This window comes from Anastrepha ludens, chromosome X, assembly GCF_028408465.1.
Source record: "Anastrepha ludens isolate Willacy chromosome X, idAnaLude1.1, whole genome shotgun sequence".
NCBI classification, from domain to species: domain Eukaryota; kingdom Metazoa; phylum Arthropoda; class Insecta; order Diptera; family Tephritidae; genus Anastrepha; species Anastrepha ludens.
In genome coordinates this window covers 91,717,616-91,789,704 of record NC_071503.1, presented here as the reverse complement: position 1 = coordinate 91,789,704, position 72,089 = coordinate 91,717,616, and the positions used below count along the sequence as shown (strand labels likewise).

Genomic DNA, 72,089 nt, shown 5'->3' with positions numbered 1-72,089 from the left:
TGTGGAAATAAGCGAAAAAAATGTAATGAAGAAAATTGCTAATATGAAGTGCCGAGTAAAATCAAAAAGTGACAAAAATAAAACGGGAAACACAAAAAATTTGTTTAAAAAAATGGGAACATGAATTATTTGAATTACTTTCTGCTGAATCGAATCCAGCTATCGGAAAAGTTACCAGTAAGCGTGCCGTTATAATGCGTGCCTTTTTTTGGTGATAATAAATTGTTTTTGTTTTTTTATTTTACTTTTTCCACCGGAGGCAATTTTCCACCAGCAGCGCGGCAGTACAGAACACACCCGTAGATATCCCATCTGTGCCACAACAACAGACATCAAAAAGAAAGTTAAATGATAACGAACATGATATTCGGTTGGTAACTCTTCGTTAGGCCAAGGAGCATAGAGCTACAAAAGTCCCTTAGTTGAGCCGTTTTTGTTGTATTATTTCTTGATTAGCAAAAACAAAGTACAAGTACAAAAACTATTTGTTACATAAAGCTTTTAAATAAAACCCTAGGTATAGGAATAAGAATAAGTTGGAATTAAAATAAAAACCAACTTTATTATTATGGAACTGCATTAAGACGTAGGATTAACACCGCTAATATGATTGTGTCACATACATAAAAATGCAACCCTAACAATCTGGTGGCTAATTGGCATAGAGAGATATGAAGAGCAGATGAGGGAGAGTCAACGAAAACATCAGTCAGTCGAGTTGAACTATCGAAGCGTGCGGTATAACATAAAAAATGCAATTACAGTAGGTTCTGTTTTTATGCGGTAGATACGTTCCGCAAGAAACAGCATAAAAAAAACAGCATAAAAAAAGCTACTAGTTCTATAGTAAAACTATAGATACGTTTCAAATGCTAAAACCGCGCAAATCTGAAATAATGTAATAAAATCGCATAAAAAAGGGCACTAGTCCCATATTATAACTATAGATACGTTCCATGAATGAAAATAATTAAATAAAATCGCATAAACAAAATATTGTATTTTTGAAAATTATATCTTTATTTAAGAAACGTCAGAATCGAAAAATAAATTTAAGTCAGAAATAGAATCAGACAATACCCACAAGTTGCGCGTTCGTTTAGGATTTGGCGTAAAATCACTTTCGTCACTTTAGGAAATGTACACGTCTGATCTAGATAGTTATGCAGGCGGTTCCATACTTGTAGGGTTAGCATTTCTGATGTAATCTGTGATGAGTTTTTGCTTAGCTGGTTTAGAATCTTGTTTATATGTACAATTCCCGATAGGTCGACATGCATTTTGTAATTAAAAAAAAAACCGCACTATTTCAAAACCGCATAAAAAAAAGCCGCATAAAAACAGAACCTACTGTACTGAATTAAAGATATATTGACCTGTAATTTTATGTGAACATTTATCTGATTAATATTAATTAAAACTTTAAATATAATTCTTAACTGTTTCGATTGATAATCCAAGGCATCTCACTCGGTAAGTTCTTGACAATTGCTTAAATCTGATGACTTAATTTAATTACAGGCCAAACGAATCTTCGATGAGTATGAGACAGAGGAAACGAAAAGTTTAAACTTTCAACAATTGGAAAGACTTGCTTTGTTGAAGCAAACTAAAGTTCTTTCATTGAAATTAAAAGTTTTAGAAGATCGGGTTGCAGAAAAGGAGCTAAATTTTTTAACTAACACTAAAACTTAAAAGTAATTATGGTGAATTAAAACAGCTGTTTTGCAGAATTGCGATGCGCGGTTTTGCACTTTTGCCAAATGAGATATTTTTTCCAAAAAGTTAAATAAAATGTAATCAAATTCTTTAGTTTTAGATTAATAATAATAATATAATAATAATTTGGCGCTTACACTTTTTCTAAGTGCTTGGCCGAGCTCCTCCTCCAATTTATGGTGTGGGTCTTGATGTTCTTCCACAAATGGAGGGACCTACAGTTTCAAGCCGACTCCGAACGGCTAATGTATTTTGACGAGGAGCTTTTTCATGACAGGAATACCCTCGGAGGTTTGCCATTGTAACCGCAGCTTTGAAAAAACCTTTTTTCTACAATTTACTTTTAGATGTTGCTGGAGCCAGGGCTCGAACCCAGGCGCTGCTGAATGTAGTGCGCACGTCTAACCACTCAGCCACAGCGGCCAGTTTTAGATTAACTGTTAAAAATAAAAGGAATAACAAATACATGTATGTATGTATTAGGGTGGTCCAAAAAAAATTTGTATGCTGCCGCCCCCCAAAATAGTAAAGAATGAAAAATAAAAAGACCCGTATTTTTTGTTTTTTTAATCAGACCATATTTAATGGTGCCGCCGGGGCTTTGAAATATCCCATGTATTTTGCATGGGAAAAAAATACTTTTTCGTAGATTTCATGTAAAAACCTGGAAAATGAATATATTTTAACCGGATAACTCAGTTTCTCTTCATAATTGGTCAGGGAATAACAACCAATTATGAAATAATTAATTTTTTTTGTATTAACTATTTTTTATAGAACCCCAAAAAGCCCCCATAAAACGAAAATCTAAGAAAAAATCGAAAATTTTGGGGTTCTATAAAAAATAGTTAATACAAAAAAAATTAATTATTTCATAATTGGTTGTTATTCCCTGACCAATTATGAAGAGAAACTGAGGTATCCGGTTAAAATATATTCATTTTCCAGGTTTTTACATGAAATCTACGAAAAAGTATTTTTCTCCCATGCAAAATACATGGGATATTTCAAAGCCCCGGCGGCACCATTAAATATGGTCTGATTAAAAAAAAAAAAAAATACGGGTCTTTTTATTTTTCATTCTTTACCATTATGGGGGGCGGCAGCATACAAATTTTAATATAAATTTTTTCCCATGCATTTTTGGACCACCCTAGTATGTATGTACATCTGTAAAAATTTAGTTTAATAAATTCGAAATTAACTGTCTTTTTCTTTTTCCCGCTTCCTAAACTCTAGAATTGGTTCGCACAGATTCGTCCCTTTCCGAATGCGGAGAGTCATTTGGTGTATAACTTTCATCAAAAATAAAATCGTCTTTTAAAAACTTAGCAATATTATGCAAAACAAAACAGCTCGCTATGACCATTGGCACCAATTCTGTTGCTACTCGCACCTTGTACTGCAAAACTGCAAACCGCTGTTTTACCCGACCGAAACACCGCTTGATGATGCATCTTTCTTTCTTAAATATTCTATTATAGTTTAGTCCTTAGAGAGAGCATAACCCTCATCTCCAAGGAGTAAGGCATTACTTTGAGCATTCCCTATGATCGTGTATATGCTGCTATTCCTTAGCACCCGAGAGTCATGAATCGAACCTGGATAGGATACATCCAAGCTGGTGAACCATTCATTACCATCGCATGTTGCTTGCACATTTATCGAATGGAAGCCCTTTCCAGCTGAAGAAGCTTCCTCATCCCAACAAAGGCCGAACAATAAATATACGCGGCAGAAAACAAAAAATCAACAAATGCGACACTCAAAGACAACATTTATCTCGACAAATTCCAAACTGTCGACTTTCCTTCACTGTGGTTCTAAGGCCCATTATTTAATAGCTTGCGCAAAATTCCAAGCGCTTACTGCACTTAAAAGATTTGAATTTGCAAAATCTATTTCCCTGTGCATAAATTGCTTGCGCAAGGGACATACGGACTCAAAGTGCAAAGCAGATCGCTGTGGTATATGCAACCGTTCGCATCACACTATGTTGCATTAATATCCGATCTCCTTTGAGACTGAGCCGCAACCTTCGACGTCACAGGCCATGCATATTAGCAGTCTGCCTGACCGAGTCATGTTAGCTACAGCCGTAGTTAATGTAAAGGCCAGCTCCACTGTTTACGTGCAAGTGCGAGTTCTACTTGACTCCGGTTCTCAATTCAACTTTATGACCGAAGAGCTTATGCAGAAATTGCGAATCCGAAAAGAAAAACTCGCTCTAAATATAGTTGGAATTGGCAAAAAAAGGTCCGAGGCAAACTAAAAACCTATATAAAATCGAGGATCAAAAATTTTGAGTTTTCGGCGGACTTTTGGGTAATGCGTTCGATATCAGTCAATCATCCAGATCGGACTGTAACCACAAATGGCTGGAAAATCCCACAAAATATTGAGCTAGCTGACCCAAGATTCTACACATGTCAGAAAATAGACATACTTTTAAGAGCTGAAATATTCTTTGATCTGTTATCGGTGGGTCAGATCAGAACCAGCCCAAGGCAGCCAACGCTGCAAAAGACTGTTCTAGGTTGGATAATTTCAGGCAAGTATGCCACAAATAATAGCTCCAGTGCCCAAGTGTCAAGTTAGTCGACCGAGTAATATTAACAATGAAACATTTTATTATTTTAATAGTAATATTTTATTGCACAAAGTAATTATCTTGAATTTATTTGTATATTATTCGATTGGAAGAGAGCCCATCACTTTCAACCGCTCAGCTTCGCGTTCAACCACCGACTGTCGTGCCATTGCTTTACAGCTCATCCTCTCCTGACTTATCGTCACCGGGTGACGATTCCTCATCGCTGTCATCTTGTTCTGGACCAAGATCACACCATGGTTTCAATCCATCGCTTGCCAACACACCACAATAACGTCGTTGAGGTTTAGGTACATCGGGTAACTCTTCGACCAAATATCTGTCGTGTGGCAGCACCTTGGTTATAATCTAAGGTCCTTTGAACAACGGATCAAGTTTATGTGACGTTCCAGTTGCCGTTGGTACATATTCTGTTACCACTAGATCGCCTACTTCATAGTACCTTGGAGATTGGTGTCGCTTATCATACCACTCTTTCCATGCTTTCTTTGCTTTCTGCATCGCTTTATGCGCCTCTTGTCGCCGATACTCTACATTACTAGGGCTGCTGTTCTCATCTTCGATGGCTTGGATCAATCTATTGGTGGATACCTCACGTGGACTAAAGTTGAAGACCAACTGATTTGGACTGAACCCGGTGGTTGCGTTGTTTTGCGAATTTATGTTCCACTGCAGAGTAGGTAATGCTATGTCCCACTCGCGGTCATTCGTTGTTGTACATTTCAGTGAGGCAAGAACTGTTTTATTGACACGTTCCGCCTGCCCATTTGCCCGTGGAGTTCGAACCGCCACTTTCACCTGCTGAATGCCTTCTTCTGAAATGAAACGTGTAAACTCAGCAGACGTGAAAGCTGTACCTCTGTCTGTTGTCACTCTTCTTGGCTGCCCATATGTTCGGAAAATGTCACGGAGTGCGTTGACCACAGGTGTTGTCTTCGTGTTTCGTACGGCTTTAAGGATGCAGTACTTGCTAAATGCACACACAACCCCAAGTATATGCAAATTTCCCTTTTTGCTTTTGGGGAATGGCCCTAGATGGTCCAAATGCAAAGATCTGAATGGAATCGGCATCACCTCGTCTAATACGTGTAGTTGACCCTCTGGTTTGCCTCCTTTGACTTTGTTAAGGCAACACTCAGGGCAAGCATTGATGTAAGATTTTACATAGCGTCGTAAGCGTGGAAACCAAAAATGTTCTTGAATTCGTTTTATCGTCTTTTCTAGCGCGAAGTGTCCTGCATCGTCATGGTAGGATTTGGTTATGCGCCATCTTACTGCCTTTGGTACTACCAACTGCTTCCGCCCATCTACGTCTCGGTACAATCGCCCTTTTTGTAGCGTGTAGTCTTTATACTCGTCGCGCTTCATCTTATCCTCATCACATAAGCTGCAGATGATTTCTTTGAGTCGTGCATCTTGCCACTGCATCGAACTCAACCAGTCGTCGCCCTTTTCGAATACCTGCAAGACAAGATCTGCGACTGTATTAACTTTACCTGGGTGAAGTACTGGCGCTCGACTCATTCCGTCTACATGTGCCATCTTTGTCCCTGCTCGATGATGAGTTGTAAAATCGAACTCCTGCAGCTTCAACCACCATCGGGAGATACGTGGTGGCAAAGGTGTTGTAGCCTTCGTTGTTGCAACAGCATTGCAGTCGGTGACAACCTTGAATGCTCGACCCAACAAATAAGTACGAAATCTTTGCAATGCCTCCACGATTGCTAGCACTTCCAATTCATGGCTCGCATATTTTTGTTCAGCTTCGCTGCATTTTCGGCTAAAGTAAAATACTGCTTTTAACCCATCTGGCTCTTCCTGTAACATCACACCAGCCAGACCCACTGAGCTTGCATCGGTGTGAACTTCATGATTCTTCCCAGGATCGAACAACGTTAATACTGGCTTTGTGGTTACCATTTCCTTCAATCGCTGAAATGCCCATGCCAGCGGAGTTTCCCATACAAATGTTGCGTTCTTCTTTAATAATGCTGACAGAGGAAGAGCAATCTCACTGTACTTGGGCACAAACTTCCGGAAGAATCCAGTAAGACCCAGGAACTGTCGAACCATTGTCGTTGAATTAGGTGTTGGAAACTCGGTGATGCATTTCGTTTTCTCTGGTCCTGGTCGTATGCCTTCACTATCAATCGTGTGCCCCAAAAAGTTTACGACTTTCGACAAAAATGTACACTTTGATGGTCGGACTGTTAAATTTGCTTGTTTTATTGCCTCCAGGAACTCTTTAAGTACATCGCATTCTTCCAGCTCGTCTTTTGTAGGGATGATTACCTCGTCCACGTAGTTAATAATCTTGTTTCGGCTTCGAAGTCGTTTAATTATATTGACAATTGTTTCTTGGAATACCATTGGGGCATTCACCAACCCAAATGGCATTACGTTGTGCTCGTACAAACCTTCATGCGTGAGGAATGCAGTGTACGGTTTCGATTGTTCCTCCAGCGGGATTTGGTAGTACCCCGACGTCATGTCCAGCGTTGTAAAGTAACGATTTCCGGCCAAGCGTGACAGTTGTTCCTCGACTATAGGCATTATGTAGTTTTTCTTTATGGTAAACTCGTTGAGTGCGCGGTAGTCGACGCACATTCGATTCCCTCCGTTTGCCTTTTTGACCCATAACACTGATGCCGCTTGAGGGGACTCACGTGGTCGGATAATGTCGTTATCTAGTAATTTCTTTAAAATTTCTGATAATATCGGTCGTTGAGAAAATGGTACCTGATATCGTTTACCAATGATTGGCTTCGTAGTCGTCACTTCAATACTCATCTTATCGTTGTTACATTTCCCGATTTCACCTATGTCTTCAGCAAAACTTGAACGGAAAGTATCTAAAAGATTCAGTAACTTTTCGCGTCCCTCCTTATTTAAACTGTTGGGTATGTTGAAAGCTTCGCTACTGACTTCGTCTATGTGCAAAACGCCGCTATTAATTACCATACGATACTCGCTGTTCTGCAAAACATCACGACCCAGTAATATGTCCGAGGGTAACATGCAGTCGTTAACAATACATAGCGTAATTGGAACGGGTTTGTCGTCTATCAGAGCATTTACTTTCACCTTACGCGTAACCTGAACTTCTGACCCTCCGAATCCGATGAATCGTTTACTTGCTTCGCAACTTGTCATACCCTCTGCTGCCTTAGCCGTAATCAATGAACTAACACTGCCTGTATCTACAAACGCCTCAAAATTCTTTCCATTCAATACCACTGTTTTTGTTATAGGAGGTGCTTCAACGTTGTCGTTTGATTCCACAATTTTTACTACAGTGGGCTTATTCGCACAAAATTTTGCTTCATGTCCCACCTTACAGCGGATCGTGCACCGCTGCTTGCGTTGTGGTCGTGGACATTTCTTTGCAATGTGCCCGTACTCGTTGCAGTTAAAGCACTTCGGTCCCATTGCCTTGCTGCTACTTTGACATTCCGTTTTTACCAGTGGATTATTATAAAGTGGAGCTGCCGCTGTAGTTCCAGTAATAGCTGTCAAATTCTTCAGTGCCATTATTAGTTCACTACATGTCGAAAAACTCATCGCTGCCAAACTTCTGGTTAGTGCCACGTCGTTGAGACCGCTTATAATGTGTGAGTTGATGGAGTTGTCATCGAGTCTACCTTGCTGACCCATTGTTAGCATCGCGTAAAAGTATTCAACGTAGTCCTCTCCATTTTTACGCTTTCGTTTTATTAGTGCTTTGTGCGTTTCAGCTGCATTGCATTTGACTGGGAAATCCCTTTCAAACGCACTAACGAATTGTTCCCAACTATAAAATACAACTTGGGAATCCAACCATCGCTTTGCTATACCCTTTAATTTGTGTTGAATTGCTACGAGAACTAAATCCTCACGCCAATTGTATGCACCACGTAACGGTTCGATTCTGATAATGAATTGTTGCGCTGATGTCAGATCTTTTATGGGATCAAAATCAGGCATAATCCCTACCATATCCTGTATTGACATTATCCCATGTGTCGTTGAACTTTGCTCATTACTACAATTCAATACTGGTTGCGTTGGTCCTGTGTTTTCATTATTCTGTTGCGTTTGGATGGTGGTATCGATGGTGCGTGTTGAATTTATTGTGCTAATGGCTAGAGTTAATGTAGACATCGCCTCCTTCAATCCATTGATTTGTGTTTGCAAATCATTTTCGTCTTCCAACTCTGCTGGACCAATTTCGTCGCTGTCCAAAATTTCCTGCAACTTCGCTATCTTGCATGCTTTCGTGCCTATCACCGTTGCGTTGTTGTTTCGTAGGAGCTGGTTCAGCTGGCTGACCCTTAATGTTGATAATTTAATCATTTGATGCTGTCTCTAGATTTTTTTCCCATCCGCACGCGTTTAGTTGTGAAATTCAACTGCCGTATTTCTTCTTCGTTGCTTGTAAAATCTTTGCTCTGCCTCGATTTTTCTTTTTTTCCCCTCAAACTGCGCAGCTCTTTATTTTCGTTGCTTCGTTGCTGTTGTCGCTGCTGACTGCTCAGTTCTGCAATGTTGCGCGTTAGCCTTCGTTGCACCTCTGCCTTCGTTGCGCGTTTGCCTTCGTTGCGCGTTAGCCTTCGTTGCACGTCTGCCTTCGTTGCGCGTTAGCCTTCGTTGCGCGTCTGCCTTCGTTGCGCCTTTGCCTTCGTTGCGCGTTGGAGTACTACGCCGTTTTGCAATTGCGCGTTGGCCTTTGAAATTTATTTTCCGTTGATGCGCAATATGTGTGTATCTATATCGTCGGAGTACTACGCCGTTTTGCAATTGTGCGTTGGCCTTTGAAATTTATTTTCCGTTGATGCGCAATATGTGTGTGTCTATATCGTCGGAGTACTACGCCGTTTTGCAATTACGTGCAGGTTCTGCGTTGTACTGTCGCTGAATTCGTTAACGTTGAGTTCACAAACACAATTCGTATGTATGTGTCTCCCTTCTTCGATTGCGTAGAACGTTCGAGAGAATTCTGGAATTTACCACAGCGTGCTGCTTTTCTTTGCACGTTGCACGTTGCGCTTTGTAAATTTGTCTTTTCCCCTCCGTTGTGTGTTTTAAAATGTATCTACTCACACACTCACAAACTTTGCCTGTGCGTTGTACGATGATTTTATTTTTCGTTTCATTTTGTAGGCGTAGTCGTTCATCTAACTTCTGATTTGTCAAGTTAGTCGACCGATTAATATTAACAATGAAACATTTTATTATTTTAATAGTAATATTTTATTACACAAAGTAATTATCTTGAATTTATTTGTATATTATTCGATTGGAAGAGAGCCCATCACTTTCAACCGCTCAGCTTCGCGTTCAACCACCGACTGTCGTGCCATTGCTTTACACAAGTAAGTAGCACATTATGTCAATTTGAAGAAAGCGTTGCTAGCATTGATGCTACAATCCGAAAATTCTGGGAATTGAAAGAAATACCTGCACAAGTAAATTCCATACGACTGACTCCAGAGCAGGCCAAATGTGAGGAATTTTTTTCGAGAACCACACAGGTCTTACCATGTGGAAGGCTTCAAGTCAGACTGCCTTTCAAAACCGACCGTAAACTACTCGGTCATGCGTATGAAAGCAGCTCGGCGGTTTCAGGCGCTGGAGAGAAGGACGCTGAAAGATCCAGTACTTCGTAAAATGTACCTGGACTTCATGCAGGAGTATTTCGAATTGGGGCATATGAGTCCAACAAATAATCGACTCCCGAGTGAGCCGCTCTATTTCATTCCGCACCAGTGTGTGTTTAGACCGCAGAGCACAACTACCAAGTTGTGCGTAGTTTTTGTTGCTTCGAGCCGTACATCAACACAAGTTGCGTTGAATGAAACCTTGATGGTTGGACCGATCGTTCAACAGGAGCTTTTTTCGACCCTCGTTCGCTTCCGATTTCACAAATATGCCATGACTGTTGACATCGCGAAGATGTTTCGTCAAATATTGGTGCACGAAAATGACAGGAGCTTCCAGCTCATAGTGTGGAGACAGGATCCATCGGAGTATTTGCAAATTTTTCGACTAAACACCGTAACATACGGCACTGCGCCTGCACCATTTCTCGCCAAACGGTGTCTGCAAATGTTAAGCGACAAAAATAAAGCCAAATATCCACTCGGTTCCAAAGTCATTCGGAATGACTTTTACGTCGACGACCTATTAACAGGATCCGACAGTATAGAAAGCCTCACCCGGATACAACAGGAAGTAAATACAATTTTAGAATCGGCAGGCTTGAAATTAGCAAAGTGGTTTTCCAATCATACAAGCTCATTGGAAAGTAAGAGTCTCCAAAAATTATTGCAGCTCAGCGATACGGACTTCACCAAAAAGCTGGAAATCCACCGGCAGCCGAAAGATGACATTTTTCGTTTCAGCCTGGAAGATAAGTTTAGCGAACTTCCAGCAACTAAACGTAATATTTTATCAATTTCCCCTCACCTCTTTGACCCTCTTGGTTTATTAGCCCCGCTAGTTACCAAAGCTAAAATCTTATTACAAGAGCTTTGGATTCAAAAGCTAGACTGGGATGAGTCGATTCCTTTGCGGCTTGACACTAGCTGGCAAAACTTTAAAGCCAATTTGTTGCAGCTTCCATCAATAAGCATTCCTCGGTTTGTAAATACAGAGTCGAGTGCCAGCTGCCAAATTCATGGCTTTTCCGACGCTTCGATAAGAACTTATGGCTGTTGCGTATATATGCTGCTTACTTCAAAGTCTAGAGTAGCTCCGCTGAAAACTAAATCTCTTCCGCGTTTAGAGCTCCCGGCAGCCCATCTTCTTGCCAAATTATGGACAAGAATTTCACCAATGTTGAGTAGAACAATAGAACAAACAATTTTCTGGACAGACTCCGAAATAGTTCTGAATTGGATTAAAACGCATCCATCGTCGTTGCAAACTTTCGTCGTAAATAGAGTGTCCGAGATCCAAGAGTGGACCCAGAATGTGTCGTGGCGTCATGTGTTCACAAAACAAAATCCAGCGGATCAAGTGTCTCGGATTTTCGCTTATATACTCGCTTCGAAAAATACAAGAGCGAACAGCAGAATCTGAAATAATACCCACGGCAAAGGAATTACAATTGAGTTTCCTTAAAATTGTCAAAATAATTCAACATTTTCAATTTAGCGATGACATTAATAAATTATCGAAATATAACGTACTTCCCTCAAGTTTGCAAAAATTAACTCCATTTCTGCATGAACACTCGGAATCATCATTATCGTTTAAACTGATTCGATTAGGTAGCCGCTTATTAAAATCGCCAATCCCCTATGATGCTAAGTTCCCTTTGCTATAACGCAAAGATTCGCACTTTGTGAAGGCATACTTCCGGTTCCTACATTTTCGAAGTCACCATGCCGGTCCAAAGGCATTGGTAGCGTTTCTGCGAGCAAAAATATGTCTGGTAAATGCTCGAGAAGCCTGTACTCGAACTGTAAGGGAATGCATTCACTGTTTTCGTTGTAAGCCAAAATTGAAAGATCAGATCATGGGCAATCTACCCGCCGATCGATTACGCGCCCAACGGCCCTTCGCAATATGTGGGGTAGATTACTGCGGGCCCATTCACATAACTTTAAAAATTTGCGGTCGTCCTCCCGCGAAAATGTATATTGCCATTTTCGTGTGTTTCGCTTCAAAGGCAGTTCATGTAGAACTTGCAACTGATTTAACTGCTGATAAATTTATTTTCGCTCTCAAAAGGTTCATTGGGCGCCGAGGGATGTCAGCCAAAATATACTGCGACAACGCGACGAACTTTGTGGGAGCAGAGAGGAAGCTGATGGAGCTCCGGGAAGCCTTTCTGGCACAGGAAGAGGAGATTCTCTAATACGCCGCCGACGAAGGATTCATCTTCGCCTTCATACCTCCGAAGGCCCCCCACTTCGGCGACCTGTGGGAATCAGCAGTCAAGTCGGCTAAACATCTGCTGGTGCACGCCGTAGGCAACGCGCTGTTAACCGCCAAAGAAACCGCAACGCTTCTCGGTTCATACCTCCGAGGGCACCCCACTTCGGCTGCCTGGGGGAAGCAGCAGTGAAGTCGGCTAAACATCTGCTGGTGCGCGCTGTAGGCAACGCGCAGTTAACCGCCGAAGAAACCGCAACGCTTCTCGTCGAAATAGAAGCGGTACTGAACTCCCGACCGCTCGCACCACTCAGCAACGACCCCAACGACGGAGAGGCGCTAACGTCGGCGCAACTACTAATCGGTTGCCCCTTGCGAGCTTTGTCACCGGAGAAGGTACAACCTCAGCCGCTGCTTAGAGAGATGGCAGCGTGTTTGCTCTCTCAAGCAACAATTTTGGCGCGCGTGGTCGAAGAGCTCCTTTCTGGAGCTTCAGCAGCGCAACAAATGGGTGAACCCGTAGCACAACGTCCAACCAGGCCAACCGCAGCAGTGGATGCTGGGTCGAGTAACCGCAACCATTCCCGGAGCGGACGGCAAAATTCGCGTCGAAGACATTGCCACTAGATCGGGTGAAGTACGACGCCCTATCCACAAACTTGCCGTGCTGCCGGTGGACAACAAAAATTGAAGGCTGTTGGATTCCTTCAAGGTGGCCGGTGTCAAGCCAGATTCTGGCAAATTACTTTGATATAATAAAATAATATAAAATTAAATTTAATAAATGAAAATTAATAATAAATTAGTAATTGATACCTATGTAAATGAATAAAATAAAATATATAAATATGGAAATGTAAATGAATAAAATAAAATATGTAAATGTAAATTACATTTAAGCTTAATATTAAGTTATTTTCTATTTTTACATTACTGTTTCTCGCTTTCGCTACCTTCTTTACCTGTTTCTATTTACTTTCGATCATTGACTCTATTTCTACAGCTATACTTTCCGTTCTTCTTATTTCTATTTACTTAACTATGTGCATACTCTCTCTAACTCTCCACGTACTGTTTTTCCATATCCGCTTTTTCTTTATCTTAGTTTTAGGCATTATATAAGCACAGAACATAGTAAAATAAAGTCACTTTTGAATTGTTAATCGGACTAGTGCAATGTTCCTATTTAATTACTCGACTACAGGCAATATTCGTTTTAGTTCGCGCTTCCCCCCTTATAAAGTGTTTAAACAATTTAAATATCTTCACAAAACAGTGAACCCTCTGCTTCCGTATCTGCCGTTGTTGTCAAAGACCCCAGATGGTGCACTTAACAATTTATCTACTAATCATTTGGCGCCTAATGATACTAATAAGAAGAAAAATCCCGCCGGTGTTGTTGGAAGAAATGGGAGGAGTGTACGTCTTTTCATTCAAAGCATCAGTTATCGCTAGCAACGAAAGTAAAGTCATCTTTTATTTCAAATTAAAAATATTGGTGGCACGCGTATAAAATCAATAAATCTCTTCATGGATATGATATTACAGCCATCACTAAAACTTGGTTGAACAGTAATTTATCTTCTTCATGGTTTTTCTACGACTTCTACAATGCTTGTCGCGTCGATCGCAGTCCTATTTCACCTGGAGGTGGGAGAGGTGGTGGAGTATTAATTGCAATAAGAGCTATTCGCTATAGTAGCATTATATCATTAAATTTAAGTGATAATTTAATACAACAAATTAGTGCAAAAATAAAGATAAATAAGAACTTATACTGGTGTCTTACATTCCACCAAACAGCGACATTTTTATACATATGTATATAAAAAGAATTTGCCTAATTTAGTAGATATAAGTGATAGTGCTAATTACACCGATGAAGTACTGGATCTTGGTGATTTTAATCTTGGCAATATTACTTGCGGCCGCCCTAGTCGAATGGGTGTGTGACTCGCAGAGAGAACGTCGGTTCGAATCTCGGTGAAGCACCAAAATTAAGAAAAAGATTTTTCTAATAGCGGTCGCCCCTTGGCAGGCAATGGCAAGCCTCCGCGTGTGTTTCTGCCACGAAAAAGCTCCTCATAAAAATAATTGCCGTTCGGAGTCGGCTTGAAACTGTAGGTCCCCCCCTTTGTGGAACAACATCAAGACGCACACCACAAATAGGAGGAGGAGCTCGGCCAAACACCCAAAAAGGGTGTACGCGCAAATTATACATACATTAGGGTGTCCGTTATTTACCAATTTGATTAAGAATAATTATCAGATCAAAATCAGGTCTTAATATTCAGAATAAACCTTGCCCCAAACACGATATATTTCCCATTTACATAACATGGGATTTTGCTACTTTTTGGAATAAACTTTTTTTTTCTCTAGTATGCTAATTTACAGCTTTGAAAAACACATATGTATTCTGATGGCAATTTTAACTCTCTACACAAAAGATCTCTAATAATTTTTCGATAAATTGACTCCTTTAAAAGTTAATCGAAGTTAAAGTTGAACTGTGTGTAAATTTCAGACATTTTCACTTTTGCAGCAAAATTATTATTGTTGTAGTAAACTTCTCACGTTTATATAAAAAAAAAATCAATGGACCAGAGCGAAGTAAAAATTTTTCAAACATTTTTCCATTTACAGTATCTAATCAACTAATAGTTCTGAAAGAACTCATGAATTTTTGTCCATTGCTATGAAATGTCTTTTTCAAATATTTTTACAAGCATTTCTGCCAACACATGGTTTGGTTTTTTCTTGCACATGCGCACTCAAGCATATTTAGTATCTACTTTACACACAGCTCAACTTTAACTTTGATTAACTTTTAAAGGAGTCAATTTATCGAAAAATTATAAAAGACCTTTTTTGTAGAGAGTTAAAATTGCCATCAGAATATGTGTTTTTCAAAGCTGTAAATTAGCATACTAGAGAAAAAAAAGTTTATTCCAAAAAGTAGCAAAATCCCATGTTATGTAAATGGGAAATATATCGTGTTTGGGGCAAGATTTATTCTGAATATTAAGAGCTGATTTTGATCTGATAATTTTTCTTAGACGGAAAACTAAAAGTTTAGGGGGGCGTCGCAAAAAAAATAATCAAATTGGTAAATAACGGGCACCGTAATATATAATATTACTTGTGTAAATGAAAATAACGGCTGAGCAATTCCAGCTCCTATCTACACTCTAAGACAAGTTTGGATGAAATGGAGTTGGAGTCTAAGGCCTTTATAGCTGTTTGACTGTCTGAGAAGATAGCTACTCTTGCACCAAGTTCCTTATGGAGCTCTAGTGATTTGCATGCTTCTCTGATCGCTAAAAGTTCTGCGTGGAACACGGTGGCATAATCAGGAAGACGAATTGACTGAGATAGGTTGACTGGCTCCAAATGGAAGCCAGCTCCCACACCACAGTTCATCTTAGAACCAACGGTATAGATTTCGATATCGTGTCTTCCAATCACATTCCCTTTGCTCCATTCGGCTCTCGGTGGAAAATGTACCGTAAAGCCTTTCTTGAAGTTAAGGTCGGGGACTGTGTAGTCTGATCAGTTTTTGAGCAGCGAAGGTCCCTGTAGGAGGATCTTACTGTGAACGTACGACCTTGTTGTCCAGCTTCCTATGTCTCTGAGTCTCACCGCGCTGCAAGTAGCTATTGTTTTAATGTGTAAATCTAATGGCAATAGATGTGTTAGAACGCAAAGCGCTTCAGTAGGACTGGTGCTAAGCGCTCCTGTAGTTAAGATACACGCTGTTCTTTGTATCTTGTTCAGCTCATTCATTCTCTTACACGTGTAAAGTGCTATACTTGCTTTCTTTACCTTGTACTCAACGTTGGACTTCCAGCTGAGTTTGGGGTCTGGATAACACCTAGGTATTTTGCCTGTTTGGTTAGCGTGAGGCTGACGCCGTCTAGTTTTGGGAGATTAAAGTTTGGCGATTTGGTTTTCTTGGTGAATAGCATCAGTTCAGTTTTTCTCGGGCTTACACTTAAACCACAGTCCATAGCCCAATTGCTGAGTAATACCAGAGCTCCTTCCATAATCTCACTGATTGTGGTTGGAAACATTCCTGAAACCATAAGCACTATGTCGTCCGCGTACGCCACTACTTTAATTCCCTTGCGGTTGAATTTGGTAAATATGTTGATTGCGACAGAGCGGATAACACTCCTCCCTGAAGGGTTCCCTAACATATTAAGAGCCTCAATTATGGATCTTGTGCTAACATTGTTGAACGCCCCCTCTATGTCGAGAAAAGCAACTAGTGAGTATTGTTTGTATTCTATGCTCCTCTCAATCGCACTTACAACCTCATGAAGAGCTGTCTCTGTGGATTTTCCTTTGAGATAGGCATTTTGAGATGGTGAAATCGTTGTGTCTGTAATCTTCTCCCTGAGATATACATCCAACAATCGCTCGACAGTTTTGAGGATAAAGGAGGATAGGCTAATGGGTCTGAAATCTTCCGCTGCATCATGACCGCGTCTATCAGCTTTGGGGATAAAGATCGCCTTAACCCTCCTCCAGCTTTTTGGAATATGCCCTAGCATAAGGCTTTTTCTGAAAAAGACCTCCAGCCAAGCAATCGTCGTTTCTCGAGTGTTCCACAGCATGGCTGGGAATATCCCATCTGGACCGGCTGCTTTATAAGGTTCAAAGTTTTTTATCGCCCATAATATTCTGACATTTCCTAAAACACATTCATTTCTTAAAACTTAAAAAAAAAATGAGCCTGAATACTCTAAGGCGAGAGCCTCAAACAAAAACAAAAGTGAATAATGCATATTTCACATATTCACACGCACCAATCCACACCCAAGGTAACAGTTGCCTTAACCCGCCTGTTAGAGATATCAATATCAATACTCCCTGGAGTGCCCAGTGCGCGTCACCATCAACTCTAATTCTCCCGCACAAATCAAAAACATCACCCGGTACATCCTCATCCACTTTGTTAACAATACCAAGCCACCAGGTCGCTCTCTCCACTCTTCCTCTCACAATGACATCAACAACCAACACAACAACAACAGCAAACACAGCAGCTACAACATCAGTTTGTTCCCTGGCACATCTGATTTGCTCTTCGGCAGTAACTTCAAAAACTTCCACAACATCGCAAGTACAAAATATTTACACCATTAGCCCCAAATAACCAAATAAGCAAGAAAACCTAAAACGACATCGTGACGGACAGTCCCCAAACAACTCAAACGAACAGATGAACAGCATGGTCTACAAAGCCCTACAAATACAAAAATTCCCCTCCGTCCGTAAAAAAGAACTACCAGCAACGCCAACGCCACCCACAGATCAGTATCAGAACTCTGGCACAAATAAACAAATAACCCCAGAAATATCGTACGCAGAAGCACTTACCAAAAATATGCTTTCATCAACGAGCCATAAACAGCATTCTCCCAGAACTAACACTTACCCGACGCAACAACAAGACGACTTACAAGAATTGAAACAAATGATGAAACAACTAGTTGCTCAAATGACCAACATGATGAATATCATAACCTTACTTGTAACTAAACTTGATAAACAATAAATTAATAATCGCTATCTGGAATGCTAACGGACGCCACTTACTAGAATTGAAAATATTTTTAACCGACAATGCAATTGATATCATGCTCATCTCCGAAACCCATGCCACTGAGAAGACCTATATAAACATACCAAACTTCGATATTTATTATACAAATCACCCTGACAACAAAGCTCATGGAGACACAGCTATCATAATAAAAAGATAAATAAAATGCGTAGAAATGGATGGCTATAAAGCAGAACATATACAGGCGACTACAGTCTGCATCAACACTTTGACTGGCCCAATAAATATATCAGCTGTTTATAGTCCACCCAAGTATAATAATACAACACACCAATACCCTGATTATCTTAAATCAGTTGGAAATCGATACCTAGCAGGGGAGACTACAATGCTAAGCACGTAACATGGGGATCTAGGATAACCACCACGAAAGGAAGACACTTATATGAGGCCATTAAGGCAAATAACAACAGCATATTAAGCACAGGAGAACCGACGTATTGGCCAACTGGCACTAAGAAACTTCCTGACTTAATCGACTTCTGTATTACGAAAAACCTGACTCATGAAAACATTGCAATAAAATCATGCCTTGACTTATCATCAGACCACTCACCATTAATAACAACGCTCCAGGATAGATCTGTTAGAAAAACCATCACCTCGCTATAGGTATAACCATAAGACAAACTGGAATATATTTCGTGATGTCATAAAAGAAAACATGGAAACTCGCCTCTCTTTGAAATCCTCCTCCGAACTGGACCATGCAATCGTATACTTAAACGATAACATAATAAAAGCAGTAACATAATCGACACCAATATTAGACACCTTAATAACAAAGAAAATGCCTGCTTTTATTTTAGACAAAATCAAACAAAAACGCAAACTCAGGAAAGACTGGCAACGCTCGAAACACCCAGCCGATAAAACTAAACTAAACAAATCATCAAACGAACTCAAAAAGTTCTCCAAGAACATAATGACAATCAATTGAATAAGTACCTTAGCAGCCTCGAAACAACTACAGCTACCAACTATTCCCTATGGAAAGCAACTAAAAAAGTCACTAAAACAACCATACACAAGCCTCCAATAAAAACAAATTCCAGCACATGGGCTAGAACAAGCAAAGAAAAGGCTGAAACATTAGCTGACCACTTTAAAACAATATTTACAAATAGCATGGATAATAAAGACATTGAGCTACCGAACACAATTGAGAATGCAGACCACACAATACAAAACACGACAAAAGAAGAAATCAAATATTATATAAAGAAACTTAAAGACAAAAAGACACCGGGATATGACCAAATAAATGGAAAAATACTAAACCCGATACTATAATAAAATACATACGAGACCTCTTCAACGGAATAATTAGGTTACAATACTTGCCAAAAGCATGGAAAGTTGCATAAGTTATAGCGATCCCCAAGCCAAACAAGAACGCCACTGTTGCTAGCTCGTACAGACCAATTAGCTTGCTGCCCATCCTCTCTAAATTGTTTGAGAAAATACTGCTTGACAGAATTGCCCCGATTCTAAAACAAAAAGACGCTATTCCCTCACACCTGTTCGGTTTCCGAAAACAACATTCAACTGTGCAACAGATTCATAGAGTAGTTAAAAAAATTACAGACGACTTCGATAAGAAGAAATATTGCATTGCCGTGTATTTGGACATCGCGAAAGGTTTCCACAGAGTATGGCACAAAGGACTTCTATATAAGCTAAAAACCATTTTACCACTTAACATATTTAATATCCTTAAAAGCTACATGACTGATAGACACTTCTTCATAAAATATGACGATGAGTGCTCTGTTATCTTGACGGCGTCTGCTGGAGTACCTCATGGAAGCGTACTGGGCCCCATATTATACTTAGTATACACAGCAGATATACCAACGCCAACTACTCGAGGATCAATGATAGCTACATTTGCAGACGACACAGTTTTAATGTCAGCTAAGCACAATGAAGAAGCAGCAACAAAAACACTGCAAGATACGCTATCAGCTACAACAAAATGGTTTGAAAAATGGGGCATTGAGGTCAATAAAGACAAAACACAACATGTAATATACGCGAAGAGAAAATCTGCAAGATATCCAATCCAAATTAACGGGAAAGACATAAAAATACACTCAAGTGCAAAATATTTAGGCATAACGATTGACTCAAAACTCACGTGGAAAAAATACATACTGAACAAGAGAAACGAGATGAGAAACAAATTCCGACAACTCTACTGGCTACTAGGAAAACAATCAACCCTAAGCTTACTTAATAAAGAAATGATACACAAATCAATAATCAGACCGACATGGACCTACGGACTAGAAATTTGGGGGACTGCCAATAAGTCAAACCTACGAATCATTCAGAGAAGTCAATCTAAGATGCTAAGGACAATCACAAACGCAAATTGGTACATAAAAAATGACGATATTCACCGCGACCTCGGCATAGACACTGTCACTGAAGCAGTAAAAAGAAGCAGCAGTAAGCACATCTTGCGACTATTAGAGCACAAAAATCATGAGATGAGACTGATACCGGAAATGGAACTTAAACCAAGAAGACTAAAGCGCAAAACACCCACAGATCTTGCTCGTACTGTAATATAAAATAAAATTATAGAAAACTATGTATTAGTAAAATTGTAACTAAATACCACCAAAGACAATAATTTTCTCTTTCAAAGGGAAGGGACATTTTAATTCCAAGCCCTAACACCAATTACTTATTGTTAATATTAACAGATCGTAATTTATAATGGAAATAAAAAAAAATGGTGGTTGATTATAATGGGTGATAGTTTGGATGTTTGAGCACTGTCACTATTGTTCTCAATATATTCTGTGTTGCCTGGGAAATGTGTATTTACAAGATATTCTAATGTGTCGACCGAGGATTTTGGCCATTCTCCGTTATCTTTCTTCAAGAAGGATGGGCAGGAGTGTTCTTTGGATAAAAGCTTGCCTAGTCTGGCCGTTTCTTTGGTTGATTCGATGGAACTACAAAAATCTCTCCAAGCCTCTGTTCGAGCCTCTTTGATTGCTTTCTTGTATTCCCTAAGGCAATCTTTGCACGGTTTGAAGTACTTGTGTTTGTAGCAGATATTGAAGATTTCTCTTGTCATTTTGCTGAGTTGATTTAAATCTTCATTCCACCAGGTAGGATAGGTTGTTTTGCCATATGTGGCGGGACATGAAGCTTCAAGCCCTTTCGTCAACGAAGCTTCGAAAGCTCTTACTTTCTCATCTAAGTCTTCACTTTACGTTATGGTTTTATTTGTGAGTTGAAGTTTAAACTGGGTTACTCTACGGAATGTGTGCCAGTTTGTTCTTCCAGGATTTCTATACGGGGTCGGTTTCTCAAGCTTAAGATTGATATCGAAGAGGATCCAACTATGGTCCGAAAAGGATTTCTTGTCGGATACTCTCCAATTTGTGACTATTTGAGAATTATTGTTTGTGCATAGGGTAACGTCTAAGACCTCTTCCCAGCCTGGAAAGTTTGCCGAGCTCGGAAAAGTGAAGGTTGGGGTGGTCCCTACATTACATATGTCTAGGTTGGTGCTTAATAGGAATTCAAAAAGTGACTCACCTCTTTCATTCGTCTCTGAACTGCCCCAGAGCTCGTTTCTGGCGTTTGCGTCGCAGCCCATCAATAGTTTATCTGTGTTGTTTAATGTTGACAGAAATCGAACCACTTCGTCTGGCGGCGCCGGTTTCTCATGTGGCATATAAACCGATGCCAGGTATATCGCCGATTTCTGCAGCTCTACTTTCACCATAGTAAAGTCGGGAGTACTAAAATTAGAACGCAGAAAAGCTTTTAGGTGTTTTTTAGCAATTACAAAATGAAAATATTAAATTATGTAAAAGTCAAGAGCCAGCTCAAGTGCATCCAAAAATAATTGAAGAATTTCATACCGACGAAGAGGAATCAGAAGCAAGAAGCGCAAAGCAGACACATAACCCGAAATTCTGCCATCTTTACCAATCTCCCAACCCGCACATCAAAACGAAATAAAATCTTTGCATATAAATTCGGCACCAAAGGAACGTCGACCACCACCAATAATGATAACAGGTATGGTCAATTATCAGAAATTGTATAATGATATTAAAAACCAAGTAGAAAATGATTTTTCTATCAAACTTGAAAACAATACGTTCTCAAACTCAACAGCTTGGATTATCGAAAAGTAACGTCGTTTTTAACTACGGCAAATATGCCGTGGCACTCCTATGAAAATAAAGAAACAAGAGAAATTAAAGTTATTGTAAAGAACCTCATCACACATGTGACCCAGTATCTATAATAACAGATCTTAAAGAACAGGGGTTTAAAATAACAAATGCAATAAATAAACTAAAGTGGAAAACCAAATAGACATTAAACATGTTTATACTATCCTTTAAATGTGAGGAGGATATTAAAAAATTTACGAAATTACAAAAATCTTGGGTTCGATTGTCAAAATTGAGCCTCTTAAGCCATCTAGAATGATACCCCAATGCGAAACTTGCCAATCTTACGGCCACACAAAGAACTATTGTTGCAAGCCACCTTGATGTGTAAAATGTGCAGGCAAACATGCTACTGTTAGTTGCACGAAACCAGATACACAAATGCCCAAGTGCTGTAATTGTGGGGAGGAACATCCGGCAAACTACAGAGGATGCCTGGTAGCAAAGGAACTGCAAAAGATAAGAGACAATAAGACAAAAATAGCTCCAACTAATTCAGTTAACCGTGGAAATGCTTTTGTTAAATACACTGAAAATAGACGCAGCACTGAAGTCCAAACAGCACAAACAAAAACATATGCAAATATTGCAAGAGAAAATATACCCAAATCTCGAAACAATGGAAACAATAGTAATGATACACTTTCCCAAATTTTTTCGCTCTTAAACCAGCAAGAAACTTTTTATAAATCTCTGGAAAAACGTCTGGATCGAGTCGAAGGAGAAATCACTTCGAATTATGACATGGAATGCGAACGGTTTAACAAAACATTTGAACGAATTAGAACTAGTTCTTCAAAAAGAAAAAGTAGATGTGTGTCTTATATCAGAAACTCACTTAACAACCCATACATATGCAAAGATGAAAAATTACAGCACTTATTATAAAAATCACCCTTTAAACAACGCCATAGGAGGAAGTGCAATTCTGGTTAAAAATAGTATACGACATATTGAAAAAGAAAAAGTTTGCATTGAAGAATTTCAATCCACTAGCATAGCAGTAAATGTCGAAACGAACGAAATATGCTTAACTGCGGTATATAGTCCTCCACGACATAATATCAAATCAGAGCAGTATAAACAACTACTTCAAAAGCATATGGGGAGACTCATAATAGGAGGAGACTTCAATGCAAAGCACGTTCATTGGGGTTCGAGACTCACAACAACTAAAGGGCGTGAACTCTATAAAGCTGCAAGAGAAACTGACTGTGAATTTATCTCCACCGGCAAACCTACTTATTGGCCAACAGACCAAAATAAAACTCCAGATCTAATTAACTTCTTCATTGTAAGAAAAATTTGCAAAAAATCCTTGCTAGTATATGAAGGAACAGACCTTAATTCAGATCAGCATTGAACTTAAACAACAAGCGCCTACTCTGACCAACAAGTTTACTGATTGGGAGTATTTCAAATACACGTTTAATTCAAACGTTCAAACACAAAATACACTCTCGTCACATGATGAAATTGATGAAGAAGTATTATTGCTTACCCAACAAATCCAGAATGCCGCATGGTATAGCACACCAACTCAAACAGCAAAACAAGCTGGACTTCGTTATCCAAATGAAATATATTCCCTTATCGCCGAAAAAAGAACGTTAAGAAAAAAGTGGCAACGAACCCGACAACCATCGCTAAAAACTTTGTTAAATAAAATGTCTCAACATTTAAGAGAAGAAATTAATAAGCTAAAAAATGTATCCTTCAATCACTATATACAGGAACTAACAGCGGAAAAAAGTACTGACTACTCCCTATGGAAATCTACAAAATACCTGAAAAGACCAACTACACAAAACCCTCCAATTAAAAACCCAATGGCTTGTGGGCTATGAGCGATATTGAAAAAATGAAGTCTTTGCTGATCACTTAGAAAAAACATTTAAGCCTCATGAAGCACATCATGCACCATTGCTTACAGATATTCATCAAGCTGAAAACCAGTTCTGTTTTCCTTCGCCTGCAGAGATAAAGCGTGAAATAAATCTCCTGGAATCTAAAAAAGCACCCGACTTCGATCTTATCACCGCTGAAACCTTAAATAATATTCCTCAAAAAACATTGATTAAGCTAACAAAAATTATAAATGCATGCCTTAAGCTAAAATATGTGCCAATGTACTGGAAAATTTCAGAGGTAATAATGATACCAAAACCTGGCAAAAGTCCTCACGAAGTGTCATCATACCGTTCAATCTCCTTGCTACCTATAATGTCCAAACTACTCGAAAAAATAATTCTGCAGCGGTTAAAGCCTTTGATTGAAAACAAACGCCTTATTCCTACGCACCAGTTCGGAATTCGAGCAAAGCACTCAACAATCGAACAAGTGCATAGGATCACAAATGTGATAGAAGAAGCAATTGAAAAGAAAAAAGTGTGCTCTTCCATATTTCTCGATGTTGCTCAGGCCTTCGACAAAGTATGGCATGAGAGACTACTCCATAAAATTAAAATCTTACTTCCAAGGGAGTTTTCGGACCTATTTACTTCGTATCTTAATAACAGATATTTCAGGATCAAGTGCGATAGCTCTTATTCAAGCCTAAAGCGAATTAAAGCCGGGGCTCCACAAGGTAGTATCCTTGGCCCTATACTTTACGTGCTTTTCACATGACCTACCGGTCTCTGAGACTCGCACTATATCTACCTTTGCTGACGATACGTGCATTTTAGCAATTGGAGACGATGAGACACAGTCCTCTCGCAAACTTCAGGAAGATGTTAACAAAATCACCGAATGGACTACAAAGTGGCGTATAAAACTTAATGAAGCCAAGTCACTTCATGTGGATTTTACAAACAAAAAAATTCAATATCATTCTGTGTATATTTCTGGCACAAAAATTCCTTACTCCAATACGGCGAAGTACTTAGGGATGACGCTTGATGCCAAACTATGCTGGAAAGAGCACGTTAAAATAAAACACGTGGAATTAAACCTCAAAATGCAAAAATTAAACTGGCTTACTGGAAGGAGGTCTCCTTTTTCCATACAAAATAAAGTTTTAATTTATAAACAAGTATTTAAACCTGTGTGGACTTATGGTATACAGCTATGGGGCTGTGCCAAACAAACTCATATCGAAAAAATACAACGATTTCAAAACAAGTTCCTAAAGAACGCAGTAAACGCACCATGGTATGTGAGGAACACTGGATTTACATCGTGACCTAAAGATGCCCTTAGTATCAGAAGTTGTCAAACATTACGCTGTAGCTCATGCCGAAAGGCTCGAAAAACATACTATCCCGGAGGCTCGGCGACTTGCCAATTTAGATGACCAATGCCGGAGACTTAAACGAAAAAAACCAAATGATGTCAGCTGTCTTCCAGTTATATACGTATTTCCTGTAAATACTGTTGAATTTAATAAAATAATATTACTTGATAGTTGGGAACTATGTGTAATAGAATGAAATGTATTTAAATATTTATAACGTTTCAATAAAATAAAAAAAAAGTGTTTTTTAGTTATTATGCATGACCAGGGCTTACCGTCTGCTTTATTGTATAATATGTTGATGTGGTTGTTGTTTTGAAACCCCTTAACCTCATTGTCTCCGACCCAGGGCTCCTGTATAAATCCAATGTCGATGTCCCCTTCCCTGAGGAAGACATCCAAGTTCTCTGTAGCACATTTCGAGTGCTGCAGATTCACCTGTATGGCTCTAGGAATCGGGTTTGTTGTCGTCTTCAGCAAGGTCAAGCTTTTCTAGCCTTTCTAGCTGTATACTCGTATTGTTGTCGACCTCATTGCCGTCTGCTTTGAAAATTTTCAGTTTGGCCTTTCTTAGACCAAACCGAATTTGTTGTCAGATTGTTTCAGTATTGGCAGGCACTCATCGTTGATCTGCAGAACGAATGACATGCTGCTCTTTGGCGGTTTTTCTGTCTTCACGATTGCCCAGTCGTCCATCGGCACCGCAGGGTTGTGTGACTTCAGGTATTTCAGCACATCTGCACCGCTCAAGTCCATCACCGGTAGCCAAATGCGAGCACGAGGAGGGCAAGGTATGTCCTTGGCCGGAATGAGCTTAAGTTTTAAGCCTCCCAGTGAGCTGCTGATCTCAGCAACACACTTTTCTAGGACAACCCTTGACCAGTCGTCGTCGCAATTGATTACCCAACAGCCGCGAAGTACTCCTGCAGAGTCGAAGGAAGGGAGAGTTCAGTCTTGTGATCCAACCACATGCTTATCTAGCACGAGCTTGGACAGTTTGGCCTCCACTTGCCCCACTTCTGCAGGACCAATTTGTCGCTATTTGTAATCTCGTCGATTAGTGCGTAGAGGAGGTTATCCTTAACCACCTCACTGAACGGTCGTTGTTTTGTTTCTTCGATGCTGCTGCTTAGGTCTGTTCGGTGCCTGATCGATCACGTCTTGTGACCAGTTTCTCTTCATCGCATCGCCTGTTTTATTGTTGTCCGCTTTAGGTTTTTTGGATATGAAGTCTTCATACTCCTTTACCACCTGCTGGTATTTACCTTGTCAGCCGCGTCGCGCTCGTCAGACGCTCCAGCGAGTTCATTCTTGGCGATCTTGCTTAGTGTGAACCTTGCCTTCGTGTAGCGAGACTTCATGAGGGCACCCTCTGATTTGTGTTTTCTTGCGGCCTGACTCTCTCTCTGAGTGCCGTCTGCCGCCTTTTGCGATGTTGTTGGTAGAACTTTTTGTTGTTGTTGTTGCTTGCTTGATATGGGTGTGCTGTGGCTGGTACTTCCCTTACTCTTTGCTGACTCAGCCGTATCGTGGCTGGAGGCCAGCAGGGTATCCTCCTCGGAGGATGGCCCAAATGTTTTGTTTTTTTCTTGTATATTCATAAAGGCAAGGGACCAACATGACAAGGAAGTCTGATATTGACTTGCTTTTCACTCATTCGGTATTGTCGCCTGGCTTAAACCCAACTAATTTTCTAGAAAACGATGGAAACAAAATTTTAGATGTAGTATTTGTGACTGAAATAATAACCCTTCAATGGATCCGTTGACATAAGGCGTCATTGAGAGCTTTACCGTGTCGCCAGATGAAGTCAAGCTCGCAATCGCTTATCTGAAAAATAGTAATAGTTTGAATCATAAAAGTCTTACTCCCATGTTTTTAGAGTTCTGAAAAATTCTTAAGCCTTTTTAAGATTAGTTATTTTGGGGGGATGCGCGAATACAACAATTGCCTGAAATATAAACAGCGAGCGCGTTCGTTGTAAATTCACAAGTGACTTCTTTATTTTCTACTTCATGTTTATATAGGATTTCTTAGCCTAAACTTAACTAACGGATCATATATAATTAATGTTATGTTATGTTGTCTATGTACTTATACATATATACATAGTGTTATTATGGCAGAATATACTTTGAACAATTTTATAAATTCATTTCGGATAATTACTTAAATTAATAATTAAAACTATAAAAATTCATTTCGGATGATTGCTTAATAATTAATAATTAAAACTATAGGCCATTTGGCGTAACACCGGCCACCTTGAAAGGCTCATGGTCCTTCAACGTCTGATGGCAGTACGGCGAGCTTGTGAACGGGGCGTTTAATTACGCCCGCTTTGGTTGCCACGTCTGCTACGCGGACCTTGCCGTCTTGCCCTGTTACGATTGCGGCGACGCGGCCGAGCACCCATTGCTGCGGGGGTGTGTTGTCTTCCTGAACCAGGACGAGGTCGTTCAGCTCGAGGTTGCGCTTCGGATGCAACCACTTGCTCCTCTGTTGAAGACCCAACAGGTAGTTCCTGGACCCCAGTCGCCAAAACTGTTGCTTGAGACAACAGACAAGTTGCCATCTGTCGCAGCAACGCATTGGGTCCATCGATACTTGGGCTGGTGGCAGCGCTCGAAGGGGGCACCCAACTAGTAGGTGCGCTGGTGTTAGGGCCTCTCCATCGTTCGGGTCCTGACTCAGTGGTACCAGAGGACGCGAGTTGAGTACGGCCTCGACCTCGACGAGCAGCGTCTGCAGTTCTTCGGCGGTGAGCAGCGCGTTGCCGATTGCGCGCACGAGAAGGTGTTTGGCGGACTTCACTGCCGCCTCCCATAACCCGCCGAAGTGCGGTGCCCTGGGTGGTATAAAGGCGAAGGTGAATCCTTCGTCCGTTGCGTATTTCTGCACTTCCGTTTGTTGGGCCTCGAAAGCATCCCTCAGCTCGCGAAGCCTGCGATCGGCGCCGAGGAAGTTGGTGGCGTTGTCGCTGTATATCTTCCGCGGCATTCCTCGGCGTCCAATGAACCTTTTTAGGGCGAAAATAAAACAATTAGAAGACAAGTCTGTTACTAGTTCTAAATGTACTGCCTTTGAAGTGAAACAAACGAACACTGCGATATATGTTTTTACTGGGGGTCTTCCTCGTATTTTTAATGTAGTATATACGGGACCACAAAAATCTACTCCACATATTAGAAAGGGTCGTAGTGCACGAAGCCTATCGGCAGGCAAATTTCCCATTATCTGGGTTTTTGCAAACTTGAGGGTAGGGTGGTACCTTTGGTGAGTTTCATAATTTCTTCACCATATTCAACATGTTGAACCACCTGAATGACTTTGAGCAAACTTAATTTAATATCCTCAGCCGTCAGCATTTGTGTGAATGTCGCAGATGCGTTTTATCCATCTTAATATGTAAGCGACAATACGAAGCAGTTTTTGATGAGAAGATACTCTTTTGGTGAGTTCCATAATTGGATGTGATTCATTTGCTTAAACAACTAAAACTGTTGCGTTCCGTTTCTTCTCTAATGCTTCGTCTCCTGGAGAGAGCTGGAAGTAGGTGTTTGTTGGCCATAACGCAGGGTCTTCTAGGAGGAACTGTGGACCGCTAAACCAGATAGAATTATTCAATTCGTCCACGTTACAACCGCGAGACACTTGATCCGCGGGATTTTTCTTAGTTGGCACATGTCGCCAAGTAGCTTTATCCGTCAACTCTTGGATTTCGGACCCTCTGTTTGCAACAAAGGTCTGTAGTACAGATGGATGCGTTTTGATCCAATGCAAAACAATTTCGGAGTCTGTCCAGAAGTTTATATTTTCAATTGGCCGACTCAACATTGGCGCTATTCGTGACCATAATTTGGCCAGCAAGTGGGCTGCCGAGAGCTCTAGACGCGGAAGAGATTTAGTCTTCAGCGGAGCCACTCTAGACTTTGCAGTAAGCAGCGTACATTTCGTTCCACCAGCCGAATGGCTATGTATGTATATACAGCAGCCATACGCTCGTATTGAGGCGTCGGCAAAGCCATGAATCTGGCAGCTTGCACTCGACTCGGTATGTACAAATCGAGGAATGCTTATTGATGGTAGCTGCAGTAGATTGGCTTTGAAATTTTCCCAGCTGGTGTCGAGGTGCAATGGAATCGACTCATCACAATCTAGTTTTTGCAGCCAAAGCTCTTGCAATAAGATTTTTGCTTTGGTAACTAGTGGGGCAAGTAAACCAAGAGGATCGAAAAGACGAGCCGAAACTGATAATATGTTTCGCTTAGTGGCTCGTAAACTGGTAAAGTTGTCATTTAAGACAAACCGAAACAAATCTTCCTTCGGCAACCAATGGATTCCAAGTGTTTTTGTGGAGTCTGTGTGATTGAAGTTTAAGGCCTTCTCAGAACTCTCACAATCGAAAAATGATGGGTGATTTGAAAACCACTTAGATAAATTGAATCCTGCCGAGTTTAATATTTTAACTACCTCACTTCTAATAAGATCTAGAGATTTGAAATTATCGGATCCTGTAAGCAGGTCGTCTACATAAAAATCTCTTTTTATTGCCTTTGAGCCGAGTGGATACATATGTGTATTGGCATAGCTGAGCATTTGTAAACACCGTGTAGCGAGAAATGGAGCAGGCGCAGTGCCGTATGTTACGGTGTTAAGTCGAAAGATTTGAAGTGGCTCAGAGGGATGCTGCCCCACACTACAAGCTGAAAGTTGTTATCTTCTTCGTGCATGAGAATTTGGCGGTACATTTTAGTAATGTCCGCCGTAAATGCATATTTATGCAAACAAAAACGAAGAAGTGTTGAATACAGCTCTTCTTGAATGGTCGGCCCAACCATCAAGATTTCATTCAACGCAATTTGAGAAGAGGTACGACTTGATGCGTCGAAAACAACACGTAATTTTGTCGTCGTACTTTCAGGCCCAAGAACGCATTGATGCGGAATGAAGTAGTGTGGCTCACTCGGGATCTTATTATTTGTTGGGCTCATGTGACCCAATTCGATGTATTCATTCATGAAGTCCAGATACATTTGACGAAGCTCTGGATCTTTCAAGGTCTTTCTCTCCAGGGCCTGACACCGCCGAGACGCGGTTTCATAGGAATTACCGAGTAACTTACGGTCATCTTTGAAAGGCAGTCTTACTTGAAGCCTTCCTGAAGGCAAAACTTTAGTAGTTTTTACGAAAAATTTTTCACACTCTATTTGTTCAGGTGTGAATTTTGTTGAGCTAGAAACTGAAGGTATTTCTTCCATCGCCCAGAACCTTTGGATAATGGAATCTATATTTGCTAGATCTTGTTCAGTATGGCATAATGTGCTACTGACTGTGGGAGGAGGACGTTGGTTGGAGGCGTATTTGCCAGACACAACCCAGCCTAAAAGTGTCTTTTGCAGTGTTGGGTGATTGGGGCTGGCCTTGATCTGGACTACAGCTAAAAGCTCGAAAAATGTTTCAGCACCTAACAAAAGATCTACCTTTTGAGCCTTGTGAAATTCTGGGTCCGCTAAGCTAATGTTTTTAGGAATTTTCCAGCCATTAATATTTACGTTACGATCTGGATGGCTGGCTGAAATGGATCGCATTATCCAAAACTGTGCCGAAAACTCATAATTATTGACCCGCGATTTTACAAACGTATTTAATTTCGTCCTTACTTTTTTGGTTGCATTTCCGATGCCGATAATATTTAAGGTCGTACTTTCGCGACGAATTCGTAATTTCTGCGCCAAATCCTCTGTCATGAAATTCACCTGAGATCCAGAATCCAGCAAGGCTCGTGCAGGAAGGTACTCTCCGGAGCTACCTTTTACGTTGACTACGGCTGTAGCCAACATAACCCGATCTGGCGTACTCGTCGTGTGCATGGCATGCGAGGTCGAAAGTTGTGGTGCAGTTGCAAAGGATACAGGGTACTGGTGCAGCAACGTGTGATGCGAACGGTTGCAAACACGACACCGATCCGCTTTGCACTTTGAAACTGAGTGCCCCTTTCGCAAACAATTTATACATAAGGGGACTGATTTAGCAAACTCAAATCGCTGCTGAGCAGAGAGAATTTTAAAAGTAGGACACGCGGGTATACTATGATCATTTGATTTACAGTGCGGACACACCGGCTGTTTTATATTTGAAGTCACTAAGGCAGCTTTTGTCCTTCCGGCATGAAGGTGGGGTTTCTGAATGCTGTGACTGCTTGACGGCTTTAGCCTCGACGTTGAGGCTTCATCGGCAGATAAATGTTGGTAGCGTTTATTTAATGCTGCCTCACACTCACGCCATAATGGCAGCTTATCATAATCCAACTGTTCCTCCCACTTTGACCGAGTAACGGTGTCAACTTTTGACATTACCAGATGAATTATGATAGCGTTTGTTATGTTTTTCTCGTCACCTAACGACAGCAACGAGTCGTAAACAGCCGACACTGTATCAATCATTGTGCGCAATGAAAGCGCAGATGGCTTTGGGATAGTTGGCAGTTCAAAAAGTTTGGAAGTTGTGTCCAAAAATATTAAGCATTTATTGTCGTAAACTTTTTTGAGACTAGCCAACGCCTTCGAATAATTTTCGTCCGACATTTGGAAGGCCTTTACCGCTCCCAAAGCTTCACCAGACAGACAGTTAACTAAGTGATTAAATTTTTCAATGTCTGGGATTGTAGGATCGTTGTGCACCAAACTCTCGAACAGACTCATAAAATTTTTAAATTCTGAATATTCCCCTTTAAATTTAGGTAGCAACATTTTCGGTAGTCGCGAGCTGTGAGGTGCAACAAAGGATATTTCGGCTATTGACGATTTATTTCTCGCCAGAATAGATTTTATAACGGACTTAGTTTCCACTATTAGGTCCTCTAACTCCCCACGGGCTATGTCTTCCTCGTCGATTTCTTCAATTTTCGACTGACACTTCATTAGCTTATCGCTATGAGAGTTCAAAATGTCCAGTCGACACTCCAATTCAATTGGATCTAACGACATTGTTTTATCGAGGAGACCCGTTTTTATGCGCACTATACTATTTTTCGCAGCAGTTCGCTGGCGCTTTAGTGATTTCAATTCCATAATCTCCTTACTTGGAGAGAGACTTGGAACTGCTGTCTTTGGCTTGCTCATTTTGAGTTAAATTATTTAAACTCCCCAAAAATTTGCTCAATGTCCACAGAAACGAAAAAATATCTGTGAGAGTTTGTGGCTGAAAAAACGAAAACGAAAAGATGGCTGAATAGCCTGCACAAATCTCAATCAGAAAAACGAAAAATAGCTGTTGGACAAGGCTGTGGTCAGGCCACGAAAGGATGAGCAAGCACAGTAGCACAACACTACGAAAATTGTTCAACAAATTTGCGAAAAATCGATTTTTGTTTGAATTGTTTCCTTGTAAATAATCCGTATTTACAATACGATAAATTTATTTCACTTTATAATAATTTTAATTCAATTGAACTTCTTGTTCGAAAAAAAGGTATTCAATTTATTTAATTTTGTTTTTTAAATTTATTGACGATTTCGCATTTAAGGTCACACCCTTTATTATCAAATCCCAACGTACCCTTGTTTCACTTTCGCGGAGTTTTATATACGTATATTTGTATAGATGATTGTATATATGGTACATGTACACATATGGGAGTGTGTACATATATATGTATGTATATGTATATGCAAGAAAGTGAAAGGGTGATGCAAAAAATTGAGAGTGTTTATCAACAACAACCACAACTTTCAATTTATTGCACTTGTTACCTGTATAGGCTTATTGCAAGCCTTGACTTTCCTTTTGCAAAGGATGCAAGTGCAGGTCATTCCTGGCGGCGACAGAACCAGCGGTAGGAATTACAGCGACAGCGGGCGATGACGGCAGCAGCAGTGACCAGAGTAGCAGCGACGGTTACAGCGATGAGAGCAGCGGCGAGTATGGCAGTAACTGCGAGAACTGTGACAGCGGACAGTGATAGCGATGAGGGCGACGAACTGCAAATAAGCAGCGGTGAATTCCACTGTTTTTTTTTTTTTTTAGGAACAGAACTGAATTCTTAGCGGCATCCAATTACGGCACTTAGGTAATTTTTAGTTTTATGTGTTTTAGGGCTCACAGTTTCTTTTTTTTTTTAACGGTTTTTGTTTTTTTTTTTTTGTTTTTTATAAATTTGCCTTATTTTTGGCCGAAAACATTTATATACCACTGTGACCGTTTATATATACATATAAGTACCGCACTGTTTCAGCTATGCACTATGTATTTTGGTTTATTCTTTTTTATTTTTATTTTTTTTTTTTTGTAAGCACAAATAGATAATTTGGCACGCTTTTTTACCGCCACTATTTATTAATTTACTGTTTTTAGTTTTATGTATATTTTATAATTTAAGATTTTTTTTTGTTTTTTCTCTATGTTCCATAAACACGACACTGTATTACCGCTGATACCGCTTCTCTCCTTATATGTTTATGTATGTATGTACACTATGTACTTGTTTTTTTAATTTTGGATTAAGTCACTGAACCTTTTAGTGAGGGTGGTTTTTATGTTAGTTTGTTTGCTTTTGTCACTGCACTTGATGCGAAACCGGACTTGCAAAAATGTAAAACGCGCAGGCAATTGTTGTTGCTAATTAAAGCACTTATTGTTTGTACATATATGTTTATTGTTTAATTTTATATTCTGTTTCACGCATCATGTCCCTGCTCGGGCGCCATGAAAAATTCTTAAGCCTTTTTAAGATTAGTTATTTTGGGGGATGCGCGAATACAACAATTGCCTGAAATATAAACAGCGAGCGCGTCGTTGTAAATTCACAAGTGACTTCTTTATTTTCTACTTCATGTTTATATAGGATTTCTTAGCCTATACTTAACTAACGGATCATATATAATTAATGTTATGTTATGTTATCTATGTTCTTATACATATATACATAGTGTTATTATGGCAGAATATACTTTGAACAATTTTATAAATTCATTTCGGATAATTACTTAAATTAATAATTAAAACTATAAAAATTCATTTCGGATGATTGCTTAATAATTAATAATTAAAACTATAGGCCATTTGGCGTAACACCGGCCACCTTGAAAGGCTCATGGTCCTTCAACGTCTGATGGCAGTACGGCGAGCTTGTGAACGGGGCGTTTAATTACGCCCGCTTTGGTTGCCACGTCTGCTACGCGGACCTTGCCGTCTTGCCCTGTTACGATTGCGGCGACGCGGCCGAGCACCCATTGCTGCGGGGGTGTGTTGTCTTCCTGAACCAGGACGAGGTCGTTCAGCTCGAGGTTGCGCTTCGGATGCAACCACTTGCTCCTCTGTTGAAGACCCAACAGGTAGTTCCTGGACCCCAGTCGCCAAAACTGTTGCTTGAGACAACAGACAAGTTGCCATCTGTCGCAGCAACGCATTGGGTCCATCGATACTTGGGCTGGTGGCAGCGCTCGAAGGGGGCACCCAACTAGTAGGTGCGCTGGTGTTAGGGCCTCTCCATCGTTCGGGTCCTGACTCAGTGGTACCAGAGGACGCGAGTTGAGTACGGCCTCGACCTCGACGAGCAGCGTCTGCAGTTCTTCGGCGGTGAGCAGCGCGTTGCCGATTGCGCGCACGAGAAGGTGTTTGGCGGACTTCACTGCCGCCTCCCATAACCCGCCGAAGTGCGGTGCCCTGGGTGGTATAAAGGCGAAGGTGAATCCTTCGTCCGTTGCGTATTTCTGCACTTCCGTTTGTTGGGCCTCGAAAGCATCCCTCAGCTCGCGAAGCCTGCGATCGGCGCCGAGGAAGTTGGTGGCGTTGTCGCTGTATATCTTCCGCGGCATTCCTCGGCGTCCAATGAACCTTTTTAGGGCGAAAATAAAACAATTAGAAGACAAGTCTGTTACTAGTTCTAAATGTACTGCCTTTGAAGTGAAACAAACGAACACTGCGATATATGTTTTTACTGGGGGTCTTCCTCGTATTTTTAATGTAGTATATACGGGACCACAAAAATCTACTCCACATATTAGAAAGGGTCGTAGTGCACGAAGCCTATCGGCAGGCAAATTTCCCATTATCTGGGTTTTTGCAAACTTGAGGGTAGGGTGGTACCTTTGGTGAGTTTCATAATTTCTTCACCATATTCAACATGTTGAACCACCTGAATGACTTTGAGCAAACTTAATTTAATATCCTCAGCCGTCAGCATTTGTGTGAATGTCGCAGATGCGTTTTATCCATCTTAATATGTAAGCGACAATACGAAGCAGTTTTTGATGAGAAGATACTCTTTTGGTGAGTTCCATAATTGGATGTGATTCATTTGCTTAAACAACTAAAACTGTTGCGTTCCGTTTTTTCTCTAATGCTTCGTCTCCTGGAGAGAGCTGGAAGTAGGTGTTTGTTGGCCATAACGCAGGGTCTTCTAGGAGGAACTGTGGACCGCTAAACCAGATAGAATTATTCAATTCGTCCACGTTACAACCGCGAGACACTTGATCCGCGGGATTTTTCTTAGTTGGCACATGTCGCCAAGTAGCTTTATCCGTCAACTCTTGGATTTCGGACCCTCTGTTTGCAACAAAGGTCTGTAGTACAGATGGATGCGTTTTGATCCAATGCAAAACAATTTCGGAGTCTGTCCAGAAGTTTATATTTTCAATTGGCCGACTCAACATTGGCGCTATTCGTGACCATAATTTGGCCAGCAAGTGGGCTGCCGAGAGCTCTAGACGCGGAAGAGATTTAGTCTTCAGCGGAGCCACTCTAGACTTTGCAGTAAGCAGCGTACATTTCGTTCCACCAGCCGAATGGCTATGTATGTATATACAGCAGCCATACGCTCGTATTGAGGCGTCGGCAAAGCCATGAATCTGGCAGCTTGCACTCGACTCGGTATGTACAAATCGAGGAATGCTTATTGATGGTAGCTGCAGTAGATTGGCTTTGAAATTTTCCCAGCTGGTGTCGAGGTGCAATGGAATCGACTCATCACAATCTAGTTTTTGCAGCCAAAGCTCTTGCAATAAGATTTTTGCTTTGGTAACTAGTGGGGCAAGTAAACCAAGAGGATCGAAAAGACGAGCCGAAACTGATAATATGTTTCGCTTAGTGGCTCGTAAACTGGTAAAGTTGTCATTTAAGACAAACCGAAACAAATCTTCCTTCGGCAACCAATGGATTCCAAGTGTTTTTGTGGAGTCTGTGTGATTGAAGTTTAAGGCCTTCTCAGAACTCTCACAATCGAAAAATGATGGGTGATTTGAAAACCACTTAGATAAATTGAATCCTGCCGAGTTTAATATTTTAACTACCTCACTTCTAATAAGATCTAGAGATTTGAAATTATCGGATCCTGTAAGCAGGTCGTCTACATAAAAATCTCTTTTTATTGCCTTTGAGCCGAGTGGATACATATGTGTATTGGCATAGCTGAGCATTTGTAAACACCGTGTAGCGAGAAATGGAGCAGGCGCAGTGCCGTATGTTACGGTGTTAAGTCGAAAGATTTGAAGTGGCTCAGAGGGATGCTGCCCCACACTACAAGCTGAAAGTTGTTATCTTCTTCGTGCATGAGAATTTGGCGGTACATTTTAGTAATGTCCGCCGTAAATGCATATTTATGCAAACAAAAACGAAGAAGTGTTGAATACAGCTCTTCTTGAATGGTCGGCCCAACCATCAAGATTTCATTCAACGCAATTTGAGAAGAGGTACGACTTGATGCGTCGAAAACAACACGTAATTTTGTCGTCGTACTTTCAGGCCCAAGAACGCATTGATGCGGAATGAAGTAGTGTGGCTCACTCGGGATCTTATTATTTGTTGGGCTCATGTGACCCAATTCGATGTATTCATTCATGAAGTCCAGATACATTTGACGAAGCTCTGGATCTTTCAAGGTCTTTCTCTCCAGGGCCTGACACCGCCGAGACGCGGTTTCATAGGAATTACCGAGTAACTTACGGTCATCTTTGAAAGGCAGTCTTACTTGAAGCCTTCCTGAAGGCAAAACTTTAGTAGTTTTTACGAAAAATTTTTCACACTCTATTTGTTCAGGTGTGAATTTTGTTGAGCTAGAAACTGAAGGTATTTCTTCCATCGCCCAGAACCTTTGGATAATGGAATCTATATTTGCTAGATCTTGTTCAGTATGGCATAATGTGCTACTGACTGTGGGAGGAGGACGTTGGTTGGAGGCGTATTTGCCAGACACAACCCAGCCTAAAAGTGTCTTTTGCAGTGTTGGGTGATTGGGGCTGGCCTTGATCTGGACTACAGCTAAAAGCTCGAAAAATGTTTCAGCACCTAACAAAAGATCTACCTTTTGAGCCTTGTGAAATTCTGGGTCCGCTAAGCTAATGTTTTTAGGAATTTTCCAGCCATTAATATTTACGTTACGATCTGGATGGCTGGCTGAAATGGATCGCATTATCCAAAACTGTGCCGAAAACTCATAATTATTGACCCGCGATTTTACAAACGTATTTAATTTCGTCCTTACTTTTTTGGTTGCATTTCCGATGCCGATAATATTTAAGGTCGTACTTTCGCGACGAATTCGTAATTTCTGCGCCAAATCCTCTGTCATGAAATTCACCTGAGATCCAGAATCCAGCAAGGCTCGTGCAGGAAGGTACTCTCCGGAGCTACCTTTTACGTTGACTACGGCTGTAGCCAACATAACCCGATCTGGCGTACTCGTCGTGTGCATGGCATGCGAGGTCGAAAGTTGTGGTGCAGTTGCAAAGGATACAGGGTACTGGTGCAGCAACGTGTGATGCGAACGGTTGCAAACACGACACCGATCCGCTTTGCACTTTGAAACTGAGTGCCCCTTTCGCAAACAATTTATACATAAGGGGACTGATTTAGCAAACTCAAATCGCTGCTGAGCAGAGAGAATTTTAAAAGTAGGACACGCGGGTATACTATGATCATTTGATTTACAGTGCGGACACACCGGCTGTTTTATATTTGAAGTCACTAAGGCAGCTTTTGTCCTTCCGGCATGAAGGTGGGGTTTCTGAATGCTGTGACTGCTTGACGGCTTTAGCCTCGACGTTGAGGCTTCATCGGCAGATAAATGTTGGTAGCGTTTATTTAATGCTGCCTCACACTCACGCCATAATGGCAGCTTATCATAATCCAACTGTTCCTCCCACTTTGACCGAGTAACGGTGTCAACTTTTGACATTACCAGATGAATTATGATAGCGTTTGTTATGTTTTTCTCGTCACCTAACGACAGCAACGAGTCGTAAACAGCCGACACTGTATCAATCATTGTGCGCAATGAAAGCGCAGATGGCTTTGGGATAGTTGGCAGTTCAAAAAGTTTGGAAGTTGTGTCCAAAAATATTAAGCATTTATTGTCGTAAACTTTTTTGAGACTAGCCAACGCCTTCGAATAATTTTCGTCCGACATTTGGAAGGCCTTTACCGCTCCCAAAGCTTCACCAGACAGACAGTTAACTAAGTGATTAAATTTTTCAATGTCTGGGATTGTAGGATCGTTGTGCACCAAACTCTCGAACAGACTCATAAAATTTTTAAATTCTGAATATTCCCCTTTAAATTTAGGTAGCAACATTTTCGGTAGTCGCGAGCTGTGAGGTGCAACAAAGGATATTTCGGCTATTGACGATTTATTTCTCGCCAGAATAGATTTTATAACGGACTTAGTTTCCACTATTAGGTCCTCTAACTCCCCACGGGCTATGTCTTCCTCGTCGATTTCTTCAATTTTCGACTGACACTTCATTAGCTTATCGCTATGAGAGTTCAAAATGTCCAGTCGACACTCCAATTCAATTGGATCTAACGACATTGTTTTATCGAGGAGACCCGTTTTTATGCGCACTATACTATTTTTCGCAGCAGTTCGCTGGCGCTTTAGTGATTTCAATTCCATAATCTCCTTACTTGGAGAGAGACTTGGAACTGCTGTCTTTGGCTTGCTCATTTTGAGTTAAATTATTTAAACTCCCCAAAAATTTGCTCAATGTCCACAGAAACGAAAAAATATCTGTGAGAGTTTGTGGCTGAAAAAACGAAAACGAAAAGATGGCTGAATAGCCTGCACAAATCTCAATCAGAAAAACGAAAAATAGCTGTTGGACAAGGCTGTGGTCAGGCCACGAAAGGATGAGCAAGCACAGTAGCACAACACTACGAAAATTGTTCAACAAATTTGCGAAAAATCGATTTTTGTTTGAATTGTTTCCTTGTAAATAATCCGTATTTACAATACGATAAATTTATTTCACTTTATAATAATTTTAATTCAATTGAACTTCTTGTTCGAAAAAAAGGTATTCAATTTATTTAATTTTGTTTTTTAAATTTATTGACGATTTCGCATTTAAGGTCACACCCTTTATTATCAAATCCCAACGTACCCTTGTTTCACTTTCGCGGAGTTTTATATACGTATATTTGTATAGATGATTGTATATATGGTACATGTACACATATGGGAGTGTGTACATATATATGTATGTATATGTATATGCAAGAAAGTGAAAGGGTGATGCAAAAAATTGAGAGTGTTTATCAACAACAACCACAACTTTCAATTTATTGCACTTGTTACCTGTATAGGCTTATTGCAAGCCTTGACTTTCCTTTTGCAAAGGATGCAAGTGCAGGTCATTCCTGGCGGCGACAGAACCAGCGGTAGGAATTACAGCGACAGCGGGCGATGACGGCAGCAGCAGTGACCAGAGTAGCAGCGACGGTTACAGCGATGAGAGCAGCGGCGAGTATGGCAGTAACTGCGAGAACTGTGACAGCGGACAGTGATAGCGATGAGGGCGACGAACTGCAAATAAGCAGCGGTGAATTCCACTGTTTTTTTTTTTTTTTAGGAACAGAACTGAATTCTTAGCGGCATCCAATTACGGCACTTAGGTAATTTTTAGTTTTATGTGTTTTAGGGCTCACAGTTTCTTTTTTTTTTTAACGGTTTTTGTTTTTTTTTTTTTGTTTTTTATAAATTTGCCTTATTTTTGGCCGAAAACATTTATATACCACTGTGACCGTTTATATATACATATAAGTACCGCACTGTTTCAGCTATGCACTATGTATTTTGGTTTATTCTTTTTTATTTTTATTTTTTTTTTTTTGTAAGCACAAATAGATAATTTGGCACGCTTTTTTACCGCCACTATTTATTAATTTACTGTTTTTAGTTTTATGTATATTTTATAATTTAAGATTTTTTTTTGTTTTTTCTCTATGTTCCATAAACACGACACTGTATTACCGCTGATACCGCTTCTCTCCTTATATGTTTATGTATGTATGTACACTATGTACTTGTTTTTTTAATTTTGGATTAAGTCACTGAACCTTTTAGTGAGGGTGGTTTTTATGTTAGTTTGTTTGCTTTTGTCACTGCACTTGATGCGAAACCGGACTTGCAAAAATGTAAAACGCGCAGGCAATTGTTGTTGCTAATTAAAGCACTTATTGTTTGTACATATATGTTTATTGTTTAATTTTATATTCTGTTTCACGCATCATGTCCCTGCTCGGGCGCCATGAAAAATTCTTAAGCCTTTTTAAGATTAGTTATTTTGGGGGATGCGCGAATACAACAATTGCCTGAAATATAAACAGCGAGCGCGTCGTTGTAAATTCACAAGTGACTTCTTTATTTTCTACTTCATGTTTATATAGGATTTCTTAGCCTATACTTAACTAACGGATCATATATAATTAATGTTATGTTATGTTATCTATGTTCTTATACATATATACATAGTGTTATTATGGCAGAATATACTTTGAACAATTTTATAAATTCATTTCGGATAATTACTTAAATTAATAATTAAAACTATAAAAATTCATTTCGGATAATTGCTTAATAATTAATAATTAAAACTATAGGCCATTTGGCGTAACACCGGCCACCTTGAAAGGCTCATGGTCCTTCAACGTCTGATGGCAGTACGTCGAGCTTGTGAACGGGGCGTTTAATTACGCCCGCTTTGGTTGCCACGTCTGCTACGCGGACCTTGCCGTCTTGCCCTGTTACGATTGCGGCGACGCGGCCGAGCACCCATTGCTGCGGGGGTGTGTTGTCTTCCTGAACCAGGACGAGGTCGTTCAGCTCGAGGTTGCGCTTCGGATGCAACCACTTGCTCCTCTGTTGAAGACCCAACAGGTAGTTCCTGGACCCCAGTCGCCAAAACTGTTGCTTGAGACAACAGACAAGTTGCCATCTGTCGCAGCAACGCATTGGGTCCATCGATACTTGGGCTGGTGGCAGCGCTCGAAGGGGGCACCCAACTAGTAGGTGCGCTGGTGTTAGGGCCTCTCCATCGTTCGGGTCCTGACTCAGTGGTACCAGAGGACGCGAGTTGAGTACGGCCTCGACCTCGACGAGCAGCGTCTGCAGTTCTTCGGCGGTGAGCAGCGCGTTGCCGATTGCGCGCACGAGAAGGTGTTTGGCGGACTTCACTGCCGCCTCCCATAACCCGCCGAAGTGCGGTGCCCTGGGTGGTATAAAGGCGAAGGTGAATCCTTCGTCCGTTGCGTATTTCTGCACTTCCGTTTGTTGGGCCTCGAAAGCATCCCTCAGCTCGCGAAGCCTGCGATCGGCGCCGAGGAAGTTGGTGGCGTTGTCGCTGTATATCTTCCGCGGCATTCCTCGGCGTCCAATGAACCTTTTTAGGGCGAAAATAAAACAATTAGAAGACAAGTCTGTTACTAGTTCTAAATGTACTGCCTTTGAAGTGAAACAAACGAACACTGCGATATATGTTTTTACTGGGGGTCTTCCTCGTATTTTTAATGTAGTATATACGGGACCACAAAAATCTACTCCACATATTAGAAAGGGTCGTAGTGCACGAAGCCTATCGGCAGGCAAATTTCCCATTATCTGGGTTTTTGCAAACTTGAGGGTAGGGTGGTACCTTTGGTGAGTTTCATAATTTCTTCACCATATTCAACATGTTGAACCACCTGAATGACTTTGAGCAAACTTAATTTAATATCCTCAGCCGTCAGCATTTGTGTGAATGTCGCAGATGCGTTTTATCCATCTTAATATGTAAGCGACAATACGAAGCAGTTTTTGATGAGAAGATACTCTTTTGGTGAGTTCCATAATTGGATGTGATTCATTTGCTTAAACAACTAAAACTGTTGCGTTCCGTTTCTTCTCTAATGCTTCGTCTCCTGGAGAGAGCTGGAAGTAGGTGTTTGTTGGCCATAACGCAGGGTCTTCTAGGAGGAACTGTGGACCGCTAAACCAGATAGAATTATTCAATTCGTCCACGTTACAACCGCGAGACACTTGATCCGCGGGATTTTTCTTAGTTGGCACATGTCGCCAAGTAGCTTTATCCGTCAACTCTTGGATTTCGGACCCTCTGTTTGCAACAAAGGTCTGTAGTACAGATGGATGCGTTTTGATCCAATGCAAAACAATTTCGGAGTCTGTCCAGAAGTTTATATTTTCAATTGGCCGACTCAACATTGGCGCTATTCGTGACCATAATTTGGCCAGCAAGTGGGCTGCCGAGAGCTCTAGACGCGGAAGAGATTTAGTCTTCAGCGGAGCCACTCTAGACTTTGCAGTAAGCAGCGTACATTTCGTTCCACCAGCCGAATGGCTATGTATGTATATACAGCAGCCATACGCTCGTATTGAGGCGTCGGCAAAGCCATGAATCTGGCAGCTTGCACTCGACTCGGTATGTACAAATCGAGGAATGCTTATTGATGGTAGCTGCAGTAGATTGGCTTTGAAATTTTCCCAGCTGGTGTCGAGGTGCAATGGAATCGACTCATCACAATCTAGTTTTTGCAGCCAAAGCTCTTGCAATAAGATTTTTGCTTTGGTAACTAGTGGGGCAAGTAAACCAAGAGGATCGAAAAGACGAGCCGAAACTGATAATATGTTTCGCTTAGTGGCTCGTAAACTGGTAAAGTTGTCATTTAAGACAAACCGAAACAAATCTTCCTTCGGCAACCAATGGATTCCAAGTGTTTTTGTGGAGTCTGTGTGATTGAAGTTTAAGGCCTTCTCAGAACTCTCACAATCGAAAAATGATGGGTGATTTGAAAACCACTTAGATAAATTGAATCCTGCCGAGTTTAATATTTTAACTACCTCACTTCTAATAAGATCTAGAGATTTGAAATTATCGGATCCTGTAAGCAGGTCGTCTACATAAAAATCTCTTTTTATTGCCTTTGAGCCGAGTGGATACATATGTGTATTGGCATAGCTGAGCATTTGTAAACACCGTGTAGCGAGAAATGGAGCAGGCGCAGTGCCGTATGTTACGGTGTTAAGTCGAAAGATTTGAAGTGGCTCAGAGGGATGCTGCCCCACACTACAAGCTGAAAGTTGTTATCTTCTTCGTGCATGAGAATTTGGCGGTACATTTTAGTAATGTCCGCCGTAAATGCATATTTATGCAAACAAAAACGAAGAAGTGTTGAATACAGCTCTTCTTGAATGGTCGGCCCAACCATCAAGATTTCATTCAACGCAATTTGAGAAGAGGTACGACTTGATGCGTCGAAAACAACACGTAATTTTGTCGTCGTACTTTCAGGCCCAAGAACGCATTGATGCGGAATGAAGTAGTGTGGCTCACTCGGGATCTTATTATTTGTTGGGCTCATGTGACCCAATTCGATGTATTCATTCATGAAGTCCAGATACATTTGACGAAGCTCTGGATCTTTCAAGGTCTTTCTCTCCAGGGCCTGACACCGCCGAGACGCGGTTTCATAGGAATTACCGAGTAACTTACGGTCATCTTTGAAAGGCAGTCTTACTTGAAGCCTTCCTGAAGGCAAAACTTTAGTAGTTTTTACGAAAAATTTTTCACACTCTATTTGTTCAGGTGTGAATTTTGTTGAGCTAGAAACTGAAGGTATTTCTTCCATCGCCCAGAACCTTTGGATAATGGAATCTATATTTGCTAGATCTTGTTCAGTATGGCATAATGTGCTACTGACTGTGGGAGGAGGACGTTGGTTGGAGGCGTATTTGCCAGACACAACCCAGCCTAAAAGTGTCTTTTGCAGTGTTGGGTGATTGGGGCTGGCCTTGATCTGGACTACAGCTAAAAGCTCGAAAAATGTTTCAGCACCTAACAAAAGATCTACCTTTTGAGCCTTGTGAAATTCTGGGTCCGCTAAGCTAATGTTTTTAGGAATTTTCCAGCCATTAATATTTACGTTACGATCTGGATGGCTGGCTGAAATGGATCGCATTATCCAAAACTGTGCCGAAAACTCATAATTATTGACCCGCGATTTTACAAACGTATTTAATTTCGTCCTTACTTTTTTGGTTGCATTTCCGATGCCGATAATATTTAAGGTCGTACTTTCGCGACGAATTCGTAATTTCTGCGCCAAATCCTCTGTCATGAAATTCACCTGAGATCCAGAATCCAGCAAGGCTCGTGCAGGAAGGTACTCTCCGGAGCTACCTTTTACGTTGACTACGGCTGTAGCCAACATAACCCGATCTGGCGTACTCGTCGTGTGCATGGCATGCGAGGTCGAAAGTTGTGGTGCAGTTGCAAAGGATACAGGGTACTGGTGCAGCAACGTGTGATGCGAACGGTTGCAAACACGACACCGATCCGCTTTGCACTTTGAAACTGAGTGCCCCTTTCGCAAACAATGGGATAGTTGGCAGTTCAAAAAGTTTGGAAGTTGTGTCCAAAAATATTAAGCATTTATTGTCGTAAACTTTTTTGAGACTAGCCAACGCCTTCGAATAATTTTCGTCCGACATTTGGAAGGCCTTTACCGCTCCCAAAGCTTCACCAGACAGACAGTTAACTAAGTGATTAAATTTTTCAATGTCTGGGATTGTAGGATCGTTGTGCACCAAACTCTCGAACAGACTCATAAAATTTTTAAATTCTGAATATTCCCCTTTAAATTTAGGTAGCAACATTTTCGGTAGTCGCGAGCTGTGAGGTGCAACAAAGGATATTTCGGCTATTGACGATTTATTTCTCGCCAGAATAGATTTTATAACGGACTTAGTTTCCACTATTAGGTCCTCTAACTCCCCACGGGCTATGTCTTCCTCGTCGATTTCTTCAATTTTCGACTGACACTTCATTAGCTTATCGCTATGAGAGTTCAAAATGTCCAGTCGACACTCCAATTCAATTGGATCTAACGACATTGTTTTATCGAGGAGACCCGTTTTTATGCGCACTATACTATTTTTCGCAGCAGTTCGCTGGCGCTTTAGTGATTTCAATTCCATAATCTCCTTACTTGGAGAGAGACTTGGAACTGCTGTCTTTGGCTTGCTCATTTTGAGTTAAATTATTTAAACTCCCCAAAAATTTGCTCAATGTCCACAGAAACGAAAAAATATCTGTGAGAGTTTGTGGCTGAAAAAACGAAAACGAAAAGATGGCTGAATAGCCTGCACAAATCTCAATCAGAAAAACGAAAAATAGCTGTTGGACAAGGCTGTGGTCAGGCCACGAAAGGATGAGCAAGCACAGTAGCACAACACTACGAAAATTGTTCAACAAATTTGCGAAAAATCGATTTTTGTTTGAATTGTTTCCTTGTAAATAATCCGTATTTACAATACGATAAATTTATTTCACTTTATAATAATTTTAATTCAATTGAACTTCTTGTTCGAAAAAAAGGTATTCAATTTATTTAATTTTGTTTTTTAAATTTATTGACGATTTCGCATTTAAGGTCACACCCTTTATTATCAAATCCCAACGTACCCTTGTTTCACTTTCGCGGAGTTTTATATACGTATATTTGTATAGATGATTGTATATATGGTACATGTACACATATGGGAGTGTGTACATATATATGTATGTATATGTATATGCAAGAAAGTGAAAGGGTGATGCAAAAAATTGAGAGTGTTTATCAACAACAACCACAACTTTCAATTTATTGCACTTGTTACCTGTATAGGCTTATTGCAAGCCTTGACTTTCCTTTTGCAAAGGATGCAAGTGCAGGTCATTCCTGGCGGCGACAGAACCAGCGGTAGGAATTACAGCGACAGCGGGCGATGACGGCAGCAGCAGTGACCAGAGTAGCAGCGACGGTTACAGCGATGAGAGCAGCGGCGAGTATGGCAGTAACTGCGAGAACTGTGACAGCGGACAGTGATAGCGATGAGGGCGACGAACTGCAAATAAGCAGCGGTGAATTCCACTGTTTTTTTTTTTTTTTAGGAACAGAACTGAATTCTTAGCGGCATCCAATTACGGCACTTAGGTAATTTTTAGTTTTATGTGTTTTAGGGCTCACAGTTTCTTTTTCTTTTTTTTTTTAACGGTTTTTGTTTTTTTTTTTTTGTTTTTTATAAATTTGCCTTATTTTTGGCCGAAAACATTTATATACCACTGTGACCGTTTATATATACATATAAGTACCGCACTGTTTCAGCTATGCACTATGTATTTTGGTTTATTCTTTTTTATTTTTATTTTTTTTTTTTGTAAGCACAAATAGATAATTTGGCACGCTTTTTTACCGCCACTATTTATTAATTTACTGTTTTTAGTTTTATGTATATTTTATAATTTAAGATTTTTTTTTGTTTTTTCTCTATGTTCCATAAACACGACACTGTATTACCGCTGATACCGCTTCTCTCCTTATATGTTTATGTATGTATGTACACTATGTACTTGTTTTTTTAATTTTGGATTAAGTCACTGAACCTTTTAGTGAGGGTGGTTTTTATGTTAGTTTGTTTGCTTTTGTCACTGCACTTGATGCGAAACCGGACTTGCAAAAATGTAAAACGCGCAGGCAATTGTTGTTGCTAATTAAAGCACTTATTGTTTGTACATATATGTTTATTGTTTAATTTTATATTCTGTTTCACGCATCATGTCCCTGCTCGGGCGCCATGAAAAATTCTTAAGCCTTTTTAAGATTAGTTATTTTGGGGGATGCGCGAATACAACAATTGCCTGAAATATAAACAGCGAGCGCGTCGTTGTAAATTCACAAGTGACTTCTTTATTTTCTACTTCATGTTTATATAGGATTTCTTAGCCTATACTTAACTAACGGATCATATATAATTAATGTTATGTTATGTTATCTATGTTCTTATACATATATACATAGTGTTATTATGGCAGAATATACTTTGAACAATTTTATAAATTCATTTCGGATAATTACTTAAATTAATAATTAAAACTATAAAAATTCATTTCGGATAATTGCTTAATAATTAATAATTAAAACTATAGGCCATTTGGCGTAACACCGGCCACCTTGAAAGGCTCATGGTCCTTCAACGTCTGATGGCAGTACGTCGAGCTTGTGAACGGGGCGTTTAATTACGCCCGCTTTGGTTGCCACGTCTGCTACGCGGACCTTGCCGTCTTGCCCTGTTACGATTGCGGCGACGCGGCCGAGCACCCATTGCTGCGGGGGTGTGTTGTCTTCCTGAACCAGGACGAGGTCGTTCAGCTCGAGGTTGCGCTTCGGATGCAACCACTTGCTCCTCTGTTGAAGACCCAACAGGTAGTTCCTGGACCCCAGTCGCCAAAACTGTTGCTTGAGACAACAGACAAGTTGCCATCTGTCGCAGCAACGCATTGGGTCCATCGATACTTGGGCTGGTGGCAGCGCTCGAAGGGGGCACCCAACTAGTAGGTGCGCTGGTGTTAGGGCCTCTCCATCGTTCGGGTCCTGACTCAGTGGTACCAGAGGACGCGAGTTGAGTACGGCCTCGACCTCGACGAGCAGCGTCTGCAGTTCTTCGGCGGTGAGCAGCGCGTTGCCGATTGCGCGCACGAGAAGGTGTTTGGCGGACTTCACTGCCGCCTCCCATAACCCGCCGAAGTGCGGTGCCCTGGGTGGTATAAAGGCGAAGGTGAATCCTTCGTCCGTTGCGTATTTCTGCACTTCCGTTTGTTGGGCCTCGAAAGCATCCCTCAGCTCGCGAAGCCTGCGATCGGCGCCGAGGAAGTTGGTGGCGTTGTCGCTGTATATCTTCCGCGGCATTCCTCGGCGTCCAATGAACCTTTTTAGGGCGAAAATAAAACAATTAGAAGACAAGTCTGTTACTAGTTCTAAATGTACTGCCTTTGAAGTGAAACAAACGAACACTGCGATATATGTTTTTACTGGGGGTCTTCCTCGTATTTTTAATGTAGTATATACGGGACCACAAAAATCTACTACACATATTAGAAAGGGTCGTAGTGCACGAAGCCTATCGGCAGGCAAATTTCCCATTATCTGGGTTTTTGCAAACTTGAGGGTAGGGTGGTACCTTTGGTGAGTTTCATAATTTCTTCACCATATTCAACATGTTGAACCACCTGAATGACTTTGAGCAAACTTAATTTAATATCCTCAGCCGTCAGCATTTGTGTGAATGTCGCAGATGCGTTTTATCCATCTTAATATGTAAGCGACAATACGAAGCAGTTTTTGATGAGAAGATACTCTTTTGGTGAGTTCCATAATTGGATGTGATTCATTTGCTTAAACAACTAAAACTGTTGCGTTCCGTTTCTTCTCTAATGCTTCGTCTCCTGGAGAGAGCTGGAAGTAGGTGTTTGTTGGCCATAACGCAGGGTCTTCTAGGAGGAACTGTGGACCGCTAAACCAGATAGAATTATTCAATTCGTCCACGTTACAACCGCGAGACACTTGATCCGCGGGATTTTTCTTAGTTGGCACATGTCGCCAAGTAGCTTTATCCGTCAACTCTTGGATTTCGGACCCTCTGTTTGCAACAAAGGTCTGTAGTACAGATGGATGCGTTTTGATCCAATGCAAAACAATTTCGGAGTCTGTCCAGAAGTTTATATTTTCAATTGGCCGACTCAACATTGGCGCTATTCGTGACCATAATTTGGCCAGCAAGTGGGCTGCCGAGAGCTCTAGACGCGGAAGAGATTTAGTCTTCAGCGGAGCCACTCTAGACTTTGCAGTAAGCAGCGTACATTTCGTTCCACCAGCCGAATGGCTATGTATGTATATACAGCAGCCATACGCTCGTATTGAGGCGTCGGCAAAGCCATGAATCTGGCAGCTTGCACTCGACTCGGTATGTACAAATCGAGGAATGCTTATTGATGGTAGCTGCAGTAGATTGGCTTTGAAATTTTCCCAGCTGGTGTCGAGGTGCAATGGAATCGACTCATCACAATCTAGTTTTTGCAGCCAAAGCTCTTGCAATAAGATTTTTGCTTTGGTAACTAGTGGGGCAAGTAAACCAAGAGGATCGAAAAGACGAGCCGAAACTGATAATATGTTTCGCTTAGTGGCTCGTAAACTGGTAAAGTTGTCATTTAAGACAAACCGAAACAAATCTTCCTTCGGCAACCAATGGATTCCAAGTGTTTTTGTGGAGTCTGTGTGATTGAAGTTTAAGGCCTTCTCAGAACTCTCACAATCGAAAAATGATGGGTGATTTGAAAACCACTTAGATAAATTGAATCCTGCCGAGTTTAATATTTTAACTACCTCACTTCTAATAAGATCTAGAGATTTGAAATTATCGGATCCTGTAAGCAGGTCGTCTACATAAAAATCTCTTTTTATTGCCTTTGAGCCGAGTGGATACATATGTGTATTGGCATAGCTGAGCATTTGTAAACACCGTGTAGCGAGAAATGGAGCAGGCGCAGTGCCGTATGTTACGGTGTTAAGTCGAAAGATTTGAAGTGGCTCAGAGCGATGCTGCCCCACACTACAAGCTGAAAGTTGTTATCTTCTTCGTGCATGAGAATTTGGCGGTACATTTTAGTAATGTCCGCCGTAAATGCATATTTATGCAAACAAAAACGAAGAAGTATTGAATACAGCTCTTCTTGAATGGTCGGCCCAACCATCAAGATTTCATTCAACGCAATTTGAGAAGAGGTACGACTTGATGCGTCGAAAACAACACGTAATTTTGTCGTCGTACTTTCAGGCCCAAGAACGCATTGATGCGGAATGAAGTAGTGTGGCTCACTCGGGATCTTATTATTTGTTGGGCTCATGTGACCCAATTCGATGTATTCATTCATGAAGTCCAGATACATTTGACGAAGCTCTGGATCTTTCAAGGTCTTTCTCTCCAGGGCCTGACACCGCCGAGACGCGGTTTCATAGGAATTACCGAGTAACTTACGGTCATCTTTGAAAGGCAGTCTTACTTGAAGCCTTCCTGAAGGCAAAACTTTAGTAGTTTTTACGAAAAATTTTTCACACTCTATTTGTTCAGGTGTGAATTTTGTTGAGCTAGAAACTGAAGGTATTTCTTCCATCGCCCAGAACCTTTGGATAATGGAATCTATATTTGCTAGATCTTGTTCAGTATGGCATAATGTGCTACTGACTGTGGGAGGAGGACGTTGGTTGGAGGCGTATTTGCCAGACACAACCCAGCCTAAAAGTGTCTTTTGCAGTGTTGGGTGATTGGGGCTGGCCTTGATCTGGACTACAGCTAAAAGCTCGAAAAATGTTTCAGCACCTAACAAAAGATCTACCTTTTGAGCCTTGTGAAATTCTGGGTCCGCTAAGCTAATGTTTTTAGGAATTTTCCAGCCATTAATATTTACGTTACGATCTGGATGGCTGGCTGAAATGGATCGCATTATCCAAAACTGTGCCGAAAACTCATAATTATTGACCCGCGATTTTACAAACGTATTTAATTTCGTCCTTACTTTTTTGGTTGCATTTCCGATGCCGATAATATTTAAGGTCGTACTTTCGCGACGAATTCGTAATTTCTGCGCCAAATCCTCTGTCATGAAATTCACCTGAGATCCAGAATCCAGCAAGGCTCGTGCAGGAAGGTACTCTCCGGAGCTACCTTTTACGTTGACTACGGCTGTAGCCAACATAACCCGATCTGGCGTACTCGTCGTGTGCATGGCATGCGAGGTCGAAAGTTGTGGTGCAGTTGCAAAGGATACAGGGTACTGGTGCAGCAACGTGTGATGCGAACGGTTGCAAACACGACACCGATCCGCTTTGCACTTTGAAACTGAGTGCCCCTTTCGCAAACAATTTATACATAAGGGGACTGATTTAGCAAACTCAAATCGCTGCTGAGCAGAGAGAATTTTAAAAGTAGGACACGCGGGTATACTATGATCATTTGATTTACAGTGCGGACACACCGGCTGTTTTATATTTGAAGTCACTAAGGCAGCTTTTGTCCTTCCGGCATGAAGGTGGGGTTTCTGAATGCTGTGACTGCTTGACGGCTTTAGCCTCGACGTTGAGGCTTCATCGGCAGATAAATGTTGGTAGCGTTTATTTAATGCTGCCTCACACTCACGCCATAATGGCAGCTTATCATAATCCAACTGTTCCTCCCACTTTGACCGAGTAACGGTGTCAACTTTTGACATTACCAGATGAATTATGATAGCGTTTGTTATGTTTTTCTCGTCACCTAACGACAGCAACGAGTCGTAAACAGCCGACACTGTATCAATCATTGTGCGCAATGAAAGCGCAGATGGCTTTGGGATAGTTGGCAGTTCAAAAAGTTTGGAAGTTGTGTCCAAAAATATTAAGCATTTATTGTCGTAAACTTTTTTGAGACTAGCCAACGCCTTCGAATAATTTTCGTCCGACATTTGGAAGGCCTTTACCGCTCCCAAAGCTTCACCAGACAGACAGTTAACTAAGTGATTAAATTTTTCAATGTCTGGGATTGTAGGATCGTTGTGCACCAAACTCTCGAACAGACTCATAAAATTTTTAAATTCTGAATATTCCCCTTTAAATTTAGGTAGCAACATTTTCGGTAGTCGCGAGCTGTGAGGTGCAACAAAGGATATTTCGGCTATTGACGATTTATTTCTCGCCAGAATAGATTTTATAACGGACTTAGTTTCCACTATTAGGTCCTCTAACTCCCCACGGGCTATGTCTTCCTCGTCGATTTCTTCAATTTTCGACTGACACTTCATTAGCTTATCGCTATGAGAGTTCAAAATGTCCAGTCGACACTCCAATTCAATTGGATCTAACGACATTGTTTTATCGAGGAGACCCGTTTTTATGCGCACTATACTATTTTTCGCAGCAGTTCGCTGGCGCTTTAGTGATTTCAATTCCATAATCTCCTTACTTGGAGAGAGACTTGGAACTGCTGTCTTTGGCTTGCTCATTTTGAGTTAAATTATTTAAACTCCCCAAAAATTTGCTCAATGTCCACAGAAACGAAAAAATATCTGTGAGAGTTTGTGGCTGAAAAAACGAAAACGAAAAGATGGCTGAATAGCCTGCACAAATCTCAATCAGAAAAACGAAAAATAGCTGTTGGACAAGGCTGTGGTCAGGCCACGAAAGGATGAGCAAGCACAGTAGCACAACACTACGAAAATTGTTCAACAAATTTGCGAAAAATCGATTTTTGTTTGAATTGTTTCCTTGTAAATAATCCGTATTTACAATACGATAAATTTATTTCACTTTATAATAATTTTAATTCAATTGAACTTCTTGTTCGAAAAAAAGGTATTCAATTTATTTAATTTTGTTTTTTAAATTTATTGACGATTTCGCATTTAAGGTCACACCCTTTATTATCAAATCCCAACGTACCCTTGTTTCACTTTCGCGGAGTTTTATATACGTATATTTGTATAGATGATTGTTTATATGGTACATGTACACATATGGGAGTGTGTACATATATATGTATGTATATGTATATGCAAGAAAGTGAAAGGGTGATGCAAAAAATTGAGAGTGTTTATCAACAACAACCACAACTTTCAATTTATTGCACTTGTTACCTGTATAGGCTTATTGCAAGCCTTGACTTTCCTTTTGCAAAGGATGCAAGTGCAGGTCATTCCTGGCGGCGACAGAACCAGCGGTAGGAATTACAGCGACAGCGGGCGATGACGGCAGCAGCAGTGACCAGAGTAGCAGCGACGGTTACAGCGATGAGAGCAGCGGCGAGTATGGCAGTAACTGCGAGAACTGTGACAGCGGACAGTGATAGCGATGAGGGCGACGAACTGCAAATAAGCAGCGGTGAATTCCACTGTTTTTTTTTTTTTTTTAGGAACAGAACTGAATTCTTAGCGGCATCCAATTACGGCACTTAGGTAATTTTTAGTTTTATGTGTTTTAGGGCTCACAGTTTCTTTTTCTTTTTTTTTTTAACGGTTTTTGTTTTTTTTTTTTTTGTTTTTTATAAATTTGCCTTATTTTTGGCCGAAAACATTTATATACCACTGTGACCGTTTATATATACATATAAGTACCGCACTGTTTCAGCTATGCACTATGTATTTTGGTTTATTCTTTTTTATTTTTATTTTTTTTTTTTGTAAGCACAAATAGATAATTTGGCACGCTTTTTTACCGCCACTATTTATTAATTTACTGTTTTTAGTTTTATGTATATTTTATAATTTAAGATTTTTTTTTGTTTTTTCTCTATGTTCCATAAACACGACACTGTATTACCGCTGATACCGCTTCTCTCCTTATATGTTTATGTATGTATGTACACTATGTACTTGTTTTTTTAATTTTGGATTAAGTCACTGAACCTTTTAGTGAGGGTGGTTTTTATGTTAGTTTGTTTGCTTTTGTCACTGCACTTGATGCGAAACCGGACTTGCAAAAATGTAAAACGCGCAGGCAATTGTTGTTGCTAATTAAAGCACTTATTGTTTGTACATATATGTTTATTGTTTAATTTTATATTCTGTTTCACGCATCATGTCCCTGCTCGGGCGCCATGAAAAATTCTTAAGCCTTTTTAAGATTAGTTATTTTGGGGGATGCGCGAATACAACAATTGCCTGAAATATAAACAGCGAGCGCGTCGTTGTAAATTCACAAGTGACTTCTTTATTTTCTACTTCATGTTTATATAGGATTTCTTAGCCTATACTTAACTAACGGATCATATATAATTAATGTTATGTTATGTTATCTATGTTCTTATACATATATACATAGTGTTATTATGGCAGAATATACTTTGAACAATTTTATAAATTCATTTCGGATAATTACTTAAATTAATAATTAAAACTATAAAAATTCATTTCGGATAATTGCTTAATAATTAATAATTAAAACTATAGGCCATTTGGCGTAACACCGGCCACCTTGAAAGGCTCATGGTCCTTCAACGTCTGATGGCAGTACGTCGAGCTTGTGAACGGGGCGTTTAATTACGCCCGCTTTGGTTGCCACGTCTGCTACGCGGACCTTGCCGTCTTGCCCTGTTACGATTGCGGCGACGCGGCCGAGCACCCATTGCTGCGGGGGTGTGTTGTCTTCCTGAACCAGGACGAGGTCGTTCAGCTCGAGGTTGCGCTTCGGATGCAACCACTTGCTCCTCTGTTGAAGACCCAACAGGTAGTTCCTGGACCCCAGTCGCCAAAACTGTTGCTTGAGACAACAGACAAGTTGCCATCTGTCGCAGCAACGCATTGGGTCCATCGATACTTGGGCTGGTGGCAGCGCTCGAAGGGGGCACCCAACTAGTAGGTGCGCTGGTGTTAGGGCCTCTCCATCGTTCGGGTCCTGACTCAGTGGTACCAGAGGACGCGAGTTGAGTACGGCCTCGACCTCGACGAGCAGCGTCTGCAGTTCTTCGGCGGTGAGCAGCGCGTTGCCGATTGCGCGCACGAGAAGGTGTTTGGCGGACTTCACTGCCGCCTCCCATAACCCGCCGAAGTGCGGTGCCCTGGGTGGTATAAAGGCGAAGGTGAATCCTTCGTCCGTTGCGTATTTCTGCACTTCCGTTTGTTGGGCCTCGAAAGCATCCCTCAGCTCGCGAAGCCTGCGATCGGCGCCGAGGAAGTTGGTGGCGTTGTCGCTGTATATCTTCCGCGGCATTCCTCGGCGTCCAATGAACCTTTTTAGGGCGAAAATAAAACAATTAGAAGACAAGTCTGTTACTAGTTCTAAATGTACTGCCTTTGAAGTGAAACAAACGAACACTGCGATATATGTTTTTACTGGGGGTCTTCCTCGTATTTTTAATGTAGTATATACGGGACCACAAAAATCTACTACACATATTAGAAAGGGTCGTAGTGCACGAAGCCTATCGGCAGGCAAATTTCCCATTATCTGGGTTTTTGCAAACTTGAGGGTAGGGTGGTACCTTTGGTGAGTTTCATAATTTCTTCACCATATTCAACATGTTGAACCACCTGAATGACTTTGAGCAAACTTAATTTAATATCCTCAGCCGTCAGCATTTGTGTGAATGTCGCAGATGCGTTTTATCCATCTTAATATGTAAGCGACAATACGAAGCAGTTTTTGATGAGAAGATACTCTTTTGGTGAGTTCCATAATTGGATGTGATTCATTTGCTTAAACAACTAAAACTGTTGCGTTCCGTTTCTTCTCTAATGCTTCGTCTCCTGGAGAGAGCTGGAAGTAGGTGTTTGTTGGCCATAACGCAGGGTCTTCTAGGAGGAACTGTGGACCGCTAAACCAGATAGAATTATTCAATTCGTCCACGTTACAACCGCGAGACACTTGATCCGCGGGATTTTTCTTAGTTGGCACATGTCGCCAAGTAGCTTTATCCGTCAACTCTTGGATTTCGGACCCTCTGTTTGCAACAAAGGTCTGTAGTACAGATGGATGCGTTTTGATCCAATGCAAAACAATTTCGGAGTCTGTCCAGAAGTTTATATTTTCAATTGGCCGACTCAACATTGGCGCTATTCGTGACCATAATTTGGCCAGCAAGTGGGCTGCCGAGAGCTCTAGACGCGGAAGAGATTTAGTCTTCAGCGGAGCCACTCTAGACTTTGCAGTAAGCAGCGTACATTTCGTTCCACCAGCCGAATGGCTATGTATGTATATACAGCAGCCATACGCTCGTATTGAGGCGTCGGCAAAGCCATGAATCTGGCAGCTTGCACTCGACTCGGTATGTACAAATCGAGGAATGCTTATTGATGGTAGCTGCAGTAGATTGGCTTTGAAATTTTCCCAGCTGGTGTCGAGGTGCAATGGAATCGACTCATCACAATCTAGTTTTTGCAGCCAAAGCTCTTGCAATAAGATTTTTGCTTTGGTAACTAGTGGGGCAAGTAAACCAAGAGGATCGAAAAGACGAGCCGAAACTGATAATATGTTTCGCTTAGTGGCTCGTAAACTGGTAAAGTTGTCATTTAAGACAAACCGAAACAAATCTTCCTTCGGCAACCAATGGATTCCAAGTGTTTTTGTGGAGTCTGTGTGATTGAAGTTTAAGGCCTTCTCAGAACTCTCACAATCGAAAAATGATGGGTGATTTGAAAACCACTTAGATAAATTGAATCCTGCCGAGTTTAATATTTTAACTACCTCACTTCTAATAAGATCTAGAGATTTGAAATTATCGGATCCTGTAAGCAGGTCGTCTACATAAAAATCTCTTTTTATTGCCTTTGAGCCGAGTGGATACATATGTGTATTGGCATAGCTGAGCATTTGTAAACACCGTGTAGCGAGAAATGGAGCAGGCGCAGTGCCGTATGTTACGGTGTTAAGTCGAAAGATTTGAAGTGGCTCAGAGGGATGCTGCCCCACACTACAAGCTGAAAGTTGTTATCTTCTTCGTGCATGAGAATTTGGCGGTACATTTTAGTAATGTCCGCCGTAAATGCATATTTATGCAAACAAAAACGAAGAAGTGTTGAATACAGCTCTTCTTGAATGGTCGGCCCAACCATCAAGATTTCATTCAACGCAATTTGAGAAGAGGTACGACTTGATGCGTCGAAAACAACACGTAATTTTGTCGTCGTACTTTCAGGCCCAAGAACGCATTGATGCGGAATGAAGTAGTGTGGCTCACTCGGGATCTTATTATTTGTTGGGCTCATGTGACCCAATTCGATGTATTCATTCATGAAGTCCAGATACATTTGACGAAGCTCTGGACCTTTCAAGGTCTTTCTCTCCAGGGCCTGACACCGCCGAGACGCGGTTTCATAGGAATTACCGAGTAACTTACGGTCATCTTTGAAAGGCAGTCTTACTTGAAGCCTTCCTGAAGGCAAAACTTTAGTAGTTTTTACGAAAAATTTTTCACACTCTATTTGTTCAGGTGTGAATTTTGTTGAGCTAGAAACTGAAGGTATTTCTTCCATCGCCCAGAACCTTTGGATAATGGAATCTATATTTGCTAGATCTTGTTCAGTATGGCATAATGTGCTACTGACTGTGGGAGGAGGACGTTGGTTGGAGGCGTATTTGCCAGACACAACCCAGCCTAAAAGTGTCTTTTGCAGTGTTGGGTGATTGGGGCTGGCCTTGATCTGGACTACAGCTAAAAGCTCGAAAAATGTTTCAGCACCTAACAAAAGATCTACCTTTTGAGCCTTGTGAAATTCTGGGTCCGCTAAGCTAATGTTTTTAGGAATTTTCCAGCCATTAATATTTACGTTACGATCTGGATGGCTGGCTGAAATGGATCGCATTATCCAAAACTGTGCCGAAAACTCATAATTATTGACCCGCGATTTTACAAACGTATTTAATTTCGTCCTTACTTTTTTGGTTGCATTTCCGATGCCGATAATATTTAAGGTCGTACTTTCGCGACGAATTCGTAATTTCTGCGCCAAATCCTCTGTCATGAAATTCACCTGAGATCCAGAATCCAGCAAGGCTCGTGCAGGAAGGTACTCTCCGGAGCTACCTTTTACGTTGACTACGGCTGTAGCCAACATAACCCGATCTGGCGTACTCGTCGTGTGCATGGCATGCGAGGTCGAAAGTTGTGGTGCAGTTGCAAAGGATACAGGGTACTGGTGCAGCAACGTGTGATGCGAACGGTTGCAAACACGACACCGATCCGCTTTGCACTTTGAAACTGAGTGCCCCTTTCGCAAACAATTTATACATAAGGGGACTGATTTAGCAAACTCAAATCGCTGCTGAGCAGAGAGAATTTTAAAAGTAGGACACGCGGGTATACTATGATCATTTGATTTACAGTGCGGACACACCGGCTGTTTTATATTTGAAGTCACTAAGGCAGCTTTTGTCCTTCCGGCATGAAGGTGGGGTTTCTGAATGCTGTGACTGCTTGACGGCTTTAGCCTCGACGTTGAGGCTTCATCGGCAGATAAATGTTGGTAGCGTTTATTTAATGCTGCCTCACACTCACGCCATAATGGCAGCTTATCATAATCCAACTGTTCCTCCCACTTTGACCGAGTAACGGTGTCAACTTTTGACATTACCAGATGAATTATGATAGCGTTTGTTATGTTTTTCTCGTCACCTAACGACAGCAACGAGTCGTAAACAGCCGACACTGTATCAATCATTGTGCGCAATGAAAGCGCAGATGGCTTTGGGATAGTTGGCAGTTCAAAAAGTTTGGAAGTTGTGTCCAAAAATATTAAGCATTTATTGTCGTAAACTTTTTTGAGACTAGCCAACGCCTTCGAATAATTTTCGTCCGACATTTGGAAGGCCTTTACCGCTCCCAAAGCTTCACCAGACAGACAGTTAACTAAGTGATTAAATTTTTCAATGTCTGGGATTGTAGGATCGTTGTGCACCAAACTCTCGAACAGACTCATAAAATTTTTAAATTCTGAATATTCCCCTTTAAATTTAGGTAGCAACATTTTCGGTAGTCGCGAGCTGTGAGGTGCAACAAAGGATATTTCGGCTATTGACGATTTATTTCTCGCCAGAATAGATTTTATAACGGACTTAGTTTCCACTATTAGGTCCTCTAACTCCCCACGGGCTATGTCTTCCTCGTCGATTTCTTCAATTTTCGACTGACACTTCATTAGCTTATCGCTATGAGAGTTCAAAATGTCCAGTCGACACTCCAATTCAATTGGATCTAACGACATTGTTTTATCGAGGAGACCCGTTTTTATGCGCACTATACTATTTTTCGCAGCAGTTCGCTGGCGCTTTAGTGATTTCAATTCCATAATCTCCTTACTTGGAGAGAGACTTGGAACTGCTGTCTTTGGCTTGCTCATTTTGAGTTAAATTATTTAAACTCCCCAAAAATTTGCTCAATGTCCACAGAAACGAAAAAATATCTGTGAGAGTTTGTGGCTGAAAAAACGAAAACGAAAAGATGGCTGAATAGCCTGCACAAATCTCAATCAGAAAAACGAAAAATAGCTGTTGGACAAGGCTGTGGTCAGGCCACGAAAGGATGAGCAAGCACAGTAGCACAACACTACGAAAATTGTTCAACAAATTTGCGAAAAATCGATTTTTGTTTGAATTGTTTCCTTGTAAATAATCCGTATTTACAATACGATAAATTTATTTCACTTTATAATAATTTTAATTCAATTGAACTTCTTGTTCGAAAAAAAGGTATTCAATTTATTTAATTTTGTTTTTTAAATTTATTGACGATTTCGCATTTAAGGTCACACCCTTTATTATCAAATCCCAACGTACCCTTGTTTCACTTTCGCGGAGTTTTATATACGTATATTTGTATAGATGATTGTTTATATGGTACATGTACACATATGGGAGTGTGTACATATATATGTATGTATATGTATATGCAAGAAAGTGAAAGGGTGATGCAAAAAATTGAGAGTGTTTATCAACAACAACCACAACTTTCAATTTATTGCACTTGTTACCTGTATAGGCTTATTGCAAGCCTTGACTTTCCTTTTGCAAAGGATGCAAGTGCAGGTCATTCCTGGCGGCGACAGAACCAGCGGTAGGAATTACAGCGACAGCGGGCGATGACGGCAGCAGCAGTGACCAGAGTAGCAGCGACGGTTACAGCGATGAGAGCAGCGGCGAGTATGGCAGTAACTGCGAGAACTGTGACAGCGGACAGTGATAGCGATGAGGGCGACGAACTGCAAATAAGCAGCGGTGAATTCCACTGTTTTTTTTTTTTTTTTAGGAACAGAACTGAATTCTTAGCGGCATCCAATTACGGCACTTAGGTAATTTTTAGTTTTATGTGTTTTAGGGCTCACAGTTTCTTTTTCTTTTTTTTTTTAACGGTTTTTGTTTTTTTTTTTTTTGTTTTTTATAAATTTGCCTTATTTTTGGCCGAAAACATTTATATACCACTGTGACCGTTTATATATACATATAAGTACCGCACTGTTTCAGCTATGCACTATGTATTTTGGTTTATTCTTTTTTATTTTTATTTTATTTTTTGTAAGCACAAATAGATAATTTGGCACGCTTTTTTACCGCCACTATTTATTAATTTACTGTTTTTAGTTTTATGTATATTTTATAATTTAAGATTTTTTTTTGTTTTTTCTCTATGTTCCATAAACACGACACTGTATTACCGCTGATACCGCTTCTCTCCTTATATGTTTATGTATGTATGTACACTATGTACTTGTTTTTTTAATTTTGGATTAAGTCACTGAACCTTTTAGTGAGGGTGGTTTTTATGTTAGTTTGTTTGCTTTTGTCACTGCACTTGATGCGAAACCGGACTTGCAAAAATGTAAAACGCGCAGGCAATTGTTGTTGCTAATTAAAGCACTTATTGTTTGTACATATATGTTTATTGTTTAATTTTATATTCTGTTTCACGCATCATGTCCCTGCTCGGGCGCCATGAAAAATTCTTAAGCCTTTTTAAGATTAGTTATTTTGGGGGATGCGCGAATACAACAATTGCCTGAAATATAAACAGCGAGCGCGTCGTTGTAAATTCACAAGTGACTTCTTTATTTTCTACTTCATGTTTATATAGGATTTCTTAGCCTAAACTTAACTAACGGATCATATATAATTAATGTTATGTTATGTTATCTATGTTCTTATACATATATACATAGTGTTATTATGGCAGAATATACTTTGAACAATTTTATAAATTCATTTCGGATAATTACTTAAATTAATAATTAAAACTATAAAAATTCATTTCGGATAATTGCTTAAATTAATAATTAAAACTATAGGCCATTTGGCGTTACAAGTACATTCAACTTTCATATCTCTTTCAACAGCTAAACTTTTTAATAAATGTACAGGGTTGCCAATATTCGACGGACCCATCTGGCAACCCATGATACATGACAGAGGCGTCAGCTTGCTTAATGACATACTGCGTTGGAAGCGTCAGTCCAAGCAGATTTTTACCATGGAACAGTACACGCCATGCGACCGCTCCCAAATTGTTGAAATTTACATTAAACAAAAGAAGTCAATTGTGGAAACTCAACGTGCGTATAAAAAATTAAATAATGTGAAAAGTGCGCCTTCTAAGAACACCATTAAACGTTTGTATGAACGGTTTTCGACTGGTGATGCTCTTTCTAATCCAAAGAGGCCAAATCAAAACCGACCAAGGCGTCGCCAAGGACATCCCAAAATCGCCGTTCTCAGCAGTTGAGCATTGCTCGGACCACTTTTTAACAAAAGAGTCATCGAAATCCGTCGGGTCTGTCGAATATGGGCAACCCTGTATAGCTAACGCAGTTTTTTGGATCCTTGGAAGTTATCTTGAATTGTTTTTATTCATAAATCAGGCGATCGTAATAAAATATGCATTACAGATCCATCGTGAAACAAAGTACTTTTTCGAAGCTGATTTCGTGCTTAAAACCAATCTTTTTTATCAGGTATAATCCTCAATATCGAAATGCTTGCATGGTTTTATGTTACTAAAATCTACTAGCACTAATCCTACGTTAATTTCCAACTAACTTATCAACGCCTTTGAAGATCAAGTCCAACTTGATGTTATTTATACAAATTTTTCAAAACCCTTTGACAAGGTTGCTCAGATTATTCTTATGAATAAACTCTCTGCCTTCGGAATTAAGGGTACGCGTTCAAAAGTTTTCACTAGTTTTTTAACTGGTAGGTAGCTTTTTGTAAAAATGGGTAGCGTTAAATCCTCCGTAATAGTATACGCGTGGTATGTCACTTCTCAGGGGATAAGCTGAGGTAAAATTTATTTTCTTAAGGTGGAATGTTTAATGTTCGCGGATGATATTAAGTTGTTTTGCAGTAATCTTCAAATTGGCCCTGTAAATTTTCACGCGTGGTGCGCAGTGATTCATTTACATCTAAATCCTCAAAAATGTTGTGTTGTGTGATATTTTAGGAAAACCAGTCCTTATATTTTCAATTTCAATGGATGGCAGATATTAAAAACAACTAAATAACAAAGAAATGGGTCTGGTTTCCGTCTTGAAACTAACGTTTATGGAGAAATGAGACTGATTTCCGCCTCGAAACTAACGTTTATGGAGCCTGAGGACCATATTGTGTCTAAAGCTTTTTAATAATTACGTTTATTTGTAGAAACTCCGAAGATTTTTCTGATCCAATGTAAAATCACTGTATGTTTCGTTGGAGCGCAGTCTCCTGGATTATTGTTATATAATTTGGAGCCTTTACTAAGAAATTCATTCAAATAAAATAGAAAAAGTGCAAATAAAAATAATTCTTACAAAGTTTGCATTAGCCAAACTTCATTGGCCAATGTTTGTCCCGATTATTTGGGTTTTCCACCTACCCTACTGTTAAACTTACAGAGCTTTTCTTTTCTTTTTCAAGCCTTCATGGCTTGAAATTTGAAATTTAAATTTGAAAATGTCGAGCCAAGGAGCAACAGGAGATTTGGTGGCTCCTAAAACACTCAGACTAAAAAGCCCATTGTATTTGAAGCTCTGGAAAGGGGGTTGATAGTCAAGGAGGGAAGGAGAAAAGTATCAGAGAAAGAGAAAGGAAATAATAGAGACAGAGATAGAGATAGTTAGTTCAGTGAGAATTTTCCAGATTCTTTGGCAAATCTGTAAATCTCCTCCAGTTTTGGAGAACGAATATTACTCATTCTCATGACATCGGAACCCAAAACTCGTAGCCGTGCTCCAGCGAAAGCAGGACACTCACAGGGAAAGTGCTCAGTGCTATCCGCCTCCTCCAAGCATGACAAGCATACTGGGTCCTCAGTGATTCCAATGGTGGTCCTATGTTGACCCCATGGGTTGTGTCTTGTAATGATACCGACCATCAACCGAACGTCTTTCCTTCTAAGTTTTAGTAGAAAGTTTGACAGTTTTCTGTTCGGACTTGTCACAAAACACTTTGCAGTTCTGCCATCTCTCTTTATGTAGGTTGCCTACATAATCGCTGATCCAATTCATGATTCCTGCAGAACTGATTCCGATTATTGGCTCTGGCCCCTGTGGGGGCACCGCTGATCCACAGTTGACCAATTCGTCGACAATTTCGTTTCCTTAAACACCGAAGTGTCCTGGAACCCATATAAGTACAAGTCTGTGTTTCCTTGCGACAGAATTAAGTTTCTTCTTACATTCTTGAACAATCTTTGAGGTTTGCTTTGCGTTCTCCAAGGCCTTTGGTGCAGCCTGACAGTCACTGAAAACACCAATCTGTTTCCCGCTCCATTTCTTCTCGATTATCCATTCGGCTACATTCAGGGTGGCAAAAACTTCCATTGGAAAAACAGTTGCCATTTCCCCTATACCATAGTGATATTTATTACTATCGTTTAGTTACCATCCGGTTCCAGACCCCATTTCGTTCTTTTACCCATCGGTACCCATCTGACATCAAATTTCCTTCCAAATGAAACTGTGAGTATCAGGTCGTTTTTAAGTGCCTTATAGCAACTAAAAGACATCTGTGTCCCGAGGTTCCGTCTTCGTGCCAGAAACCATGTTCATGGAGTCTACACATTACTTTTATTGCTTCCTTTTGTATCTTAAGATCAAATCAAGCATAGCATTTAGGGCATCACCAGAGGTTGTACTCATGGCACCCGTGATGCATAGACCTACACTTCTTTGTAGCCTGTATAGTTCCCGGATTGTGGACTTAACCATGCTCCGTCGCCACCAGACCACAGAAGCGTAAGTGATGATTGGTCTGATAAGTGCTGTGTATATCCATAGGACCATAGCAGGTTTCAGACCCCAGGTTTTACCAAAGGCTCTGCCGGATTGCTGAAAAATCCATAATTCGCGATTCACCTTCAGTAAAACGTGTGTCTCCCTAGTCAGCTTCTTATCCAAGATTACTCCTAGATATTTAACTTCATCGGAAAGACCAAGTGTCACACCTTTCAGTGTTGGAAGACTGAGTCCATCCAGCTTCCATTTTCTCGTAAACAAGACTATGACTGTTTTGTTCGGATTAACGGAAAGACCTTGTCTCATACACCAGTCATCGATTTTGTTAAGAGTCCTCTGCACTTTCGTGCAAAGTCTCCTTAGAGATTTATCCGATGTTAGCGCACAAACATCGTCCGCATATGCTAGGACATGAAAACCGAGTTCCTGCATCTCCGCTAGTGGAGAGTCTATGACTAAGCATCACAGCAGCGGAGAGAGAACACCCACTTGGGACACCCTTGCTTGGCCCTGACGGTCTCTCAGGGCGCATGGAATATATCCATTTTACAATGGTTTGAAGAACACATTGTCACCTATTCGCGTAGAAAACTCATCTCATCGTAAATAACTTACAACACCATCAAAAAACTTTTACTAGCTCCGATGAATACAAGCAATTATACATATCTGGAAACTGTAACTTCTTTGAAACCAGACTGCCAAACATTATTTACTGACGAATCAAAAACCTGTACTTCGTTTGCGATAACAAACGAGACAGGTGCCACATGACTCTTTGAGTTTTATCAAGTACCTGGTCAATTTTCACAGCCGTAGCTTCTCCGATACTTGGAGTAGTACCCTTTGTTTCCTGACGAAACCATAAATGCATAATTTGCAGTGACAGCAAATCAACAATCACAGAAACTCCCAACGTGGAAAAAACAAAAGCACCCACACAGAGAAAAGGTTTTAGAAAAATTGTGTGGGTTTCGGCATCAAAGGTAACGAACAGGCTGATAGTAGAGTTAACGAGGCATACCATACAAAGAGCAATTATACATGTTCGAATACATTTTTCATGATACCATCGTAGATTTGGAAGGGGAAAAGCTATCGATTGCCCAGTTTATTCTGTTGACGGGCAGGACAGATGTCAGGGACATCGCAGGTAGCTTCTCCCGCCGAGTTGCGCCTTCGTTACAGTCTGGAGCAATAGAGTTTTGCGGGAAATAGGAATCAACAAGAATTTTTAAAGATTCGCCTGCAGATTCAGCCCACCCCATTCTCTCTTTTGACAAAAGTTTTACAAGAGTGGTCCTTTGAGAGGACCCTGCTGAGTCTGGCCGAGTCTTTTACGGATTCAATGGATTCGCAGTACTCTTTCTAAAAATTGCGCTTCGCATCTCTAATGGTTTTCTTATACTCTTTCAAAGTTACTCGGTAATCTTGAAAGTTTCTTATTTGATAATATTTATTGAAGACTCTCCTAACCTTCTCCTTCAAGTCGGTCAGCGTCTTACTCCACCAGGGAAAGTCTTTCTTGCTAAAGGGTATTGGACAGGTCACTTTAAAGGCAGTCTGATAGAACCTCTCTAAGCGTCTGACATGCAAATCCAGTTGTTCCTTAGGAAAGAGAAATATCAAGAACTTCCTCCCAACCTCTTGAGGTTTCCGATGCCGAGAAAACAAAAGTTGGGGTATTTCCCATGTTCCAGGTAAGTAAATTACGGCTAAATATGAAATCAAATAGAGACTCGTTCATTGATCTCGCTGCTGCTCCAAATGGTGTGTCTGGCATTCGCGTCGCATCCAAGCAGGCATCGATGCCCTCCTCACGGAGGGTTATCGGTAACTAATTTAGAGTGACGAAGGTTAATTTAAACTGCTTTTAACAATACCGCGAAGGAGGAAGCTGGCACTTATTGCATGCTAATGCACCATCTCAGCGATCCACTCTTGCGAGTAATTTTTTGACTAGAAATCGCATTTTACCCATCAATAACTCACCGTATTTACTTGATATGGCTCCCTGTAACTTCTATCTATTCGGAAAATTGCATTTAGTCAATAAACGAAAACGTTTTGCGTCCGTAGAGGTCATCCACAAGGCTTGTACCGACATCCTGAAGGACATTCCGGTCAATGAACTGAAACATTCTTTCGATAAGCTGTTAGATCTCTCAAAACAGTGTATCGAGGCCAAGGGGGACCATTTTGAATAAATAAACTCAGAACAAAGCTCCTACCGTTTCTATTTTAGCTCATTCTTGTTTATTTTGGACTTCACCTTGTAAAGGGTTTTTCAATTGGTGCGGGTCGATTTTGGCGCCCTGTGGCAGCCATTTTGTTTTGGTGACATCTGTCAAATCTTTTGTTTGATATTCAGTTGTTTATGCCAAATCATCAAACGTTGCGCGCATTGCGGCCATTTTTCGGTAGACGTGGTGGCCCTTCAAAGTCGACTCTTCAACGTTTGGTGGCCAAATTTGAAACGACCGGGTCAGTAAACAATCAGCCAACACCCGTACGTTCAAGGAACGCAAGATCAGCCGAGAGCATTGCCGCGGTCCGTGAAAGTGTACAGCAGAACCCGAGGCAGCCTACTCCTCGCCGTGCACAAGAACTTGGCCTTTCGCAGACTTCAACTTGGCGAATTTTGCGTCGGAACTTGGGCCTACACCCGTACAAGATCCAACTGACCCAGGAGCTCAAAGTTGATGACCATAGACAACGCCGTTTGTTCGCTGACTGGGCTTCGAATCGTTTGGAAGAGAACCCCAGTTTTGGGCGAAAAATCATCTTTAGTGACGAGACGCATTTTTCGATGAATGGCTGTGTTAACAAACAAAATTACCGTATATGGGACGACACCAATCCACACGAGGTTCACCAGGTGATAATGCATCCTCAAAAAGTTACCGTCAACAGCGAGCGCTACACAACGATGATAACCAATTTCTTATGGCCCATATTGAACCATATGTATGTACCTAGACGACATGTGGTTCCAGCAGGACGACGCTACGTGCCACACAGCAAACGCCATTTTATTCCATTTCAACATCTACCCGCCCTTATTGAAAAACTCTTTATATAGTATTTTTCTAAAAAGTCACATTTTGGCTGAGTAAAAAAATTTCTGGTCAGTTAAAAAAACATACATAGTTACCATGTCTTTTAACGAACTTCTTTGTTTAGTACACAAATTGCATATAGCGGGTTTTCATAACATCGCGATGTTTTTTGGTTGGTTGGCTAGTTTTTTTACAAAATGTCGGTTGCAATTCATACACAAAAGCGAATCAGATTGGACTTGATATATTAGATTCATCCTCCTTTTAAATAAAATGTATTTACACTAAATAGTTGAAATTTTTCAAATCTACTCAATAAATTAACCTTTTCGCTATTTGTAACCACGTTTGTTTTCAGACGGCGCTACCTGCCACACAAGCAACGAAACCATTGATCTTTTACGGGAAAAATTTCCGGACCGTTTTATCTCTCGGAGAGGTGATCACAATTGGCCACCGAGATCTTGTGATTTAACACCTTGTAATTTTTTTCTTTGGGGCGACGTGAAAGAGAAGGTCTACGCCAACAGCCTAGTGGCGATTCAAGACCTCAAAGAGGGAATTCGTGAGGCTATCGATGACATGGGGCAGCCACTTTGCAATCCGGTTATGGAAAATTTCATGAAAAGGATATTGTCCTTAAGCGTGGTCGTGGTGGTCATTTGCCTGATGTTATTTTCCATTATTAATGCCATACCTTCCTCTTTATAATGATATAAACATCCGATCATTTATAATTTTCTTCGAATATAAAAATAACAGCTCTTAATTTTTAAAAATTATCATTTTCTGATATTCTCTACCATTCGCCCTTTAATGTTTAACAACTTTTAACAGCTAACGAAAATTACAATAAATTTAACCCAAATGAAATTTAACTCAAAAAAGATGTCAAAAGAGTGTCAAGTGAAAATAAAATCATAAAAAAAAAACAATAGAGAAACTGCAATACAAATTTGGAATGAATTTCGAGTGCAAAATATCATGACTTTCCCTTTTGCTCGACTTGGTGATGGTTATCAAACACCATTTCCTTGACCTTGTCGACGTTTTCATCCGTTGAAGACGTTGATGGATGAACAGATCGGGACAAATCTTCCACGACTTCTCGGCCCTTTGCCAAAGCCATATATCACTCGTAGGCACGTGTTTATGGTTAAGCACACTCGCCATAGGCTTTCTGCAACATTTTCAACGATTCGGCACACGAAATCCCGCTCACAACACAAAATTTAAGACAAATTCTTTGTTTGATATTTTTAGACATAGTGAAAATCGCAGAGTACACCTGCGGTTGACTGATATAATTAATTGCCAAAAACAAGCTATTTGACAGACTACGCTCAAATTGTGCGACACTATAGAGGACAGTTGTACCAATATGCCATCGAAAAAATTTAGGCATATGTGTAACGCGCGCTTTTTAAATGAACAATTCCCGATATTTTTTTGACAGAATGTAGCAAGAACAGAAACTGCAGCAAAAATTTTTCACCATAGAAATTAATAAAGGTTAATACAGATTCCTGCTGAACGTAGCTTGGCACATTTGACATAAGGGCGAACTTAAACAAAAATGTGTGTTATAAATTGTGGTTAAGTTTCAAGAGCCGGTGTTGTTTTTCAATGAAATACAATTTTTTTTATTTTATTAGTATGGCTCAATTACGTATGGAACAAAGTATCGGCCAAATGGTCGCCGGCACACCTCCATCCGATGGTCCGAATTTTCGATGACGCTGAGGCATAATTGAGGTTCTATGTCGTTAATGTGCCGAATTATCTCATCCTTCAGCTCTTGAATTGTTGCTGGCTTATCGTCGGAGTCCTTTTCTATCAAATAACCCCAAAGAAATAAGTCCAACGGTGTCAAATCTCATGACCTTGGCGGCCAATTGACATCGCCGCGACGTGAGATTATTTGGCCATCTAATTTTTCGCACAAGAGAGCCATTGTTTCGTAAGCTGTGTGACAACTGGCACCGTCCTGTTGAAACCAGATATCGTCCATATCCATATCTTCCAATTCGGGTCATAAAAAGCTCGTTGTCATCTCACGATAGCGAACACAATTGCCTGACCGGCCTCATTTTGGATAAAATACTACCCAATGATGCCGCCAGCCCACAGTCACTCTTTGTGGGTGCATTGGTTTTTGGCAATCACTCTTGGATAATCATTCGCCCAAATGCGGCAATTCTGCTTATTGACGAATCCACTGAGGTGAAAATGTGCCTCATCACTGAAGATGATTTTCTTCACGAAGTGCGCGATATGCATTTTGATTTGAACGCCCGTTTTCATAATAGGCCTGAATAACTTTAACGCGTTGTTTGATTATATATGTTTCCATGGTTCAAATTCAATTAATCTGAGACTGAAAAATGTCAAATGAAATGCAGAAAAAAACTTGACGTTTAGGTGTGGTTTACATTCAACATCGGCCCTTGAAATGTAACCACCCTTTACAAGTATTAAAAAATAATTAACTAATTTCAGTGATGCAGAAACTTCAAAGTTTAACTACAAGCAACTTTTCAATAGATTGAATGGCTTTTGATGCAACAACAACAATTGTTAGTTTTTACCGCTTTTTTGCCAGTTTTACCGTCGAATGTGCCGGCACTCCAAACTGCCGCCACAAATCAAACCTTAACGATAAGGAGTCAATCGCAACACAGCTCCCTCAACTCAGACCCACAACCCTCTTGCTCCAACTCTAGTGCGGGACAAACTAGCAGCTCTTAGTCCCCCGCACAGTCTGCTCCGTGGGTCAGACCAGGGTTCCTCGGAACCTGACATCGGTTAAGCTCAATTCTTGTAAAGGCTGGTGCCACTTTCGGATGTGCACCATCCGTGAATGGACGCGCGACTACGCTGCCCCTTGCTGCAGAGCCCTGCTCTCACAGCCGCCCCCTGTGGAGTGGCCGCCTATCACCACCAAGCGGCAACAGCAACTGCGGAACGCACAGAAGGACCAACGTAGACAACCTCACGCGACCCTCACATCCCGCGTTACAACAATACTACCGAGGAGCTTCAAGCTCCTTCAACTTAAATGCAACGGACTCATGAGCAAGATAGATGAGATAGACGACTTCATAAGCCGACATGGAATCAAAACAGCTGCGATTCAAGAGACAAAACTCCAGCGCGCAGCCAGGAATGGCTATAACGTGCACAAAAAGCATCGCGAGTGAGAAAGCACCGGAGGTCTAGCATTTATAGTCACCCAAATAGTGCAGTATCGTCTTATTCCTTAGAAGGTACAGGGATATTTGTCCGGTCAGGCGATGCCAAACTCGAAACATTTAATATATATATACCCCCTGTCACCTGCTGCCCGGCAGGTTATCACCGTGAAAATGGTACGCTCATCAGAGGTGAAAACTGATTGGTAATAGGTGACTTTATTGCGCATCACGATCTAAGGCATTCAAGCCTACCAAACGATTGTAAGGAACAGCACTAGGTAGAAACCTTGGAAACCCGCCACCCAAGGGGACTCTTATCGACCGATAACTCTCCTTTCAGCAGCCGTGAAAACTCTTGAATCCCTCCTACTCTCACTCTGCACGAAACATCTGACTCCAGCCACACATCAGCATGGTTTCCGAAGAGTGCACTTTATCACCACAACTCTCACCGCCATAAATACCCAGATTAACCACGGGGTTAACTAAAACCGCCCCTGCGAGAGGTCTTTCTTAGTAGCACTGAACCTGAGGAAGGCTTTCGACACAGTAAAACACTTTACGCTACTAGATGAAATAATACAGTCGACACTCCCGCCAGGGCTGGAGAGAAGGTCCACAACTTATTTAAGTAGTCGGCACTCATCACGAGACCAAAACTCTAAACAGAGGAGGATATAGCAAGGTCTTCCGCAAGGTGGTGTCCTTTCACCAGCCACCAGAGAGAGGTTCCCTGGTCTCCTACGCCGACAACTGTACTAGAATAGCGTCGGGCAATGACATTGATGGCCTGTGTGCCAAAGTAAACGACTACCTCACCAGCCGTTCTCGCTATTTCACATCGAGGAATCTACAACTTTCCCCCCACTAAGTCCAAGGCGACCCTCTTTACCACCTGTACAAAGGAGATCACACTGCAACTTAAGGCCAAAGTCGATGACACACCAATATAGACTATTAGCAGCCCTAAAATCTACGGAGTTACCTTCTCTGCATACAAAACCGCAATTACTTCTAAAGTTCAAAAACGCAGAAAGTCTTCGAATCGCTAGCCGGCGGTACTTGGGGCAAAGACAAAGAAATGGTGTTGGTGAAATTTAAAGCAATTGGCCACCCAATTCTGAATTACGCTGCGCCTGTCTGGTCGTCTGGAACTAGTAATACGCAGTAGACGAAGTTTCAAACTTGCCAAAACACTGCCATTCGGACAACGACGGGATGACTCCTGATGTCCTCACTAGAACCCCTACACAGTGAGGCACTGATGCTCCCTATGAAGGAGCACAACAAACTGCTCAGCAAGCAATTTCTGATAGGGTGCTACGGCAGGTACCATCCATGTAGACATCTGCTTGAACCAGAGCCGCCTCCCAGGCACGTCAGGAGGCATTTCTTAAATTACGCCAACGAGATCCACGACAAAACTAATCGGCAATTACTGGACCGTACAGTGTTTTGACAGACTATAAACGACATTCATCGGGAGACGCTTACACCTTTTTAAGCTATCGACATTTGAATGCAGTTATCGGAGTCTAACCACCACCCATGGTAGACGAAGAGCTCCAGCTACCCCGAGAGACCGGCCTAACCTTGGCACAAATTGGTGTCGCGCTGAAAGGACGTGTTCGTATATGCTAGTGTCGTGATTTGATTTTTTCTATCATTTTTTCTGAGACAGGGACTCTTGCGTTACGCAAAATTAATAAAAAAAATCAAAATTCAAAAATATAAATTAATTTGATTAGATACAAACTATATGGG

The 72,089-nt window shown here is 40.9% G+C and overlaps 8 protein-coding genes across 8 annotated transcripts; all 8 read right to left on the bottom strand.

Annotated features, from left to right (window-relative positions):
* Positions 1-27,539: 27,539 nt before the first annotated feature.
* LOC128870353 (uncharacterized) lies at positions 27,540-28,265 on the bottom strand. Its single transcript, XM_054112967.1, has one exon. It carries the CDS (start codon positions 28,263-28,265, stop codon positions 27,540-27,542), a length of 726 nt encoding a protein of 241 aa, XP_053968942.1.
* A 1,646-nt stretch (positions 28,266-29,911) lies between these two features.
* Positions 29,912-32,389, bottom strand: LOC128870352 (uncharacterized). Its single transcript, XM_054112965.1, has one exon. It carries the CDS (start codon positions 32,387-32,389, stop codon positions 29,912-29,914), a length of 2,478 nt encoding a protein of 825 aa, XP_053968940.1.
* Positions 32,390-34,357: 1,968 nt separating this feature from the next.
* On the bottom strand, positions 34,358-35,083 carry LOC128870351 (uncharacterized). The gene has a single exon (XM_054112964.1). It carries the CDS (start codon positions 35,081-35,083, stop codon positions 34,358-34,360), a length of 726 nt encoding a protein of 241 aa, XP_053968939.1.
* Positions 35,084-36,729: 1,646 nt separating this feature from the next.
* LOC128870350 (uncharacterized) lies at positions 36,730-39,207 on the bottom strand. Its single transcript, XM_054112963.1, has one exon. The coding sequence runs from the start codon at positions 39,205-39,207 to the stop codon at positions 36,730-36,732; it is 2,478 nt and encodes an 825-aa protein (XP_053968938.1).
* An 8,327-nt stretch (positions 39,208-47,534) lies between these two features.
* Positions 47,535-48,260, bottom strand: LOC128870349 (uncharacterized). Its single transcript, XM_054112962.1, has one exon. The coding sequence runs from the start codon at positions 48,258-48,260 to the stop codon at positions 47,535-47,537; it is 726 nt and encodes a 241-aa protein (XP_053968937.1).
* Positions 48,261-49,906: 1,646 nt separating this feature from the next.
* LOC128870348 (uncharacterized) lies at positions 49,907-52,384 on the bottom strand. Its single transcript, XM_054112961.1, has one exon. The coding sequence runs from the start codon at positions 52,382-52,384 to the stop codon at positions 49,907-49,909; it is 2,478 nt and encodes an 825-aa protein (XP_053968936.1).
* A 1,975-nt stretch (positions 52,385-54,359) lies between these two features.
* Positions 54,360-55,085, bottom strand: LOC128870347 (uncharacterized). The gene has a single exon (XM_054112960.1). It carries the CDS (start codon positions 55,083-55,085, stop codon positions 54,360-54,362), a length of 726 nt encoding a protein of 241 aa, XP_053968935.1.
* A 1,646-nt stretch (positions 55,086-56,731) lies between these two features.
* On the bottom strand, positions 56,732-59,209 carry LOC128870346 (uncharacterized). The gene has a single exon (XM_054112959.1). It carries the CDS (start codon positions 59,207-59,209, stop codon positions 56,732-56,734), a length of 2,478 nt encoding a protein of 825 aa, XP_053968934.1.
* Positions 59,210-72,089: the final 12,880 nt, after the last annotated feature.

Bases quoted from the DNA above. Each gene is read 5' to 3' on its own strand.
- LOC128870352 (XM_054112965.1), bottom strand. From the start codon at position 32,389: ATGAGCAAGCCAAAGACAGCAGTTCCAAGTCTCTCTCCAAGTAAGGAG.
- LOC128870346 (XM_054112959.1), bottom strand. From the start codon at position 59,209: ATGAGCAAGCCAAAGACAGCAGTTCCAAGTCTCTCTCCAAGTAAGGAG.
- LOC128870353 (XM_054112967.1), bottom strand. From the start codon at position 28,265: ATGCCGCGGAAGATATACAGCGACAACGCCACCAACTTCCTCGGCGCC.
- LOC128870349 (XM_054112962.1), bottom strand. From the start codon at position 48,260: ATGCCGCGGAAGATATACAGCGACAACGCCACCAACTTCCTCGGCGCC.
- LOC128870350 (XM_054112963.1), bottom strand. From the start codon at position 39,207: ATGAGCAAGCCAAAGACAGCAGTTCCAAGTCTCTCTCCAAGTAAGGAG.
- LOC128870347 (XM_054112960.1), bottom strand. From the start codon at position 55,085: ATGCCGCGGAAGATATACAGCGACAACGCCACCAACTTCCTCGGCGCC.
- LOC128870348 (XM_054112961.1), bottom strand. From the start codon at position 52,384: ATGAGCAAGCCAAAGACAGCAGTTCCAAGTCTCTCTCCAAGTAAGGAG.
- LOC128870351 (XM_054112964.1), bottom strand. From the start codon at position 35,083: ATGCCGCGGAAGATATACAGCGACAACGCCACCAACTTCCTCGGCGCC.